The 69071-nt window shown below is 41.5% G+C and overlaps 1 long non-coding RNA gene across 1 annotated transcript; it reads right to left on the reverse strand.

Moving 5' to 3' along the window:
• Nucleotides 1-33892: 33892 nt before the first annotated feature.
• On the reverse strand, nucleotides 33893-39131 carry LOC118835872. Its single transcript, XR_005009527.1, has 3 exons — nucleotides 38928-39131; nucleotides 34935-35023; nucleotides 33893-34092 (listed from the first exon to the last, which is right to left on the reverse strand). It is a non-coding gene; the product is annotated as an uncharacterized LOC118835872 (long non-coding RNA).
• Nucleotides 39132-69071: the final 29940 nt, after the last annotated feature.

Genomic DNA, 69071 nt, shown 5'->3' on the forward strand with positions numbered 1-69071 from the left:
ATTTTCCTCACCAGCTTATCCCTGATGTCTGAAATTCTCCCATTTGAGAGTTGTTCCCTTGAGAGAGTAAGAAATTATTGTGGGTTCAAATACCAACCCTTTGGCAGAAGTGGGTTACCTCTAATGAGAATGAACGTATGAGATTCTTTCCAAGAAAGGCCACTGTTAGGTGGGAGCAACGCACTCCCTCCATAAGGAAGGCACTCAAAAGATGAATTTTATTAGGGAGAAAGTGGAGAAAGAGGGTCATAATGTGATCACTGTTGGAAGACAGCAGGTCTAGTTGGGATGCTACAGTGCCCAGGGGACTCTGGGAAACCAAAGACCAACATGAAAACACTAAAGACCTGGGAAGTGGCACCAAGAAAGTGTGGACAGAGGAAGAGAGGACCAGGGGAACTTAGGCACTCTGAAGCCAAGCTCTTCTTCTATCTTATACCCACTTGTATGGAATTCTGGACATACTGACTGTCTTGTTCTCACCCAAGAACATGGCTTCTTCAAGGATGTCTGAGGCATGTCTGAGGCAGCTCCATCATTGGTGAAATCCTGTCTCTGCCCATCAAAGCTGAGATTGCCCAAGCACAACACTTGCAACCCTCGGGAGTAATAACTCTAAGTCAGTGAGCGGCTGACTGAAATTAAGGGATGACGTGCTGGGATGTGGAGTTTCAAACTTTTAAAATCCAGTTCAACACCATTCAGCACCTTCTACATGTCAGACAACTTCCAAGGCTTTCAGAGAAAAAGACAGAAACACTCTCAGCCCTCAATGAGTTTCTATACTAATTGGAAGAGACACTCATAGATAAGTACATACAAAATAAATACAGTCATGGCGGGGTATACTAACAGCTGTTTTTTATGGCACTTGAGCTAAACCTTGGAATGAGCTAGGTTAGGAGAGAGAGAATTCTAGGTGGGTGGTGACAGCCTGTACAAAGGCCTGGACATGGAAGAGGAAATGTAGGAATATCCTGAGTGGGGAATATGAAGACCCATTTTATCAGAGTACACATTTAGAGAAAATGAAGATGAGTAATGAAAGCCTCCTGTACGTATACTTATGTATTGTATGATTTCTTTGATGTGGGCATTCCATCCACATATACAGATCACAACTCCCTCCGTATTCTGGGATTGAGTTGATGTAAAATGGGGTTTCTTAACCTTTTTTTATACCATGGCCCTCTTTGGCAGTTTGGTGAAGCCTGTGGACCCATTCTCAGAATAATGTTTTTAAATAATTGAAGAGAATGTCAAATTTTAATTAGAGGTTTGTGAAAATAAAGAATTCTCCACTCTGTTTCTTAGCCAATACCAAGTAGTTTTGATGACTGTTGCTTTATAATACAGTTTAATATCTGGTAGGGCTAGGCCACCTTCCCTAGGATTTCTTTTCATTAATTCCCTCGATATTCTGGATCTTTTGTTCTTCCAGATGAATTTTGTTATTATTTTTTGGTAGTTTGATTGGTATGGCACTGAATAAGTAAATTAATTTAGGTAAAATTGTCATTTTATTATATCAGTTTGACCTAACCACAAGCAATTGATGTTTTTCCATTTATTTAGATCTGACTTTATTTGTGTGAAGTGTTTTGTAATTGTGTTCATATAGGTCCTGGGTTTGTCTTGGCAGGTAGACTCCCAAATATTTTGTAGTGTCTACAGTAACTTTAAATGGAATTTCTCTTTCTATCTCTTGCTGTCGGGCTTTGTTAGTAATGTATAGGAATGCTGAGGATTTATGTGGGTTTATTTTATATCCTGCAACTTTGCTAAAGTTATTTATTATTTTGAGTAGTTTTTTACTTGATTCTTTTGCAATCTCTAAGTAAATCATCATATCATCTGCAAACAGTGATAACTTAGTTTCTTCTTTGCCTATTCTAATTCCTTCAATTTCTTTTTCTTCTCTTATTGCTAAAGCTAACATTTCTAGTACCAAATTGAATAACAGGGGTGATAATGATTGTTTTACCTCCAATTTTATTGGGAATGCATCTAGCTTATCCCCATTACATATAATGCTTGCTGATGGTTTTAGGTAGGTGCCACTTATAATTTTAGGGAAGACTCCATTTATTCCTATGCTTTCTAGGTTTTTTTAATTGGAATGGGTGTTGTATTTTGTCAAAAGCTTTTTCTGCATCTATTGAGATAATCATACGGTTTCTGCTAGTTTTGTTGTTGATATGATCAATTATACTGATAGCTGTACTAATATTGAACCAGCATTGCATTCCTGGAATAAATCCTACCTGGGCATAATGTATTATTCTCATGATAAGTTGCTGCAATCTTTTTGCTAATATTTTATTTAAAATTAAAAAAAAGAAAATAAAGAATCCTTCCACCCTCCCATCTAGATCCCGCAAATCTACCCATAGACCCCTTGGGGATGGATGGCCCCCCTGGTTAGAAAGCAAGAGACGCAGCTTGGGCAACTATGGGGTGCAGGTTCAAAAGCAAATGCTTCAGATAAAAGAATCTGAAAAGAATCTAATCTTAACAGCCTTTCATCATAGCTCACTCGATACTGAGAAGGAGGCATCAGCAACCAGACACAGGCTGAATCCTGTATGGTTAATTCTCTCTCCTGCTCTTAAACCAAGTCACAATGTACTGCCAGACTCAAAAGCACTCTACTCAGTCATCCATATTGCCTTTCAGTCTCTAATTTTGTGCGAACATTCCCAGAATACACTACTCTCTAATTTACTTCAATACACTTCCAGAACACACACACACACACACACACACACACACACACACACACATTCACTGACCCCTTTCATACTATAGACTACATAGCTTCTAAACCACCAACTGATATACAACCAGCCAGGAGACACCTTCCTGACACTCCTCCTAAATAGTCTCCTAAGAATTACAAATATTTATTTCCCTTTGCAGCTGTCCCCATGTGACAGGAGATAATGAGGAAATCTTCAATGATGCAATACACCTGTATTTCTCTCTTTCCCTCTTTGTCTGTCCCACTGTGCTCCAGGCTCTTGATACAACTCATGTAAAGGGAAGAGAGTTGAAATAATCAAATACAATAAAGTAACTATTAAAGTAGTAAGACTGGGAACAGTCTGATGTTTCATAGGAACCATAAATGGCCCTTCTCTATGGACAGAGGAGCCTAGGATTGCCATAATAACTGAAATAAAGGACTGATTTTTTTCCTATGAAGGAATGTGACACAGAACAGTTAACTTTTGATAGGTGGAGGGAGGAGAAGGCCCTGTGGAGAAAGTCAGGCTCAAGTAGAGGTGGGCAGAATTGAGAAGCCTTGGGCAGGAGGAGGTAAGGATGAAGGTGATGGAAATGCTGGAAGGAGTAGGCTGCAGGGGTGGGGAATCTGCAGTCTTGAGGCCCCATGTGGCCCTCTAGGTCCTCAAGTATGTCTCTTTAACTGAATCCAAACTTCAAAAATTTCTGTAAAGTTTGAATTCAGTTAAAGGGAAATACTTGAGGACCTAAAGGGCCACATATGGCCTCTAGACTAGGGTGATGAAAAAGTAGATGTGAAGTAATTGATGACTGATATCACCTTCCCATTACCCCTAACACCTTAGTCCATCTAGAGCTTAAAAAAAAAAAAGTTTAAAAGGCATCAATGTTTTAATCTTGTTGCTAAAAACAGCTAATTCTTAATTTCCCCAGGGCTTGTTATTATCCAGTTTGGGAATTATACAGGCTCTTTATTCTTTACTGCTTATGGGTGCATTGATTTTGAGCTCCCAGATATCTTGTTCAACCATTTTATGTGTGGAAACGGATTCCTAGAGGGGGTAAGTGACTTGCCCAAAGTCATTCACATCCTAAGCAGCAGAGCCAGATTCAAAGTCAGTCCTCTGACTCCCAATCCAAAGCTCATTTCCATTATGCCATGGCCATCACTTCTCCACCCGAGCATAATCGGCTCCCAAACTCAGATTGCTCTCAGTTGTTTCTTGTCAGCTTCTCTAGCGAAAGGTTTGGTTGGGGAGAAAGCTGAAACAATCCATTAAATTAAATTTGGATATTAATTACAGATTTCAATCCTCTGTGCTTTCTCTGCTCCCTACAAGCATGGATAATTGAAATTTGGCTTCACCCTAGTCACTCTTGGGACAACTCGACTCCCTTAGCGACACAATAGCCTCTTAGGCTTGCTTGTTTATGCACCAGGAGGCCTTGGGATGGTGCCTGGTTCCCCTTGCCTCCCCCATTCAGATTGTTGACAGCGTGGAGTGATTCCAGTAATCTCACTCATCTGTTTAAGAGAGTTAACCAGGGAGCAATTAAGACACTTTCTTAGCTCTTCACAAAGTAGGGACTATTCTCCGGGGTGGAAAATACACCTGCCAGGTGTCAGAGGAGGAAAGGATATCAAGCTTTATGGACACTGTATCTGAGACTGTAATTTCTCTTTTAAAATCAATTTAATTGATATCTTTTGTTTTTGTTATTCAGTTGTATCTGACTCTTCATGATCCCATTTTGGGGGTTTTCTTGGCAAAGATACTGGAGTGGTTTGCCATTTCCTTCTCCAGCTCATTTTACAGATGAGGAAACTAAGACATATAAGGTTAAATGACTTGCCCAGGGTCATACAGCTCATAAGTGTCTGAGTGGATTTGAACTCATGAAGATGAGTCTTCCTGATTCTGAGCCCAGTGTTCTATTTGCTGTGTACCCTAGCTGCTCTATATCTTTTGTTTTTACATTACCTAAATTCTCTCTCCCTCTCCCCTCCTAGAGTCATCTCACGTAACAAACAATATTTTTAAAGAAAGAAAAAAAGAAAAAGACAGAGAAAAAACCCAGCAAAACCTATAAATGCATTTTTAAAAATCTGAGAATGTATGCAATGTTCCAAAGTCATTTCGCATCCCCATTTGCAAAGAATGAAGTGTGGGGAGAGAATGTCTTTTCACATCTGCATGCTTTTTCTTTTTAATTTTGCAACATTCATTTTTGATTGTTTTCTGGTTATAAAACTAGAATTTCTCATGGCGGTTGGGGGGTGGGGTTATCCTGAACATGGAAAAGACCAGGAGACCCTGTTCTGGGCAAGTTGTTGTGGGCTGATAGTAGTTGTGGCAAAAATAAAATAAAATAAATAGCACCAGTAAGAGAAAAGCCCTGGGCTAGTACTACGATGCTGTAGCAGGACAACTGTGTTTACAGTTAGACAAGAGCAGCGGAGGCTTTTCTGCAGATAAAGTTTTGTCTCAAGAGAAGACATACATCTGTGGGGATCAGGAAGAGTGAGCCACACCTGGGGCCCCCTTTTGAGAGCAACTGTGAACTGCAGAAGAAGCCAAGATAGATTGAGAAAGCCATGAATACCAGGTGACATCTACTGAGAGTAACTGCAAACTGCAGAAAAAGCCAGGATAGAATGGGAAAGTCATGAATACACGGTGACACCTGCTGGGAGCAACAAGGAACTGCAGAAGGAGCCAGGATAGAATGGGAAAGCCATGAATACCCGGTGACACCTGCTGGGAGCAACAAGGAACTGCAGAAGGAGCCAGGATAGAATGGGAAAGCCATGAATACCCGGTGACACCTGCTGGGAGCAACAAGGAACTGCAGAAGGAGCCAAGGTAGATTGAGAAAGCAATGAATGCCTGGTGACACCTGCTGGGAGTAATGGGAAACTTCAGGAGAAGCCAACACCTGAAATATCTTCCCTAAGTACTAGGAAATAGTGGAGTTGCCACCTTACAAGGAACAACACAGCTTCAAATCAAATTATGCTGAAAAAAATTGGGCTAAAATATCCAGAACATTCAACTGAAAAACCAGTAGTAAAGTTCAATTGTGCCATGTTTCCAATCTAAGAAAAGTGACTTTGCACACAGGTACCAGAGGCCATAGTCAAGTGAAGGGCAGCAGGAGGAGAGCCTGCATATTTAGAAATGAAAGTCACTAGAAGCTTATCTTGATCTTTGGTTGATATTTAATGAAGGGTTTCTATTTGTTTTCTGAGGTTCCTGTTCTGTATTCCCTGTTCTTTGAATAAAACTTATACTCTCCTTTTGTGTTAAGCATTACATGCTTGCAAAGGTAGTTGGTGTCAATTTTCCAGGTGGAGTCAGGTACAGATTTTCCCAGATTTGCTAGGATGAGGCTATTATAAGCCAGAAATATGAACAATGCCCCCAAAATGTACCCTAGGTTCTTCACATCTTGAGAGTCTCTGATATCAGAGTTACACATACTTTTGATGTCTCTGGAAAGGGTCCATTAAACCATTGCGGTTCATTGGAACAGTGCTGGATTTGCAGTTAGAGTACCTAGGTTTTGTAACCAAGGGCCACTTACTTAATCACCTCCCCAGGTCTTAGTTTGCTCATCTGCAAAATAAAGGGGTTGGATTAGACAGCTTCTAAGTTGCCTTTCTGGTCTAGAGCCATGATCCTGTGATCTCAGGGGCCACAGGTTCAGAAAAGCAAAGTTGTTTTTCCTAGACTTTTGACAATGTAGCAGTTGAACTTTGTCACTAGTTCTTCACCTGAATTTTCGAGATGTTTAAGCTTCATTTTTCCCCGTCATAATTTGATTTTCAGCTATATTTTTTAAACTACCTTGAAAGGCAGAGGAATGCAAACAATGTGATTTCCTTACTTAAAGGCATTGGGGGGGGGGGCGCAGTGGAGTGAGAGGCACAGGAAAATGAAGGTTAGCAGATGATCTGGTTTGGGTGGCTTAAGGCGGAGCAATGAAATCCAGAACACAGACTAAGCCAGGCCAGACTATTCCTTTTAGACTGGGCCAGTCTTATGAGTTTAGGTAATTGCTTGGGTTATATTAATCTGAGGCGTACAAGATAAGGGACCCTGGCTTAATATATCTCATCTCATATAAACATCACGGTATCTGTAATGTATTCCTTTGAATAAAGACATTTTAGTAGACAAGACAAGTAGTTAAATAGACAGGAGGCCCTAATAGAAATATACCTGGGAGGTACGATATCTTAAATTGTTATAGGTTATCACTTTAGAAGGATTAGAAACATTTATTTAGAGTTAAGAAGTTCCTTAAGGATTATCTAGTCCAAACCCAAACACAGACACTTATTAGCTGTGAGATCCTGGGCAAGTCACTTAACCCAGTTTACCTCTGTTTCCTCATCTGTAAAATGAGCTGGAGAAGGCAATGGTAAATAACTCTAGTATCTTTGCCAAGAAAATGTCAAATAGGGTCATGAAAAGTTAGATACAACTAAAAACAACTGAGTGACAAATCCAAACCCAAATCTAAATTTATGTATGAAAAAATTAAGACCTCAGTTCTCTCCCTATTCCAATCCATTCTCCATTCAGCCACTAAAGTGATTTTCCTAAAACACAGATCTGATCATATCCCCCACAATCACCATCCCCAATAAACTCCGGTGGCTTCCTATCGCCTCCAGAATCAAACACAAAATGCTGTTTGGCATTCAAAGACCTCCATAACCCAGCCCCCTCCAGACTTCTTATACCTTACTCCCCAACATGAACTGTTCCATCCAGTGACACCAACCTCCTGGCTGTTCCAGGAACAAGGCACTATCTCTTGGCACTGGGTACTCTCTCTGGCTGTTGCCATGCCTGGAACACTCTCCTTCCTCTACTCCAACTACTGATGTCCCTGGCTTCTTTTAGTCCCAACTAAAATCCCATCTTCTACAGGAAGTCTTCCTTAACCCCTCTTAATTCCAGAGCTTTCTCTCCTCTTCCTTTTCTCCTGTACAAAACTTGCTTGTTAGCTCCTTGAGGGCAGGGACTGCCTTTTTCCTCTTTTTGTATGTCCAGCCTTAGCACAGTGACTGGCACATAGTAGGTGCTTAATAAATGTTTATTGAATTGAAGTGGCTTGCTGAGGTCCCAAGGGTGTTGTTGTCCTTCAGTCATTTTAGTCATGTCCTACTCTTTGTGACCTCATTTGAGGTTTTCTTGGCAAAGATACTGGAGTGGTTTGCCATTTCCTTCTCCAGCTCATTTTGCAGATGAGGAACTGAGGCAAGCAGGGTTTAGTGACTTGCCCAGGGTCACACAGCTAGTAAGTGTCTGAGGCAGGATTTGAACTCAGGTCTTCCTGACTCCACTTCCTGCTCTATTCACTGTGCCACCCAGCTGCTCATGGGTAATAAGCAGCAGAGTCTAGATTTGAAGTCAGGTTATCTGATTCCAGATCCAATGTTCTTTCTGCCACCCAACTCAGAGCAAATTGTCTAGGGAAAAATATCAAAGCTATCCCTAGAATGAGGTTCTTTTAGACAAAATAAAAAAAAATGTGTCTATACCTCTGTTCAGTCACATCATTCATACATAAACTTCTTCCATACTAAAAAATAGTTTTGGAGTGAATAGAACTCAGGATCTTGTGTTTCCCACTGTCACGCCCCCAGTGACTTAAAGCACAATGTCCTACTTGGGCCTCATCTGCTTCCTCTTTGCTCCTCTTCCACACACACCAGTGCTTCCTACTACTGCATTTCCTTGCTCCTACGTCTCAGGATCCCCTCAGTTCTAGGCTTTTCTGGTTTTCTAAGGTGGTAACTATAGTATATGGGACAAGGACCTGTTGTGACCTCATCATTAGGAGGTGAGTTCATAATGCCTCGTTACTGTCTGCTGACCAAATAGCAGTTTTCAGCATTGGATGCTGTCAGCTCCTTGTGGCTGATGAAGATAAGGAAGAGATAGTCTCCATTAGTCCAGTGGGATTTTACCAATTTGAATGTATATTTCAAGGAATTTCTGGGGTCCTTACACTTTTTAGCAGATCTTGGAAAAAGTAGTTGGTAAGAACTTCTGGGAATATTGGAAAGTAGATTGGCAGAAAATAGATTCAGATCAACAGTTATGCCATATAGTATAATAAGGTCTAAATGAAGAGTTGACCTAACACATCATTAAGAAATTAGAGGAGAATAGGAGGAGATAGCTTTCGGATATCTGGTTGAAGGAGGATTCATAATTAAACAGTGTCTTTGGGGCATAGTTCCAAATGGCTAATGTACAGCTTTATCAACAGTGCATTAATAGTAAAATTAACAGCTCACTTCTTAAAGAGGCCTATTCACTGAATGGGTGTTGCCTCACTCTGAGTACATGAAAAGGCCTTAGCCTGAAAGGGCCAGGGTCTCCTAATGCATCCTGGGCCATCTCCATTCATCCTGGTGAATATCAGGCCACTGGACCCAGATGGCTCTGGAGGAGAAAGTGGGGCTGGTGACCTTGCACAGCCCTCCCTCACTCAAATCCAAGTCAACTGCAAGTCATGTCATCATTTTCCTGGTGTCATGGTCCTCTTTGAAAGCAAAGGACAAACACAACAAAAACAGCTAACATTTATATAGACATATTATGTGCCAGGCACTGTGTTAAATGTTTATCTTATTTGATCTCCACAATAGCCTGTGGAGACAGATGCTATTATCACCCCCCATTTTACAGATGGGGAAACTGAGGCAAAGAGGTTTTGTGACATTAGTGTGCCTGCTTTTCCACATCCCTTCCCGCAATTGCCATTTTCCTTTTTTTTTTGTCATCTTAGTCGATCCAATGGGTGTGAGGTGGTACCTCAGAGTTGTTTTAATTTACATTTCTTTAATTATTAGGGATTTAGAGCATTTTAAAAATATAGCTATTGATAACTTTGATTTCTTTTTGCCTACTGCTCACTTATGTGGGGTGTTCAGGGAGGACTAGCACTTCCGGTGTGAGGGCTTGCTAAGCTCTTTTCAGGGCTTCTCACCCGCCCTTGGTGTTCACCTTTCACCCAACTCTTACCTGTGGCTCTGGGAAGCTACAGTACACACAGTAGCCGTATCTGGGTAAAACTGTCTCAGCAGATGGGTTAAATTAGGTTGAAGGTACCTGACAGGCCTCAAACCCATTGGTCACTTAGAGGGATGTCTACCCCAAGCATATGAAGATTTATCCTAGCAGAATGGGCGGATGAGAACAATTTGTTCCAAAGGCCATGAAGGCAGCTAAAGCAGGTCCTGCAGAGTGGTTAGAGCCTGGTCAGCCATTGAAGATGCCAAGCTCATCCACTATATCCCAGGCCATCACCAGTTATCCTGACTTTTGTCTTGCCGCTGGACTCCAAGGACTCGGGAAGAAAGAGCGAGGCTGATGACTTTGTGCAGCTCTGCCTCACTTAAATCCAGTTCTCATACAAATCAAGACATCACCCATGATGTCACTGTTTCTCTTCAAAATCGAAGGATGAACAACAACTTATATCTTTTGACCATTTATCAATTGGGAATTGGCTCTTTTTCTTGTAAATTTGCCTCCATTCCCTATATATTTTGGAAGTTGGACCTTTATCAGAGAAACTTGCTGCAAAGATTTGTTTCCCAGTTTCATGCTTTTCTTCCAATTTTAACTTTGTTGTTTTTTGTGTGCAAAAACTTCCAGTTTTTGTCAAATAGTGAGTTTTTGTCCCTGTATCTGGGATCTTTGAGTTTATCAACACTTCATTTATTTATTTATTTTTTGCTTTTTTTTTGGCAGGACAATTGGGGTTAGGTGACTTGCCCAAGGTCACACAGCTAGTACATGTGTCAAGTATCTGAGGCCGGATTTGAACCCAGGTCCTCCTGACTCCAGGGCCAGTGCTCTACTCACTGCGCCACCTATCAACAATTTATTACTGTGTTCATTTATTTCTGTGTATTGTATACTTAATATATTCCACTGATCAACCTATTTCTTTTCTTTTTTTTTGGTTTGTTTTTGCAGGGGGGAAGGCAGGGCAATTGGGGTTAAGTGACTTGCCCAAGGTCACGCAGCTAGTAAGTGTGTCAAGTGTCTGAGGTCAAGTTTGAACTCAGGTCCTCCTGACTCCAGGGCTGGTGCTCTACTCACTGAGTCACCTAGCTGCCCCTACCTCTTTATTTCTTACCCAGTACCAAATTGTTTTGATGATTACAACTTTGAGTTCTCCTTCCTTCCCATTTTTCCCCATTAATTCCTTGGATATTCTTGACTTTTTGTTCCTCTAGACAAATTTTGTTATTATTTTTTCTATATCTCTAATTTTTTGATAGCCTGGTTGTTATGGCAATGAATAAAAAAAATTAATTTAAGTAGTATTGCTATGTTATTATATTGGCTCAACCTACCCATGAGCAGTTAATATTTCTCCAATAGTTAGATATTTATATTTCTTTTCATATAATCTTTCTTCTCCACCACCACCTTTGGCTTAGCTAAATTTTTAGAACTTATTTCTTGCTCCATACATATTTAGGGCCTCACTTGCATTCAACTTCTTTTCTCCAGCCTGGAACTATGACCTAGAACTAGATAATGGGTGACAGAGCTTCCAGCTGGCTTCAGTTCTTGTTCCCAATACTAGTTCAGGGATCCCCTGGGATCTCTTTCTGCCCTGGTGCTTCCAACTATGGTATTCAGTCTCAACCCTCTTACCATTCTTGGGTGCTGGAATGCTCCCTACCACTGCCATTGAGCACAAGCCTATCTATCTTCTTAGGCTGCCCTGGACTTGAAAAATGAGTCACTGTGACTTCTACTTGGCTTTTCTGGTCAGAATTTGACCTGGTGCCTTTTTTACGTGGTTGTGGAGGAGGTGTTTTGGGTGAGCTGGGCAAAATTGCTAACTCTTACTCCACCATGTACTGGTACATAGCACACAGTGCCATAGGGTTGTCCTCAGGAAACCACCCCTCAATCTCTTCTTTGAAAGGATGCTGACTTCTAGAGTATGGAAATCAATATCCCTGGGTCCACTGTTTTGAGAGGCCTTCGGTGTTAGGGCATGAAGATGTTCACTAGACATAGCAATTAGATTGGGAAATAGTAGGCATGTGAAAAACAGGCATTGCTACTACGAACTACCAAAAAAGATATGTGGTTCACATACATACAGTCAACAAGGCTGATAGACTGGGGATTGCTGCCTAGCACCAACAGACTTCTGTCTCCTCCTACACATGCTTTGGTGCTCAGATTGCATTTCCCTTGCCTTCTTACTCCTTCAAGGCTTTCCATGTTCTTCACATTTATCATATTTGACCTTTATAAAAATGTTATGCAGTAAGGCACATAATACGATTGCTGAATTTCTCCCCTGATGTCTTTTTCAAACAACTACTGTTTGATGTTTTTCAAAACAACTACGCCTCTGCCATCTTGTACTTGTGAAGGGGTACTTGTGTATCCAAGTGCTAGACCTTACATTTATCCATATTGAAATTCATCTTATTAGATTCAGCCCTCTGGATCCTATCATGCAGTACATTAGCTCTACTCTAATGAGCATCAGAAATTGTGCAACCAATCAGAGCTTTGAGCATCCTTTCACTCTTTCACTATTTTTCTTTTTTTTTTTTTGGTAGGGCAATTGGGGTTAAGTGACTTGCCCAAGGTCACATGTCTAGTACATGTGTCAAGTGTCTGAGGCTGGATTTGAACTCAGGTCATCCTGACTCCAGGGCCGATGATCTACTCACTGTGCCACCTAGTTGCCCTCTTTCACCATTTTTCAAGAGAAGGACATGATATGGGGTATGGTAGGTAGAGCAACTGGGCCTTGAAAGAGGAGCTAGTACACCAGCCCCTTTCAAACACACTCAGCTTTTTGACCCCCAAAATACGTTCTGCCCATGTAATATTAAGGTGGGACTTGTTCTACTGTTTTCTCTTTGAGAATGCTAAAGTAATCAAGTGCCTTTGATTAAGTCTTACTAGGTGCAAAGCCCCAGGCACACACTCTTTTGCTGATTAGGTGTGAACCCTTCAGGCCCAAAAAGGGTATATAAACTCAGAGGTTAGCATTTTGTTTGGGGCTCTCACTCACTGGAAGAGTGTTGGTACAGAGACTCTGGGTAGCCGCTGGAGCCCGCTGGCTTTGGAAAACCCAGATGTTGATGCTTCTCTGGTAACTTTGCATGTATATTACGATTTGGTTAGACAGAAATGTTGATCTGTTTATATTGTCTCTGTTTGTAATTTCTATTTGTATTTGCTTTGAAGTTCAGAGTACTGGCTTTTCCCCCTGAACTAAGTGAATGATATTTGTATGTGTGATTAAAGTGAGATTGTTAACCCCTTAAAGTTACTTTCCTTAGTAAAGCAGATCAAAGAACTTGTGCTGGCAGCTCCTGTTGCTGGTCTTGTTGGGTCTTACACCCAGTAGAAGCTGCTAGCCAAATTGTTGTTACAGCCCATCACCAAAGGGATCTTAAAGACATAAGGATTTCATTGGAACATACATATGGGAAGGTATCTTATTGTTCTTGGAAAATAGAAACATGGCCATGATCAAGAGAAAATGTGAAGGCTGTCCAAATGAACAAATGAACAGTTAAGTTGATTCCTTCTCTGAGTGGTGCTACACAGAAGAGAGAAAGGCAAAGTATACAGTACCAAAAAATTCAGGGTCAAAAAGAAGCTGGAAGTCAGGGCATAGGAAGTTGGATGAATGAAAGTTAAAAAGGAAGATGGATGACGTATCTCAGGGAAATAAAGGTACTTTATTTGCCAAGAAGGAGAACGTCCATCATGGCGATGTTCCATGGAAGAAGTTTAGACCAATGATGTATTTTGCTCTAATTTTCTGTCTTGGGATGACATCTAAAACATCTATTATTAATTCCTCCAGCATGTTATTCATTTCCCTATAATTGTCATTGTAAAAAAAAAAAGTAATCACCCATAATGAACATGGTTGGTTTAATAGCTTTATAGACATAGCCATTTATTCCCTTGTGTTAACCTTGGCATCTATCACTGATGTCTTCTTGGAAATTGATTTCATATTAACACCATCAAAAGATAATTCATGAGCTGTAAGCATGGATCATCAGTTTCCCAAAAGACCATGATGGAAGATCATTGTAGCAATGGGCTAGAGATGGAACTTACCTTGGCTTGGCCTGAATAGTATCCAATCTTAAAAGGATTGGGAAAGAAGTAAGGGCAAATGTACTAGAGAACAAAAGAGACACCTATATTGAAGCCTTGGAATGATGTCAGCTCACCAGGAGGATTGTGTATCTTGGTCACGTAGTATATGATTGTCTCCTAATGAGAGGAACCCACTTATGGCTACTTTTATTCTAACTTCACATAGGGTACATAACTCCTGGCATAGTAAAGTGTCCATTACTGAACTATCTGGGCACCATTTATCCAATTAGAAGAAATTCTATTGTTTCTCTGTGAGGAATTAGCAGTTCTGTCCTTCTCTCTGCTTTTAAGACCTTCCCAGCCAGCTTCCAGCCTAGAGTCCTAAGCTTTACTTGTTTTGGTTTCTTCCTCACAGTCCTACCTTTTCATAGGAAATACTGGAGAGTGCTGTCAGTGATAGGCTTGCCAGATTTCTCAAATTCATCAAGATTCTCTCAGACTCTTTCAAGGTGCTCTCATCTTCCAGGCAAACTATGAGGCAGGCAAAGATTTGCTTTTGTTGACTCTAGCATCCTTTTTCTTCCCTCTCTTTCCTCTTTCTTGATTTTTCTTTGACCTTGACTCTTCAGACAAACTTTTACTGGTAACCTCCCCATCCCTATCCTCACCCCTTCCTCTGGGAGAGTAGTTAACATTAGTCATTTATTGTTGTTCAGTAGTTTCAGTTGTGTCAGACCCTTCATGACCCCGTTTAGGGTTTTTCTGGCAAAGATACTGGAGTGGTTTACCATGTCCTTCTCCAATTCATTTTACAGATGAAGAAACTGGGGCAAACAGGGATAAGTGACTTACACAGGGTCACACAACTAGTAAGTGTCTGAGGCTGTATTTAAACTCAGAGAGATAAGTCTTCCTGATTCCAGGCCTAGCACTCTATCCACTGTGCCACCTAACTGCCCAAGATTAGTCATTTCCACTTTAGTTATTATACTTTAGTTTAAATTTGTTTATGTCTTATATCTCCAAAGGGCATACACATTTTAAGCCTAATCTCTAATTGGGAAAAGAAAGCCTTTGTTCTTGTTAAAGAAATTTCAGACAATGGTAGAGAAGTATTTGCAAATAACCTTTCATCACAAAATTAGGGAGCTGGGTCCTTGACCTACACCAGGGGTGGGGGAGGAAAGAAGGGAACAGCCAGGAAGCTCTGGTGGCAATTCACCCAGAAGCCAGAGGAGGAATGCTATTACATTTCTTCTCCCTCAAAACAAAAAATTTGTACTTCCCTGGCTATCCTGGTCAGAGAATTATGATAAGAAGAAAAATATATCACAGACCATTATAATTCAAAGGACTATTAGAGATCATCTGGTTCATCCTTAAAGGTAGATAAGTTTTCTCAAGGAACAATCTTAAAAGTTTATCCAGTCTCATAAAGTATACCTCACACCTCCTGGCAGAGAGGTGGGTTTGTCTATAGGTACAGGGAAGGCATGTGTTTTCAGACTTGGCCACTATGTTGATTTGTTTTGTTTGACTGGATTTATTTGTAACAAGGGAGGTTTTTATTGGAGGGTGCAAGATCATTAAGAAGTGACAGTGACATTAAAAAAAAAGGAAAAGAAAAGCACATCATTAAAACATTTTAAAATAAATAAAAGCATAGCTTCCTCCTATCTCAAAAAACAAAAACAGAAAGGTAAGTCTATCCAGTTTTATTCTCCCCATCAACTAATATGTTTCAACCAACTTAGAATAATTTTATTTAAAATGTTCCTGTCTTCAAAGATCAATAGAGAAAGGGTTTCTCAGGTGTCGTCAGTCATCCTTCTTCCTCCTCCTCCTCCTCATATTAAATGTCACCCCTCTGTAAATCCCCACCCTCTCAGAGGCAGAGGGGGATTGGAAAATAGGCTTTAAGTCTTTCAGAGAGTAGTATTTGGACATGAGTAGATAAGGTCAAACTGGCCCACACCCAGGATCCTACTTCCTGAAAATACCACCTCCAGTTAGAGCTAGCTGGTAAACCTCAGAACCCACTGGGCCTCCTCTGTTTGGCATCTAAGTGACTTTTAATTAAAACTCTTTGTCAAGTCAAAGATTTAAAACTTCTATAAAATTTTCTTCCTGCAGTAAGAAACAGGGTGTGGATAGCATCATCTTTCTCCCCTCCATTCATCTTGTATTAAATTTATGCATGTAATCTCTTCCTAGTAAAGAGTAAACTCCTTGAAAGTAGGAACTATTTAGTTTTTGTCTTTACATCTTCAGCAACTAGTACAGGGTCTAACGACTTAGTAGAAGTTTACTCAAGGTTTGATGAATTGAGCTGAATTGAAAAATGATCAACTCTTAATAGAGCAAATTTATTTCCATATGTCCGTACAAGATTTGGCGAGTCTGGTGAGTTTTGCAGCTAATGCAGAGAGGGTGTAGTCAGATAGGGGCATCAGGGTTTAGGAAACCTGCAGAGAGAGGGATAGTCAGCCTAGGAAGAATCCAGAAAGGATATAGGTGGGGCAAGACAGATATTAGACAGTCAGAAGAAGCCAGATCATCCACAAAATGGGCATTATAAGCAAGACTATGCACACACAAAGTTAGAAGTAAAAAAGGCAGGGGTAGAAATCATGGTCTCAGACAAAGCAAAAGCAAAAATAGAACTAATTAAAAGAGATAATCAGGGAAACTTCTTTTTGCTTGAAGGTACTATAGACAATGAAGTAGTATAAAAAATTTAGTATAAGTTTCTCTGATAAAAGACCTCATTTCTCAAATATATAGGGAACCGAGTCATTTTATAAAAATAAGACCCAATTGATAAATGGTGAAAGGATATAAAGAGGAAGTTTTCAAAAGAAGAAATCAAAGCTATCAATAGTCATATGAAAAATACTCTAAATGATTATTGATTGGAGAAATGCAAATTAAAACCACTCTGAGGGACCACCTCACACTTATCAGAAATGACAAAATGCTGTAGAGGATGTGGGAAAATAGATACACTAATGAATTGTTGGTGGAGTTGTGAACTGGTCCAACCATTCTGGAGAACAATTTGGAACTATGCCCAAAGGGCTATAAAACTGTATATAGCCTTTGACCCAGCAATACCACTACTATGTCTGTATCCCAAAGAGATCAAAGGAAAAGGAAAAGAACTCATACGTACAAAAATATTTACAGCAGGTCTTTTTGTGGTGGCAAAGAATTGGAAATTGAATAGATGCCCATCCACTGGGGAATGACTGAACAGGCTGTGGTATATGATTGTGATGGAATACTATTGCTGTAAGAAATGATAAGCAGGATGGTTTCAAAACAACCTGGAATTATATGGACTGATACAAAGAGAAATGAGCAGAAATAGGAGATCATTGTACACAGTAATAGCCATATTGTAATGATGATCAACCATGAAAGTCTAGCTACTCTTTTCGATACAATGATCCAAGATAATTTTGAAGGACCAAGATGAAAAATGTATCTACCTCCAGAGAAAGAACTGATGAATTCTGAGTATAAATTGAAATATACTTTTCTTTCTTTTTCTTGCTTTTTTGTGGCATGACTAATATGGAAATATGATTTCACATGTATAATTTATATCATGTTGTTTACCTGTTCAATCAATGAGTGAGGAAGGGGCTAGAGGGAGGGAGAGAATTTGGAACTCAAAAAAAGAATGTTAAAAATAAGCAAATAATAAATTTAAAAAAATAAACAAGACTGTTTTCAGAAGTAACTAATAAATAAATAAACCTGAACAAAGAGAGGGAGAGGAAAAGAGAACAGAAAATAAAAACCAAGCAAGGTTGAAAGATAAGAGTAATGAAATCAGGGTTGGGCTGGTAAATATTTAACAACTGGCTCTCTGGAAAGGAGTAACACACTTTTAAATTTAATCTGCATTATTAACATTTTCTGGGTCACTTTCTTCAAGCTAGACCTGTTGTGTCAAACACAAATGAAAATGGTGGCAACTAATCTATACATAAGGATCCCTTCAGGCTGCATATTGACTGAGTTTTAAAATGTAATGTTATGTTTAGTTATATTTTTATTTATTCTGTTAAATATTTCCCAATCACTTTTTAATCTGGTTGTTGTTGCACAAACCTGTGCCTGTGGGCCTGCTGTGCTTAACACCTCTGATCTAGACGAACCAAATGAACAGTAAATCAAGCCCTAATTTGTAGCATTTACCAATTTCCGAGGTGTAAGTGTTCAGACTGAACATTTAACAATCGATTCTAACTGGTTGGAGCTGGCTCCAACATACTCTTGAATGTAATCCAAGGCCTAGAATCAGAGCTCTGATTTGATGCAGCCCAGGTTTAAACTTGGGGGCTTCTACATTAATCATATCCTTTCCCTTTTGCCCTCATCCAGGGTATCTCCCAGTAACATCAGAATTTGGTTCGTATCTAGGTTTGCACGATGAGAAAAAAAGGGTCCTCAGCTCCCAGAAAAGCAGCTAATATAAAATTGAAAATAGGAGAGACTTTATTTAACTTGACTTGCAAAGATGTTCACTCAAGCCCATGTCTAGTTAAGACAGTTCAACTCTCCTCTCCTCTGAACCATGCCTGCCCTGAGGGACTATAAATCCACTGGACAAAGTAACTATTTGGGTTAACACCCTTATTCTTATACCCCATAAGGAGAAGACCTCAGAATTACTAGGTGGTACAATAGTCCCGGAATCAGGAAGACCTGAATTCAAATTCTGCCTCAGACACTTACTAGCTATGTGACTCCTAGATTAATCACTTAACCTGTTTGCCTCAGTTTCCTCAGCTGTAAAATGTGGATTATAATCTCACTTCATAGGGTCCTTGTGAAGATCAAATGGGATAATAATATTTGTAATAGTGGTTAGCATATGCTTGGCACATACATAAGGTACTTAATAAATGTTTTTTCCCTTCCCCAATCCCACTCCCAAGGCAAGCAATTCACCATATGAGCTTTATGTCCCTTAGGAATCTATATAATCCTTCACTGGTAAATCTGTATGGCTCCCTAGAAAGGTCACATGGATACAGAAGCTTTCCTTTCAGGGACCAAGTCTGTTCTCTGGGTATAAGTCTTCTCAGTGTCTTTCTTGCAGTCACTCTCTCTATCTACTGTTCTGTCCCTGCTCTACCCTTTAAAAGTTTGTAATTCTCTGTTATAATTGTCATTATCTATCTCTAGTTAACCTCTGACCTCTTTGTGGTCAAGGCAAAATTCAGTTTACCAAAAACATTTGAGTAACAAAACATCAGATTATATTGTAGTGTCCGTAGATGGACAGGACTCAGGAGGAGAAGTTGATGAAATAATTGTCTTTTCTTGGGATCCCCCTGAACCTGGGTCCTCCATTCTTATAGACCTATGGAATCAATGATTCTCCTCACTATCTCCCCTCTCTGCCACAACTGAGTTCTCTCTTTGCTCCCCAGAGATATACTGGATATGCCATGCTTGCTCCAGCCTCTGGAATCCAGATGCTCAGAATCGGATTCTAAAAAAGCTTCTTCCTTTTCTACAAATTGCTTAGGGAGTGACCCAGTCATGCACACAATGGCTTTGATTGATTCAAGGAAGTGTTCAAGCCCTGTTCACACTCAATTCTGATTGTTTGATTCAATCAAAAAGTGTTCTATTCAAGGGACCAGAGCCAAAATGGGGTGGTTTTAACCCCATCCAGGCAGGTCAATTCCAAGAGTATACATAGCCCATGAACTGAACAGAATCATCCATTGCCATTAAGTGGTGTTAAAAAGGGACCACCTAGGATCAGGCAAGTTTGCCTGTTATCAAAGAGTTAACTATTTTAAGAGGTTGAGACATCTCAAGGAAACACAAAGGGATTTTGAAGGGCTTTATCAGTCTTCTCCTGGGCATGCTCTTTACAGAAAAAATGTCTGTGTGTGTGTGTGTGTGTGTGTGTGTGTGTGTGTGTGTGTGTGTGAAAGGAGAAAACATAAGGGAGCAGGTCCCAGTGGAAGACAAAGTGTGTCAAGGAGAGCTGTGAGCAGAAGTCATGATTTCAATGCATCTGATTAGTTTGTTGTAGTGTTTATTAAGCAAATTTCTATTGGTAGCAGAATCTTAGGTGCTGTGTGAAGCAAATTGAAATCTTGGCTAAATTTTGGGTAAAGGGCAAGATGCCAAATTAAAGTTGCAAAGAGTCACCACTTTTCGAACCCCTGATTCTCTGTGGACCTGAGCAAAGGCTTATTATCGTAGAAACCTTTCCAAGATTGTATGGGGAGGTGGTGGTGGAATTAACTGAGCATTCTTTAGAGGAGTACATCCCTTTGAAGGATGGCTGTGCCCTGCTCCCCTTGGAAGGAGCAGGCAACATTGAACATTCCCAAGTCTCTGCTCTGTTTTCTCTGTCCCCATCATTGAGAAGAGAGAAATGTCATCTTTGACGGCCATCAATTGCTCATCTTCATCCTCTTTCCCATCTCTTGTTCTCAAGGGAGTTCTCAACAAGATTCAAACAGAGAACTGGGCAGGGGAAGGCAAGGATTTCTCCTTCTGTGATTTTCAGGGTATTTGAGGCACCTAGATGGTGCAATGCATAGGACCCTTAGTCTGGAGTCGAGAAGTTGTCATTATTTATTCAGTCACGTCTGACTCTTCATAACCCCCGTGGACCGTAGCAGCTAATGCTGTTCGTGGGATTTTCTTGGCAAAGACACTGGAGTGGTTTGCCATTTCTTTCTCCAGTGGATTAAGGCAAACAGTCTAAATGACTTGCCCACAGCTGAGGCCAGATTTGAACTCTGTTCTTCCCAACTCCAGGCGCAGCGCTCCATCCACTGAGTCACCTAGCTGCCACAGAGGAGTCAGGAAGACCTCAGTACAAATCTGGCCTCAGATGCTTACTAGCTGTGGGATTCCAGATAAATCACTTAATTTCTCTTTGCATCAGTACTGTAAAATGAGGATAATAATAGTACCTACCTTGCAGAGTTGTTAGGATCAAATGAGATAATATTTATGAAAAGCAGTGAGCACAGTGTCAGGAATATAGTAGGCACTATATAAATACTCATTCTCTTCCCTTCCCCTTCCCTACTTTGTTGTATGCCCAATATATATTGTAAGCCCTGGTCTTCACCTATGGTGAGAAACTACTCTGGGTGGTAAAGCTATAGTGATGTAGGTTGTGAGCATCTCTCTAAGCCACTTCAAAGCAATCCCTGAAGTTGGTAACCAGACTTGCTTTTTGACCTGCACTTTTTCTTCTCAATCTGTTATTACGTGCTTCACAGGCTAGTGTCTCAGTCCTGAGCTTCTAATCCTATCAGATAAAGCGCCTTTAAGGGTAGTACATCAGAAAGGGCAGTGGGCTGCCATCAGAACACTTGTAGTTCTGGCCCCGGGTGACTATGGGCCAGACACTTTATCTATTTACTGGTTCATTCTGGTATCCAATGAGTACTTCATCATGTACAAATGGACTGATCTGTCAAAGAGGGATAATATTTTCTTATTCTACCAATTTTACAGGAGGACTGTGAGGTTGAATGAGCTTGTACACGTGAACATGCTTTGGAAAGGGTAAAGTGTTATACCAATGTAAACTATTATTTTGGGAAAACGCTATCATTCCACTTATTACAGAATAAAAATCTTAGAAAGAATGTTACTGAGTCATTTCATTAATCCTGTTGCTTTAGATCAAGATGCTATTTAAATCAATCCGGAAACATAGCTAGTGGGGCAGCAGAGCACCAGCCCTCAAGTCAGGAGGACTTGAATTCAAATGTGACCTCAGATACTTACTAGTTATGTGACCCTGGGCAAGTCACTTAACCATGATGCCTCCCTCAAAACAACAACAATAACAAGAAACATAGCTTTCTACCTCTGTCTCTGCCTGTAAGTCCCTGGGATAATGCATGTCTGCGCCCTACAACCAAGTTGCCTATTGCCATTACCTCTATGGGAGTAGCCAGAGAGTGGATGAAATTAGACCCTCTTTCTTCTGCCTGATTCCCGTCTTTTTAGCGGGATCAATCATTAACGAACAAGCATTTATTAAGCACCTGCTATGCGTCAGACATTGAAACAATCCCTGCCCTCAGAGAACTTATATTCTGAGGGACGGGGTCATAGGATCATAGATTTAGAGCTGAAAGGGATCACAGAAGCTTTATAGTAGTACCCCCCACCCTGTTAATTTACAGATAAGGAACGGAGACCCAGAGAGATTAGGTAACTTTAGCCATTCACCATATAGTAGTAAGTGGAAAAGCTAAGATTCACATCCAGATTCCCTGACTTCAAACCCAGCTTGTTTTCCACTGTATCATGAGGCATGTATACATGTACACATGTGCACAAACAGGGGAGGGAGATACTAGCAGTTAGCCAGATCAGGAAGTCTCATGCAGGGGATTGCATTAAAGCTGAGATTTAAAGGAAACTAGAGATTCGTGCAGTCCAGGCATGGTGGGCAGCCTGAAACAAAGACACCAAGATGGGAGATGTGGGTGAGGATCAGCAAGAAGGGTAATTTTTTAATTGGTCAACAAACATTTATAAAGGCACTGTGCTAAATGCTCAAGACACCAGCTGGAGTGTCATGTGTGAGGCACAGAAGGAAAGCTAATTTGGTGGAGTGTATGAAGGGAAGTGATGTGTGATAAGGTGGAAAGGTTGGCTGAAGGAAGGTTGTGAAGGGCTTTTAATGCTCAGCAGAGGAAGTTGTGGAAGTAATAAGAAAGAGGAGGTGTTGTGCTGGAAAAGATCTGGGGGTTTAGGTGGAGTGTAAGCTCTATATGAGTTAGTGATATGATGTGGTAGTGCCCCCCACTCCAAAAGGCAGGTGGTCTCTTGGGTTGCATCAGGAAGGGCATAGTTTCCAGGAATAGGGAGGTGATGACTCCGCTGAACTCTGTCCTGTCAGAAACTCACCTGAAGTATTGTGTTCAGTCCTGGTCATCATAAAGGATATTAACAAACTAGAGAGTGTCCAAAGTAGGGCATCCAGTATCGTGATGGACTTTGGGTGCATGTCCTATAACCATTAGATGGATGTACAGAGGTTGTTTATCTTGGAGAAGAGAGGAGGGGGCAGGGGTGGGGTGGATGGGTAGGAAGGGGACATGAGAGCTATATTTAGGTATTTAAAAGGTTATCTTATGGAATAGGAATTAGATTTGTTCTCTTTTACCTCATAGGGCAGAAACTAGGAGCATACGGTGGAAGCTACAAGGAAGCGAATTTAAGATTGAAGTCAGGAAAAACTTCCCAATAATTGGAGCTGCCCCAGAGTGGAATGTGCTGCTTCAGAAGGTGGTGAATTCTCCCTCTTTGGAAGTCTTCAATCAGAGGCTGGATGATGACTTGTTGGGTAGATTATAATGGGATGTCCTTCTTTGGACTAGATTAGACTCTCCAATTCTGTGGCTCTGTTTCCCTCAAATTCTGTCCACTATCCGTGTATTAGTATGAGTGACCATGACTTTCTAGCAGATTATTTGGTTAAACTTTTTTCTAGGTTGGATTTAGGGGACCTGAGCTCTCTTCTCCTAATTCAGACTGGAGTTGCTGCTGAGCTCAGACACTTACCAGCTGTGTGATCCTGGGCTAGTCATCAACGGTGGGGTTTGACATTGTCCAATCTTCAAGAAAAAACACTGAGGCAGAACTCTGAGCCCATAGTACTTTATTAAAGGGTCCATGGCACCCTCTAATGAAGTGGATCTCAGATCTTCCTCACAATGTGAGATGCTTTCTTCCTCCAGGGCCTTAGTTTTATAGTGCTTGATAACCAGACAACTGCACAGCAGATGAAAAATACAGAATCTCATTGGTTGATAAAGCTTGCCCTTGATTCTCCAGGAGGGTCTACACAACATAGAGAATCCCACTGGTTGACAAATAGGCTCATGATCAGACCCTAACCAACCTATCTTGATCTTTCAGGAGGTCCGGATGAACACACCCACAGGCTGGTAGAAAGGCAGGCCTCCAGCCAGCAAACAGGGCCATTTGTTGGTCAAGTGCTCATGGTCATCTCCCCATATTGGGCAATAGAGGGATGATAAGGAAAGAAGGGGCAACAAAAATAGCTGGGGGACTTTCCATGTAATTGAGCCACCTCTGTCACATTGGGCTTGGTTATCATAACAAGGCAAAAACAAGGTTGGAGGTCTTCTAATTAGCTTCCTATGATTAAGCAAGTGAACTTACAATATGCAGTTCACAGCTCTGAGGCCTACTATCAGAACTTATAATCACTACCCCTACGGAATCATATCAAATTGATTAACACTGATTGGAATAAAATAGGGGTTCAATTAAAATATCTATCACATAGCCTTGTTGTCTCAGTTCCTCATCTGTAAAATGAGTTGGAAAAAGAAATTGCAAACCACTCCATTATCTTTGCCAAGAAAACCCCAAATGGGGTCATGAAGAGTCAGACATGACTGAAATGACTGAACAACAACACAAAAGATTTGATTTTAATCTAAATTGGGTTGATCTCCTTTGAGTTCCTCCCACTTCCTCCCCCAACTCCCATTCAATGACTCATTTCTGCAACATTCAGGAGCTTAGTAAGCCTCTTCATCATCTGTGGGTGTTCAACACATGCTTAGGTACCACAAGGTAAAAACAGGGCAAAGGGAAGAAACACGTGGAGAAAAGCATACCCAAAGAGGCCGGGAGGAGCTGGGTGGCATTTAGAGATGGAAAAGACTCATTTCACTCCAAAACATCTTCATGCTTAGATGGAAGTATTCCATACAGTACTTTCTAAGATACTTTTATGAACCAAAGATTTCAAAAGTAAAGGTTCAGAAGAAAGTGAATGGTTCTGGGTTGTCATCATCCTATCTCCCCTCACCATTCAAGATAATTCTTAATCAACTTCAGGATAAGGTGAAGGGGTGAGGTGGGGGGTGGGGGAGGAAGAGAGGATCAGATGGAATAGTGGAGTTAGTGAAAGCCATTACCTTCACAGTGAGAGAAGGCCCCATTGGAGGTGTGGCTGATTCTTTTCTATGGATTATATAAGGATGACACAGCCCCTTGCAAGATAGCTAGGCTACAACTAAGAGCATTGGGGACTGGCATTCTTCTCTTAGGCCCAAAAGCTCATTGAAGTTGGCCTCTATAGAGCTGCACTAACCTTACCTCCAGTCCAGAGTGGGAAGGTTAGATTCTCCCTCTCCCTTAACTGAGCCACATCTGCAGAGGCATCCCCAAAAGTCCAAATTCCTCCTGATTTCTCCCTCTGGAAAAAGCAATGAAGAAATTACAAAACTACAGAGGGAAGGGAGAGGAATCAAAACATCTTAGACAAATTCTTAAATCTTGCTTTGTGGCCACTTTCTAGAGAATAATTTAGGAGGGCCCAATTAAAATTATGATCTAAAATTTTTCTGTCTCCATATAGGAAAGCTCACAGCTGTTTTGAGTCTCTAAGAACTCAAAATCAATGCTTCTTCTGATCTACCTTCTAGAACTTCAGAATACCGAGCTTTAGCTCTACTGGTTAATGGGTTTCCCCAAGACTAGCTCATTAGGTTACTGGTATTTTCCTCCATTCTTACCCCTGCCTTCCCTTCTGACTCCCAATTTCTTGTGGTACTATTCTTGTTAATCTCACAAACACCAAAGAGGTGTGCTGGGATGATGGGTAAACAACTGGAAATAAATTGTACCCACTATGTACTTTTAAGTTTAATCTTTAATTAAAACAATAAATCAAGCCCAGATTTGTAACATTTGTCAGTTTCTGAGGTTTAAATGCAAATTTAAGTCTGCTCTTGAAAGCCAATGGGAGTTGGCTCCAGCACACTCTTGGACTATATACGTTCATAAGGAAGGTGTTATCATACTGGTAGTTTTAATCTTGTCCTACACACAAACTATAAAGGCAGAAGAGCCAAGGAAAGAAGGGGAGGTAAAGAAAGGACTGGCAGTTCTCACTCTTTTCAGTGCCATTTCTACTCCTGTTCTAGTGCCTTTGTACTGATTAAGGTGCCTCTCTGTGGCACTTTTGCAGGGCTATACAGTACCTTGTGCTCAGGGACTTTCCTTTCCTCCTCCTTCTCTATCAACACTTGCCCATCCTGTTTCCCATTCTATTGCAACCCCACTCTTGGCTAAGTGAAAGTAATGAATGAGTAGAGTAGTTAGCTAATCACTGTTATATATTAGTCAGCTGAAGTGTTATCCTTCATGGGTAGGATGATACTTTGCCCCAGTTTAAAGGCTCATATGGGCACCTAGGTAGGGCAGTGGCTAGAGCATTGGGATTAGAATCAGGAAGACTCATGTTTATGAGTTCAAATCTGGCCTCAGACCCTTACTAGCCATGTGACCCTGGGCAAGTCATTTAACCCTGTTTGCCTCAGTTTCCTCATCCATAAAATGAGCTGGAGAAGGAAATGGCAAACATTCCAGTATCTTTGCTAAGAAAACCACAAATGGAGTTATGAAGAGTTGGATACAACTAAGAAACAACTGAACACCGACAAATGCACATATGTCCGAGGAATGACTCACATGAGAATTCCAAAGACCATGGCAGATTCAAAGAGAAGACTGGGGATGGAAGGGTTGCCTGACATGTCTTGAATCTCTCCATAAGTAGCTAACTCTGTTTATGTATGAAATGAATGAGGATGCTACCATCTCCTAAAGCAACCTTGCAAATCATTTATAAAAATCATCAGGCCAACAGAGTGTCTAACTAGTCAAAGTTATATTGAACTTTCCCTACTCACTTACAAGTGTGCCCTTTGCTGGGATTAGTGATGGGCTCCAAGTCCTCTATTTAAGGAAACAAATTTACGCAGTTCTCCCCATTCACCACCAGCTATACTGCTTTAGGACTTCTTTGGACTTCTCCATTATTCCCTAGGAATAGAGTAGCTTCTCACTCCCCCATTTTCTTTCAGCTTCCTTTTGCATGTTGTCTTTTCCCCATTAGAGTGTAAGCTCCTTGAGGGCAGGGGCTATTTTTGTTTCTATTTGCATTTGTATCCCTAGCTCTTAGAACACTGCCTGACACATAGTAGGTGCTTAATTGTAGTGGTTTTGTCCTTAGTTTTCCAATAGGACCAATGACATCATGTGGTGATGTCTTGACTTGTATGAGAATTGGATTTAAGTGAGGCAGGATTTCACAAAGTCATCATCAGCCTCTCTGTTCCAGTCATTGAAGTCCAGGGAGCAGGACAAAAATCAAGATGACTGGTGGCGCAGGATGTGGTGGATCACTCTGGTGTCTTTAATATCTGACCAAGCTCTAAGCACTCCACAGCTCCTGCTTCAGCTGCCTTCATGGCCTTTGGAACAAATTGTTCTCATCCATCCAGGGGAAGTCTTCACATGCTTGAGGTAGACATCCCCCTAACTCATCAATGGCTTTGAAGCCCAGTGGTTACTCTAAACCTGGTTTAGCCCATTTGCCAAAATGGTTTTGCCAGGATGTGGCTGTTGCACATGCTACAGCTTCTTGGAGCCACAGGGTGAAAGGTGGACACCAAAGGTGGGTGAGCAGCCCTGAGGCTCAGCAAGCCCTCACACCAGAGATGCTAGTCCTCCTGAACACCCCATACACCCCAGGTGTTTAATAAATGTTTATTGACTGAGACTATAGAGGTTCTCTGGTAGAAGATCTAGTAAGAGACAGAGGAAGAAGAATAGTAGCAGCTATTCTCTGCTCAGGGGAACTGAGGCAGGTTTTAGGGGACAACAATAAAAAGAAGTTTGACGTTTTCCTGGGGCATGTAGCCAAGATGAAAGAGGGAACCTTTTCAGGCTCTTCACAACAGATGGTAAATGCCCTTTAGTAAATATTTACGTGGGCACAAATGATACTTCCAGAAGGAACCTAGAAAGTATTGCCAATGATTATGAGGAATATTAGGGATACAGGTTGTGTTTTTCTCACTGTTGCCCACTGAAGTCAAAGGATAAAGAACAGAGAAATTAAGCAGTCAGTGAATCAATCGATAAGCATTTATTAAGCACTTACTATATGCCCTTCACTGTGCTAAGTGGAAGGGATGCGAAGAAAAAGTCAAAACAGTCCCTGCTTTCAAAGAACTTACATACTAATGGGATAGATAATATATCAGATACAAGATAAATACGAGGTAGATGGTAACCTTAGGCAGGAAAGTCCTACTGGAGAAGGTGTGAAGTGAACAATTGGCTGTGAAAATGGGCTTGCAGAATAGAATTTGGATTTCTAGATCACAGCTTAGAATACAGTATAGAGTTGATAAATTCCTTGCCAGTGATAGAGTACATGTAACAAAGGCTGTTAACAATAGATTTGCCATGTTTAGCAAATCTAATTAAAAAGGTTTTAGAATAAATAGGATGGAGAGAGGGAAAGCTGCCTATCTATGTCCCCAAAGTTATATACTAGTAGCAATGAAGAAATATGAAAAATAGCAGCAAAACAGAAATTAACAGATGAAATCCAATAAAGGAGCCAGTAGTAAAATCCACGGGGCTCTAACCCAGATGCCCAAAGTCCTAATGCAAGAGGGGAAATATGTACTCATAAGTATTACTAGGACTTGGTGGGGTGGAACTCATGATTCTACTATGGTTCTGGCTAGATAGATGTTAGATATAGATGCATGAAAATAAGTAAAGGAAGATAACGTGCTATTGCACATTAATAAAGTAAACTCATGTGAGGAAATCTTGTAACTGAGGGGATGAAAGGGAAGCATAATAATGTTTGGGTGAAGGTCAAGAGACAGACTTTGATTTTGTCAGTGGAGTATACTACAGACCCTCTGGATAGAGAGGGCAAATAAAATTTGGGAAACATCACAAAAGTGGATCTCACTCCACTCTCCACCTGCAGGTCTTCTTGGTTTCAACTTCATAGTTGAGCTGGGTACCCCTGGGGTCTCCTCTTGTGTGTTATCATCCCCAGCTAGATTGTTAGCTCTTTGGGGGCAGAGACCATTTTTTTCTTGTTTGTATCCCTAGTGCATAGTATATACAGTGACTACTGCTTAATAAAGGTTTTAAATTGAATTGAATCAGAAGCCTGGCACAAAGACCTAGGCCAATGTAGTCTAACTCCTTCATTTTACAGATGAAGAAACTGAGGCCCACTTACCCGAGATCCAAAGTCACATAGGAAGTAGGATTTGGAGGCAGGTCCTCTGTCTTTAGAACTGGAGTCTGGGCTTTGGGGACAATCCACTGCTTGGCAGGGTCTTGGTTGCTCCTTGGGGCTGTGCTTGTGGACTGGACTTGCCTGCCCACAGACTCTGGGGTGGGCTCCAGCTCCTGGATGTCTGGTGGCTCTCGTGATTTTAGAAGTTCAGAGTCTGGCCTATGTCATACCCAATAGTCTTTCACCCAAGGCAGAAAAGAATAGACAAAAGAGGGACAGAAGCAAGAGAAGGGCCAGGTGCTCATGGCTCTATATTGATCTGGGAGGCAGCCTTGGCTCTCCCCCACTCGAAGCACTCAAATGCAGCCAGGTGGGAATGGAGGAGAAGATTTCTTTCATCTGCTCATTCAGTCTTGTCTCAGCCACCAATCCAAAAAGACTTGAATACCCACACAAGGGACAGAGCCCATCGATAACCAGTACTTATAAAGGGCTTTGAAGGCTTTATGTAGGCTGTCTCAGTTCAGTCCCACAACAGTCCTGTGAGGTAATGTGTGTATTACCCATGACGTACATTATCACTGTTATCATACCTGTTTACAAAGGAGGAAACTGAGACTTAGTGAGGTTAGGAGACTTGCCTAGGGTCCCACAGCTACCATTTGGGGCAGGATTTGAACTTAGAACTTAGATGCAACACCTACTGTACTCATCCTCACAGGAGGCATGCAGTAGGAAAACTCTGCATGTGCCAAAGGGATAGAATTTCCACTAGCCAGCACCCCCCATCCCCATCCCCCCAGCCCCACCCCTTATTCTAACAATTAGAGGTATTCCAAAAGTGAAATAGGCTGTATCTCATGATAATAAAATAAACTTATATTTTATATATCGCTTTAAGGTTTACACAGTGCTTTATATTCATTATCTCATTTGATCAAGGTTACTTAGGAAGTAGGATTGATCAATATAAAATGTAAAATAGATACTAGTATTACCTGCATTTTGTTGTTTATTTAGTTAGGTCCTGTTTTTGATGACCCCTTTTTGTGTTTTTTGGGAAAATACTGGAGTCGTTCGCCATTTCCTTCTCTAGCTCATTTTACAGATGAGGAAACTGAGGCAAGCAGGGTTAAGTGACTTACTCAGGGTGACACATCTAATAAGTGTCTGATACCAGGCCCAGCACTCTTAGCCCCATTTTACAGACGAGCAAACTGAAGGTCAGAAAGGCTAGGTGATTTGCCCAGTGTCACAGGCAGATTCCATTTCCGAGGCAAGATTCAAACCTAGGTCTTCCTGGCTTTCAGTACAGCCAGTTATATACTACTCAATGAGGAGTTCCCTATCAGTAAAAGTCTTGAAGCAGCGCCAGTATTCTTGTGGAAGGGATTTCTGTCCTTTGAGGCCACTTCCAGCTCTGAGACTGTGTGATTTCTGGCTGCTTCCAAACAACTCTTCCCCTCAAAGACAGAAGATTTTGCTACTGTAGACAATACACAGAGGCTGAAGGGAATTACATAAATGCTGTTTTCAGTCAGAAAAAGAGTTTGGGTTTGTGCTCATGGTTGTTAAAAGCAGCTTCTCTGCTTTGCCTTTCACCACAATATCATAGATCCATTAAATGGGGTTCAGTATTGCTGTGAATAAACATGGAAATGTTTTACTTTTTCATTATTTGCTGACTGCAAACTTATTTCCCCTTGTTTTGTAAAATAAAGGGTTACTTTATAAATCTGTTTCAGTCAGAAGACAAGGGTAAAAACAGCTTCTAAGTCGTGAACATCAACTGTTAGCTTTTTTGTTGGTAATATCGCAGAGAACAATCCAGCAACATTCTTTTTCATAAAGCTCCACCCCCCCTCCTCTGCCCACACATACCTTTTTCTCTTTTAGGGCCTTGGACCTACCTGAGGTTTTCAAAAAAAAATCAAAACCAATCCGACCAGAAACAGAAGGGAGAAATCAACAACTCAAGGGATTGCCATTATATTAAATTGCTTATGACAGTTAAAAAAAGCAAAACCTAAACAACAGTCTGGCTGTTTTGGCTTAATAAGCAAGGTCAACACTTCACTACATAATAATTTCAAATGTAGATTTAAATAATAACACCATCCAATTAATGCAATACTTTTCTCCTAAGAATGGAAACAGACACTTAGTTGAAAGTGATGTCAGGGGCTCTGTGTTGATCACAGTTACTGTCTTTGAAAGTTAATCTTCTTTACAATGTTGTGAAGCATAAATTGTCATCATTCTGTTCACTTCACTCTGCATCAATTCATGTCTTCTCGGTTTTCTCTGAAACCATCCATTTCAACACTTCTTAGGGAAACCAATTGTTTCCAAACTTTAGGGCATTCCTGTGTTTCTCAGACACAGACCTTTGATTCTCAATGTGTCCAGGGGTGTTCTGGTAAATGTTTAACAACAAACTTTCTGGGGAAAAAAAATGTCCTCATGATACATTTAAAAATTTAATCTGCATTTTTTTCTCTCAACCAATTTCCTAAGTGTAGGCAATCATCAAAACATGACTCATAGTATTTGATGATTTCAGAGGTATAAATGCTCACACTGAAAATTTAACAATCAATTTCCCCAAGTAGTTCAACTGACTGCTGCACACTCCTGGAAGTCTGACCCGGGGCAAGTCATAAAAAAGTTTTTCTGGCCTTTAGTTTCATCATCTTGTTAAGTGAGTGGAGTTGCCTAGTGGATAGACTGCAGTCAGGAAGATGTGGGTTTGAATCCTGCCTCAGATGTTTACTAGCCGTATGACTCTGGGCAAATCACTTAATGTCTCTAAGACTCAATGTCCTCATGTGCTAAAGAAGGCACTTGGCCTGGATGGCTTCTGACATCCCTTCCCAATCGATGCTCCTCCTTCTACCTCGGTTTGTTGGTGAACTTGAGGTCATGACATCGAATTAAGAACCTTGAGACTATATGGCAGAAACAGTGCTGCGATGGAAGTGAAGAAAAGGGGGAGTCATTTCCCAAATTAAGTCACGGCTGGCCACACCCATTCATCAGTTGGTTGTAGTGACCAGTGTGGACTTGTGTTCGGTAGAGCCTTGTGCTAGGTGCCCCCATCGGTGGGATTATCAGGGAGCTTTGCCTTTCATGATGCTGGGTGCAACGAAAACAGCAATGAGGTAATCCTTGGCATGACCTTCCTCCAATTCCACTTGGTATCCTCTACTATGGTACTTGTAGCCTTACTTCATACTGACTTCTCTTTCCACAATTTGGTCATAATTTTACTTGTTTGGAGATTCTCTTCCTCCTCCTCCTCCTCCTCCTTTTTTCCTTCTTCTTTCAGTGTGGAAACTCCCACAAATGCAGATGACAACTCATTTCTTAGAGGCAGCTAGGTCAGGTGCAGTGGATCAAATGCCAAACCTGGAATCAGGAAGTCTTGAGTTCAAATCCAATATCAGACACTAGCTGTGTGATCCTGGGCAAGTCACTTAGCCTCTCTTTGCCTCAGTTTCTTCAACTGTAAAAATAATAATATTAATAATATCACCTGCCTCCCAGGATTGCTGTGAGGATCAAGTGATAATAATTGTAAAGTAGCCCAGCATAGTACCTGGTACATAGTAAATAATGTATAAATGTTAGTTATCATTATGTCTCTAATTTATAGTCTTAGGGAGCTGCCTGGGACACTTAGAATTTTTTAATAATTTTTTTATTGTTTTCCTGTTTATATATATCACAGATAATTTTCTCATGTACCATTTTAAAAATAAATGTCTTTATTGATGTCTTTTGCTTTTTTACATGACCATAATTTCCCCCAAATCCCTCCCCTGCCCCATCAAAGAGCTATCTCATATAACAAATAGTAGGTTAGAAAGACAAAAAAAGAAAAAGAGTGGAAAAAATCAGCACAACTGATCAATACACTGAAAAAGTCTGGATCTGTGTACAATACGTAACACTCGTGGACCTTCCACCTCTGTAAAGGCACAGAGTGGGGGTATCTTCTCACATCTCTTCTTTCAAGTCATACCTGTTCTTTATAATTATGAATTTGTAATTTATAATTTACTTTTACATTTACTTTTGGTGTGTGTATATGTGGTTACTCTTTACTTTTACACCTTCGTAGTCATTGTGTATGTTGTTTTCTTGGCTCTGCTTACTTCACTCAGCATCAGTGTGTGTCGATCTTTCCATGCTTCTTGAACTTATGACATAACATAATTTGTAACGGCATAGTAGTATTCCATTACATTCATGTACAGTAATTTATTCAGCCATTCCTCAATCAAGGAGCATCTACTTTGTTTTCCCTTCTTTGCAATCACAAAAAGCACTGCTATTTATATTTTGGTATATGGAGATTTTCTTCTTAGGAATTATCTACTTGAGGTAGCCCAGGACTGAAATCTCTGGGTCAAAGGGTATGGACATTTTAGTCACTTTATTTACAATTCCAAATTTCTTTCCAAAATGGTTGTACTGATTCACAGTTCCACCAGTAGTGCACTGGTGTGTTTGTCTTCTGACAACTCCTCCAATATTATTACCATCTTTTGTCATCTTCACCAACTGGGCACTTAGAATTTAAGTGACTTGCCCAGAGTCACACAGCTAATATGCGTTAGAGGCAATATTTGAACCCAAGTCTTCCTGATTCCAAGGCCTGTACTTTCAGTACTGTGCCATGCTGTTTCTCCCCAGTTTGTGGATAAGAAAGCTAAGGCTCAGAGAGGTAACCTGACTTATCTACAGTTGCACAGCTAGTGGGACTCAGCTTCCCCATAGTAATGATAATAACTGGTTTGTACATAGCACCTTATTTGCAAAGAGCTTCACATGTTATTCTATTTGGGTGTTGTAACAACACTATGAATGGAGGCATTATCATCATCACTTTACTGATTAGGAAGCCAAGACTCAAAAAAGGTAAGCATCTCATCCATGGTCATAAGGACAGCAAATGTCGGGGATGGGGAGGGATTTGAACCCAAATCTTCCAGGTGCAAAGTCCAGTACTCTCGCCACTATGTCAGGAGACTATCAACACTTTGAACTACCAAATGCATAGGCTTGTTGTGAGGAAAGCACTTTGAAAACCTGGAAGTATAATAGGAGGGTTAGTTATTATTGCTGTTCCTGGAGAGAGGTGCCAGGTGGTGTGAGGAGACAGAAAGGAAGAATAAGTCCCCATCCTTGCACTAGAGAAGTTTACAGGCAAGAAAGGGCTATGATGCATGTATAAGACATATCATTTCACTGGGGGGAAGCGAGAGGTGGGTTGGCTGCCTTCCCCTTCCTCCACTTTGGCATTAATTGTGGCATGAATCAGCCGACCTTGCAGTTCCATTTTTGCTTCCGTGTCCCCAAGCTCCCCGAGTTACTACTCTATCATTTTAAATATCGGAATTGAGGCCACCGAGGGGCCTGAGTTTCTCCAAACAGCAGTCTTTCTAGCATTAGTGATTCTGAAGTAAATGCAAAATCTTCTCTGGCAATACATCAAAGCAGAGACCTCCTCCTGGGCATCATTGCCTTTCCCAGAGAGGAGGAAATGATGGGAGTTTGCATGAGCCAAACAAGATATTCATTTGCTGTTTCTGCATCACAGAAACCAATGAGGATCAAAACCCAGAAAGCTGCAACCCCCTGAGTTGCTCTGGTTTCTCCTGGGCTGATGTTTCTGTGATGTCATTGGTTACTATGGTGACAGGGACACTCAACAGCATAGGATCCTAGATCTTTAGAAGGAATGGGTTTCATAAAACATCTAGATCAACCCATCTCATTTTATAGATGAAGAAATTGAGGCTTAATGACTTCCCTAGGGTTGTATTGGTAGTAAGGACAAGAAGTGGAATTTGAACCCAGGGCTTCTGAATCCAGAGCCGGTGCTCTGTCCACTGTACCTGTCTTTCTACAGCAGCAAGATGCCACTTTACCTGTATGGAGGAATGCCTCTAAGAGCGAATCCCAGCAGTCAGGAAACTGGCTGTGTTCTTGTACCAGTCACGGGCCTTAGCTTTCTCATCTGTAGAATGAGAGGACTGGATGATAAAATCTTTACTAATAACACTGGACTATTTCCATAGCCTTCCATCTGGTCTACCTGGTTCCAGTCTCTCCCCTCTCCACCTCGTCCTCTGTTCAGGTGCCATGATGTTTTTTCTAAAGCATTGGGCTGACCGTGCTGTTCTTTTGCTAAATGAGAGAACTATTCCTCAAGGAGCAAATAGAAATTCTTCTTGTTTGGTATCTAAATCTCCCATAACCCAGTTCTTTCTTACCTTTCTAGTCTTCTTGCCTTATTCCTTTCCATGAACTCTATAATCCAATTACACTCGTCTGTTTGCTACTTCACCTCAAAACCAACACTTTCTCGCTCATCTTCATTCAGGCCTTTATACTGTCACTGTCCCCCATGCCTAGAATTCTCTGCCCCCTCATCTCTGACTCTGGGTTTCCTTGATTCTTTCTCTTTTTTGCTTTTCTTTATAAAAAATCTTTAATAATATTTTATTTCTTCCCAATTGCATGTAAAAAAAATTGACATTCGTTTTTAAAAATTTGAGTTCCGAATTCTTTCCCTCCCTCTCTCCCCTCCGAGACAATGAGCAATTTAATATGTTATACCTGTGCAATCATGCAAAACATATTTCCATATTAGTCATGTTGTGAAAGAAAACGCAGATCAAAAAAAAAAACCATGAAAAAATAAAGTGAAAAACAGTATGCTTTGATCTGCATTCAGATCAGTTCTTTCTTTGGGAGTAGAGAGCATTTTTCATCATGAGTCCTTTGGAATTGTTTTGGATCATTATATTGCCGAGAATAGCTAAGTCATTCATAGTTGTTCATCGTACAATATTGCTGTCAGTGTGTACACCATTCTCCTGGTTTTGCTCACTTCCATTTGTATCAGTTCATATGTTTCCTTGGTTTTCTTCAAGACTCAGCTCAAACCCCCACCTTCTCCAGCAGGCCTTTCCTGATCACCCCAGCTGGTAATATCTTTCCCTTTTAGATTATCTTCTGTCCTTCTCTCTTCTACATCTATCTACCTATCTATCCTTATACCTGTGTATATATGTATACATATATGTATCCATCCATCCACCTGTGTATGTATCTATGTATACATCGATCCATCCATCTATTCACCTGTGTATGTATTTATCTATATATGTAGGCATCCATCCATCCATTTATCCAGTGCTATGCACCGCCCTCCCCTGTGCCTAGAACGCACTTCTTCCTTATCCCTGTCTCTTAGAGGCCTCTCTCTTTCTTTGAGATGCAGCCCAGGCACCATCTCCTGCATGAAATCTTTCTGTGTACCTCCAGCTGCTAGCGCTCTCCCTCCCAAACTACCTTTATCTAACTTCTTTGTATATATTTGTAATAATTAACTTTATATTTATGTCATATATATTTATAGTGTACTTTCTTCTCCCTCATTAAAATGTATGCTCTATTTTAGTTGGCATTATTTGATTCTTTTTTTGTTGTTTATTTTTTGGCAGGGCAATTGGGGTTAAGTGACTTGCCCAAGGTCACACACAGCTAGTACAATGTGTCAAGTGTCTGAGGCCAGATTTGAACTCAGGTCCTCCTGACTCCAGGGCTGGTACTCCACTCACTGTACCACCTAGCTGCCTCATTATTTGATTCTCAATATTTGTATCCCCAGCCCTTAGCATAGTGTGGGGCATGTAAAAGTGGGTACTTAGTAAAAGTTTTTCAAAGGACAACTAGCATTTAAACTGTGCTTTAAGGCTGGCAAACACTTTCCTCTCACCACAAAAGTGGGAAGCGGGTAATATGCTGTTACGATCCCAGTTTAATAGTTCAGATAAAGGCTCATGCCAATAAGCACCTAGCTGGTGAGTGCCCGAAGCAGGCAGGATTCCAATCTAGGCCTCTCTTGACTCCACTTAAGATCTCAGGAGTACGTATTGGAAGCTGAGAGGGGCCTCAGAGGCCATCTAGCCTCATTGTCTCATTTTACAAATAAGGAGACTGAAATTCCAGGAGGTTAAGTGATTTTACCTGAGGTCACCTCATCCAAGGTGGGACTTGAAGCCAAATCCTACGAATACAGAGCCAGCATGCTTTACACCTATGCTGGGTTGCCACACTGTTTCTATTATGTCCTGCTGCTTCTTGTTTCTAAAGCCTCTTCCACATCTAACATGCTGTGAGGTCATTCATCCGATGGCCCATGAGACAACCTGAACTTGGTGCTTTGGGAGTGGGGAGAGCAGAGGGGATGGGCAGGGGGAAGGAAGCAGCAGGAGAAAGCTTGTCTCACCAGGAAATCTGTTTTGTGGGTTGACACTATTGGGGTTTTCTGAACCCTGAAGGCTTACCCTCCTTTCTCTGCAAACAAGGAAGTTCAGGGGCTAGTAAATGGCTTCCCATAAATTGCCCTGGGGGACTGAGAGCTGGGGATCTTCCCCTTTCAGAGGGACCCTTTCCTGTGGTTGGGTCATTAAATCTCCATTGACTTCACCCTCTGCAACTACAGAGACATCCTTCCTGCTACTTTTAAAGCCTGGTACAGAGACCACATTTAATCTCAGCAGCATCTCAGAGGGCAGTACTGAGGATCAGAGTCCAGACCATCCACTCTCTGTATAATTAAAGGAAGCTTGTAGTGCAGAGCTGGACCTGGAGTCAGGTGGACCCAAGTTCAGATCCAACCTTAGACACTAAGCCGGCCCCAGTTTTCCCATCTGTAAAGTGGGGACCATGTTAGCATCTACCTCCTAGGGTTGTTGTGAGAATAAAAGGAGATAATATTTGTAAAGTGCTTTGCACGGTATACATGCTTGCAATTAGCTCTTAGGAGAATCTCCTGCTGCTACCAAGGGGTGAGGTGGGATTACTGAATGTTCTGGAAACTCAGCCTCTTCACTATTTCCTTTTCATAGGCCTTTACAGCTATAAGGGACCCTGGTGATAATTTAATCTACCTCATGCCACTTGACAGAGGAGGAGCATGGTTTCTGAGACTTAGAAGAGACCTCAGAGATCATTCATTCCAACTCTCATTTTATAGATGAGAAATCTGAGGCCCTTGTGCTCCATCTCCAAACTGAGGCTGGAGAATGTAAGTGACTTGCCCAAAGCCCCACAGGTAAGTCAGTCAGCAGCAGAGCCAGGACGCAAACCTGGCTCCAAACACAGTCCTCTTCTCACTGGGGCTCAGCTGAACGGTGAGCATATGAAAGTCGATTGACAGGAAGTGTATCTATTCCTCCTTTTGCTGTTCTTGCCAATAATGATACTAACGCTGTTTTCTGTCTATGTCCTAGTTGCAAAGATCAAACAGCTGCTCCGCAAAGTAAGGAGTGTGGCCAATCTGCTGCCCGACCAGGCTGCAACTAGGTCGAGGCAATCAGAGCTTTGCCCCAAGGTGCTGAATTTAGATGACACCAATCCTTTTGAAGTCTTTCAGCTGAGTAGAAAAAATAGAGCTTAGCACTTAGTTAAGAAGAATTAGTTTAAGCAAGTAGATAACTTTGAAACCCCCCTCCCCACACTTCTCTATCCTCCCTTTGTCTCTCAGAGTGATAGCTTTCTTCAGAAGTCTTACACCAGTGTCCTGAAGTCTCTGTCTCCTCCTAAGGGACAGTATCCCCACCCCCCACCTTTCAGGCACAATCCGTCCCATTTACCCTAAGCACTAAATTCCTAGTTCTGTCTCTGCAGACTCCCAGGAATGAAAGATGGTAAACTACAAAGAACTTGAACTTTGTTCAAAGGCTTTGTTTTTCTTTGCTTTGCTCCTCTGGCCATGTTTTCTACTTTTCCCCTTGACCCAGAGAGCCATAAATTTTTGATTACTGAGAGGTGTTTTGCTATCCCATTTACTTTCTCTGCTTTGGTCCTTCCTAGAACACATAATTGCTAAATCTCCAAGTGTGACCCACCTTCCTCCTTCTCTTTCATCCTTTGCTCTGATCGTCCTCGGGCAGCATGGATGTGACAGTACTCAGAAAGGCCTTTCTGAAGGTTGAGTCAATAGTATCACATATTTTGCACTGATTCTCTGCTGGTGGTGATTGATTTGTCTTGCTCACCCACATTCTTTTGCTCAGGAACTCTTGTGACCAAAAGCCTGTAAATGAAAGATCATTTCATTGGCCTTCAAGTGTGGTCTGTAGCCAGAGAACAGAGCAAAGGGGTAGAGACCAGGACTTTGACCTTTTCACTTTAAGCAACTTAGGTAACCAATGGTTTAACTATTTCCTCAAATTCAAGGTTGATTCAGCCTCTACTTCATGTCTCCCTAGTTTCAGAGCTTGTGTTGTGGGGTTTTTCTCATCTTTCCTTCCTTCCTTTCTCTTTCCTTCCTTCCTACCTTTTTCTCCTTCCTTCCTTATTTCTTTTAAAAGTCAGGTGCTTGTACTTTTTACAGCACATCACAGGTTGCATGAACAAGTCTTCTATAATCTGATACTAACTTTCCTCTCCAACCTTATCTCATACTACTCCCCTTGAAGCATTCCACAGTCCAGCCAAGCTATCCTCATCTCTCATACCATGTTCTTGTCCTGTCTGTCTCTCATCTCCCTGCCTTTGCTTATGCTCTCCTCTGTGCCTGGGTCATGAATTTAGAATTGGAAGGGACATTGGGACCATCTTATCCAACCCCTTTGTTAAAGATAAGTAAACTGAGGTCCAGAGAGCTCAATTGACTTGCCAAAGATCACAGATTGTGTAATAAGGGTAGGACTGGAACCCAGAGATATAGCTGCTCTTCCACTGAACCATATTGTTTCTTTTTTCTTTCTTTTTTTTTATTTGTTTGGGGTTTTTTTTGGAGGGAGTAGAGATTAAGTGACTTGCCCAAGATAACCTAGCTAGTAAGGGTCTGAGGCCAGATTTGAATTCAGGTCCTCCTGACTCCAGGGCTGGTACTCTATTCAATGTTCCATCTAGCTGCCCCAATCATACTGTTTCTAATGGACCTCCTCTGTACCTTTTCCATTTATATAAATTGAATCTCTTCCCTCCTTCCTTTTCTCAAGGTCTACTCTGGTCTACCACCTTTCCATGAACACCCCTGCTTGCAGGTGAGAGTGATATCTCAGATTTCTCCTAAAGCATTCCTTTTCACTCATTTGATTCTTCTTTCTGTTTGTCCTTCCTTTCCGTCTTGTCTCCCATCAGATTTATGTTCCTGCAGAGTCATAATTATCATTGTATCCCTAAAGGGATACAATGGGACACAATGGGTCTTTAATAAATGCTTGTTGACCTCTAAACTGTCAGTCACTTTCAGCCTCAGTACTGTCTTCTTTAGGTTTGGGGGGCATCACTCTCTCCTGGTTCCCTCCTATCTGACCACCCCTCTCTGGAGTGCTGGATCTTCCCTTAAGTTGTGCCTACTAACCATGGCTGTCCCATATGGCTCTGTCCTGGGCCCCCAACTCTTCTCCCTCTATACTACTTCACCTGGTGATCTCATTAGCTGCCATGGATTCAATTATCATCTCTCTGCTGAAGATTCTCAAATCTACTTATCCAGCCCCGACATCTTTGATGACCTTCAATCTCACATCTCCAACTGTCTTTCAGGCATCTTAAACTGGATGTACAGTAGACATCTTAAATTCAACATGTCCAAAACTGAACTTATTATCTTTTCCCCTAAACCCTCCCTGCTTCCAAATTTCCCCATTACTATTGAGGGCACAACCATCTTCCCAACCCCCGCCCCCCAGGCCCACAACCGAGGCATCATCCTCAACTTCCCACTATCTCTTACCTTCACATTCAATCTCTTGACAAGGTCTATTGATTTCACCTTTGTAATATCTCTTGAATATGTGCCTTCTCCTCTGACATTGGCACCGCTCTGGTGCAGGGCCTCATCACCTCACACCTGGACTGTTGTGAAAGTCAGCTTGCCTCAAGTCTCTCCCCATTCCAATCCATCCTCTCTTCAGCTGCTACATGATTTTCCTAAAGCGTAGTTACAATTATGTCACTTTTTTACTCAAAAAACTCCACTGGCTCTCTACCACCTCCAGCAACAAATACAAAATTCTCTGGTGTTTGAAACCCTTCATCCTAACTCCCCAACCCTTCCGGTCTTACAGCCCTACCCCTCAAAGGACTCAGTGATCCAGTGACAGTGGCTTCCTTAATGTTCACCGGACAAGACACTCCGTCTCTTTTTTCTTGGCATTTTTTTCTGACTGTTCCCTTGGGAGAGACTGGAATGTTCTTCCTCATCATCTCAGCCTATTGGATTCTCTGGTTTTCTTCAAGTCCCAGTTAAGATCTACATGAAGCCTTTTCTAACTCTTAATTCTAGTGCATTCTTCCTGTTAATAATTTCCTATTTATCCTTTATATAACTTGTTCATATTTGGGGCAGCTAGTTGGTACAGTGAGCAGAGCATTGGCCTTGGAGTCAGGAGGACCTGAGTTCAAATCCAGCCTCAGACACTTGACACACTTACTAGCTGCATGACCTTGGGCAAGTCACTTGACCCCAATTGCCCTGCCTTCCCCCCTCCAAAAAAATAACTTGTTCATACTTAACAATTTGCTTATTATCTCTCCCATTAGATTGTAAACTCTTCAAGGACAGGGACTGTCTTTTGACTTTCTTTGTGTTCTCAGTGCTTAGCACAGTGCCTGGCATGTGGTAGGTGCTCAATAAATGTTTATTGACTGTCTGAATGAATGAACAAATGAATATATAAATGAGCGAAAGAACACAGGGTAAGAATATAAATAACGGAGTTGTTAGATATCATAGAATCTGGGATTGTCCTATATTTCAAGGCCCTGTCCCATATCTTCTGCTTTTCTCCAAATCTTTTATTTCTACAAGTTCTCTTCCTATCCTAGGACATTCAGGCATCAAGCTGAATGTCCTTAGATAATTATTTTGATGAATCTGTGACCTCATTAATGTGGGCACTCCCTCCAATGTTGCAGATCTATCCACGCCTTCTTATCCTGTAAAACTCTTATCTATGTTCTTCCATAAATCTTCCACAGGGGGTTGAACTAGCATGCTAAGTGCCCTCCTCTAGATCTCCTTACATTGTAGAGATACCAGTGGAACACACAAGCTGTTTATCACTTATTCTTAACACCTGACCAGCCCACCTTCCTTTTTAGTCATATATCTCTCTGATGTCATACATAATTCTTGCCTGGTAATGTGTTGGAGCCTATAGATGCTCAACATACATCTCTCCCTTGACTTTTGGGTAACTGGCAACTTTAAATTCTGTGGAGACTTTCATATTCCATAACTCATAGCTATCACCACAAAGAGGATTAGCATTTTAAAAAATGGGCCTTTGTTTCAAGAAGAAGTTTGGGGTTATTAAAAGTATTGGATAATTTCCCAGAGGCAATCCATCTCACCCTTCTTCTCCTGTTTAAATAAAGGCCCAGAAGATTATTAATGCATGATGTCTATTCAAGATATAGGTATCATGGAACCTTTTCTATGGATTGTCCATCCATCTTCAGATCATAGTCTGGATAATAGGCCTGCTTCATCCACTTGGTTTTTCCTATATGGATTGTTAGCTTGAACTCTTTTAAATGGCTATGGATTTCATTTGGATGATTCTGCAATCAGGACAAGATCATCCACAAGCAGATGCTCCTGAAGGATCTTACGTCTCATAGGGAATCCTCCTTCCTCTAGGATGATGCACAGGATATTAATAAATAGAGAATTGCTGAGCAAAGTTCTCTGTTACATATTTCAAGAATGATTTTAACATATGCATAGATGACACCTTGTTGGAGAAGGGCCTTTAAAACTGAATATTTTGCTCTACTAAATAATTTGGTTTTTTACAATCAACAAACCAAAAGCACAGTGATATCTGGCATTCTCTCTACTATTCAATCACTTATGTGATTATAAAGATAGTAGATTATTGTTTGTGAGGTATGTCAATTTCTTTCATCAAGGATGATTTCATTGTATATGAGGATGATCCTCATAAATGTTTTTTAAAGATGAGAAAGTAGGTATCTGGATAAGTAGTTATTGATCTTTTCTCCTTGGTAATTTTAAGGTCTGCAGCTTGGATAGGGTAATGGCTTTTTATTAAGGAAGACCTGGGTTAAAGTCCTCCCAAAGACACTTACTAGCTGTGTGATCCTGGGCAAGTCATTTCACCCTGTTTGCCTCAGTTTCTTCATCTGTAAAATGAGCTGGGGAAGGAAATGGCAAACCACCCTAGTATCTCTGCCAAGAAAAGCCCCAATAGGGTCACAAAGAGTCAGACATAACTGAACAACAACATACTACTCCATGTTGCTTCACTACCAGGTCTAGGCAGCTATGTGGTGCAGTGGATAGAATGCCAGGCCCAGAGCCAGGAAGATGAGTCTTCCTGAGTTCAAATCCAGGCTCAGACCTGTTTGCCTCAGTTTCCTCATGTGTAAAATGATTTGGAGAAGGAAATTGCAAACCACTCCAGTATCTCTGCCAGGAGAGCCCCTAATGGGACCACAATGAGTCAGACATGACTGAACCACAACAGCATGGACCTCCTATCACCATACTTGTTCTCGTCCAGCTGCTTCTCCTATCTTTGTACCACATCTATTTCCTTGTGAGGTACATAGACAGTAAGGAGCCAAATGTGGTGGCTCTGGTGTGGATGGTTTTTAAAGAAGTTTGATATAAAATCTTTATTGATCCTTTTCATTTTTTCCACCTATTCCATCTACTCGTTTGTTTCTACTTACCAGTTCCATCAGAGGCAACTCTCTAAGTAGCAGAGAAGATGTTGACTTGCATTAGTAGAGAAAGTTCCTCACCTAGATCTCCTATACAAATGAAAGCACAGGTTCAATCCCCATCTTCCATATCCCCATCTTTTTTACATTTTGGGGGAGACAAAAACAGAAATTCACTCAAGGGTTTTAGCGTGGGGGTCCATTAGGGTCGCCATAGCAAGAAGGTAAAATTCTACCATGGCTTTCCAGAAGATATACTTGTGTCTTTATCCTCTCTGGGTCTGACATTTTAAATAAAACTTGCTTCTCTAACTTAGGCTCCAAGTTGGTAGCTCGATTGGGCACCAACTGGACACACTTTGGGTAACAAGTACAATAAATTTTAATTAAAATTTGGCTAGTAAGTTCCTCGTAATAATTTCTCTTGAGGGAGAAATTACCTTGAGACAGCTGATGGTTCAGTGGACAGAGTGCTGGGTATGGAGTCAGTAAGAGCTGAATTCAAATCTGGCCTCAGCTACTAGCTAGGATGGTGACCCTGGACTTAATCACTTAATCTGTTTGCCTCAATTTCCTCAACTACAAAATGGGATAGTAACAGCCTCTACCTTGTAGGGTTGTTGTGAGGATCAAATGAGATTATATTTTTTAAAAAATGCTTAGCACAGTGTCTGGCATAGAGTAGGGGCTTCATAAATGCTTCTTCCCTTCTCCTCTTCCTTTTTCTTGTCCTTATTCCAAATTTTCTTCATTTGATCTCCAAATCATGAACTCCCCCTTCAAAAACCACCCCTACAGTATGGCAAAATGGGGATATGGCTCTAGTCCCTGTGATTTTTGGTGGGGAGAGACATGAGCTGTGTTTATGGGAGACAATACAAACAGACAAGATTCATTAACATAGAATTCATTCGATCAACATTTATTAAACACCTACTATGTGCAAGGTAATGTCTTGACCTCAAGGAGTGGTAGCATAGTACAGTAAAATGGAGTACTGACTCTGGAGTCCTAGGAAGTAGGTTCCAATCCTCCCTTGATATTCACTGCTTATGTTGCCTCAGTCAAGTCACTTCATTTCCCTGGGCCACTCTCCTGGTCAGTCAAATGATCTGGGACTAGCTGCCTTTCTGCTCTTGATCCTAAGAGTATTTACGTAGACGAGTAAACTCAAAATCACATAAAGCACTTTTGATGAACACAAACAACCCATGACCCCTTCCACCATTTCCTCATCACCCCAGATTCTACTCAGCCCTTGGAAGGAAACCACCCACAGATTCTGACTGCAATTGGATGCAACCTCTCAGGGAGATAGACCCCGAGTCAAAGCTTGAGAGGGTTTGTTTAGGCCACTATTGCTGGAATTTGAACCAAAGGAAGAAAGATGTCCTGAAATAAGCCTCCCAGGCAGACCCACCTAGCCATTCATTTGTATGGCAATACACAAAAGATCTTAGAGGCCTCAGACCCACACAACTCCTGCGGGCTTTCTTTGGCAGAACCCCCAGGAATGGTTTTGTGCAGCACAGAACCCCTTCCCCAAAGGGGTTAAAATAGAATTATAAGGATTTTCCAACATGAGGCAAGGAGAGGTTTGGTTGCATCAGTCCCACTCGCAGGAGGAAGGGAGTTCAAAAGACAAACTAAATATGTGTGGGCTCTAATTAGGTGGATGGATGTTCTGTCTTCCCAAAGGGTTTAGCTTCCCAAGACTCTGGGAGCTGACAGGCAGGTTTCTTTCCTTTTATGAAGAGAAAGCTACTTTTCCCCAGTAGAATGACTGACTAGCCTTTCTAAAAGAGTGGAAATAAAGCCTCTCAACTCACAGAGGGCCTACCTATAGAGACAAGCTAGGGCTTCAGCTAAGAACCAGTGGAAGCCCAGTAGGAGCAAAGAGAGAGAGATAGGGGAAGGGAAAGGGCATTTAGCAAATGTCTAGGTGCCAGGCACTATGCTAAATGCTTGATCCTTACTACAACCCTATGAGGTAGTGACTGACTCCAGGCCTTCCACCCTACTGCAGAGATTAACAAACATATCACACCCAGCAGGGAATAGCAAAGACATCAAGCTTGGCAAAGTACTGACCCAGTGAGAGCAGCATGGGGACCAGAAAACATGGGACTTTGCAGCATCAGAGTTGTGAGGTGCCTCCTTCCCATATATATCCTGGTCACAAATGTTTTGTAGGTAAGTCCACTATTCCCATTAGTAGTATGTCAATATGTGGGAGCATGTAACCTGGATATATGGGGAGAATATTTGTTTGTTACTTCTCTGTTTATTAAATATCTTTGCTTTTAACTGTGGCTCTGAGTTAAGTCGACAAGCATTAATTAAGTACCTACTGCATGCTGGGAACTGTGCTAAGTGCTAGAGATACAAAGAAAGGCAAAAAATATCATCTCTGCTCTCGAGGAATTCACAGTCTTCTGGCTGAGTAGAAAAATCAGCACATGGTAGAGACTCAAGCCATAGTTTTGAATGTATATGGACCCACAGAGTACCTAGACCTTGGGGAAACTTTTCTTGGGGTCCATGTGTGAGAGGGGATGTTCTCAGATAGAACATGTGAAGTAGAACACCCTCTCTCCCCCTTGCCCCTACTCCTTTCACTACCCTTTTCCTCCCATGCCCTCTATCCCTGACGCCAGGTACCATCTTGTTGCTGTTCCGTACAAATATATTTCTCTAATGCTTAAGTAGCAAGCCAAGGACTATGCAGAATGAGCAGCTGACTATGAAAGCTGAGGGTTAATTGTCGAAGAGAGAGGAGAGGCACAGAGAAGAGGTTCTTGGAAGAGGATGCCATCCGAGAGGTTCTAGCTAATTACGATGACTAAGCCCGACCAGGGAAGAGTAGAGAAAGCATGATCATTTACGGCTGTGCGTACTCTCCCTCCCCCAGCTTGAGACATTAATCTGGAGACTTGGCTGCCCCAAAGATTGTGGAGCTGGATGTGTATCTCTGGTATGTTGGTCAAGAGGGAAATCCTCCCTCCTCCTTGAGGTCAGAAATCCAGCCCTGTCTTGGGAGATGAGTGGCAGTCCTCACCAGAAGGAGAGGTTGGGAAGAAATACCTAGGGCTATTCTGCCCTCTAACGCACTACCTGTTTCTCAGGGTCTTTGCCAGAAATGGGGGAAGGGTATTACCCCATTTTAGGCTAATTTGGCTTCGGGACATTCAGCTACTAAGGTAATTTTCTTAAGGCTAAAGATCGGATCCTGTCACTCTCTCCCTCTATTCGATTAACTCCAGTGGCTCCCTATTACCTCCTGGATAAAATACCAAATGCTCCATTTGGCATCCAAAGCCCTTTGTAATCTAGCCCCCTCCTACCTTTCCACCTTTCTTACACCTTATTCTCCATGTACTCTTCGATCCAGTGGCACTGGTCTCCTGGATGTTCCACTAATAAGACACTTCACCTCTTGGATCTGGGCATTCTGATTATCCCCTGGACGGGAATGCTCTCCTTCCTCTGGAATTTTCTCCTTTCTCCACTCTGACTACTGAACTCCTTGGCTTCCTTAAGTCCCAACTAACATTTCACCTCCTACAGAAAGCGTCCTTCAATTTCCTTCTTGTGTCTTCCCTCTGTTAATTATTTCCTGTTTATTCTCTATGTATCCTTCTTTGTATATATTTGTTTGCCTGTTGTCTCCCCAGCACTTAGCACGGTGCCTGGCACATAGTAGGTTCCTAATAAATGTTTTTTGATTAATTGTGAAATGTGCTTTGCTGGAGAATCAGAGAGATCAAGCCGTCCTCTCGTTCATCTAACCGCATGGCCGGCTTCTCTACTTCCAGCTAGAGAGAAGTACTTAGACCTCTCAGTCAATCCCTTCTCTTTGCTCTTCCTAGGGCCAAATGAGGGAAAGAAAGACGACTAAGGTATTATTCCAAGGCTCCTTGAGGGTCAAAAGTGACAGCTGATGCCTTCCTTCTATTAAGACAAATTGCTAAGAAACGCTAGCTTTTTAAGAGACAGAAGTTGTTGGAGCAGGGAGCTGGATGGGGATGGGAGCGTAAATAAGCCAAAGTCAGAACTGTTATGTTTTCAGTAAAGTATTTTTTTTTAAAACCCATAATTTCATGCATAGTACAGTACTATACTAAATGTTGTATATCACTAGAGTACATCCCCAACCTCACTGTGATAAGAGAGAGAACTAGGTCTGGCACTGGATATTTGTGACTAAATTACGAGTCAAGGAATCCCAAGAATTTCCTGTAGTTTAATCAAATTGCTTTCCTAACTAGCATTAATGGAGAAAAAAGCATCTCCTTAGAGCAATGTCTTATAAGTAGTGGCTGTTTAGTAAGTAAATTCTGAGGGATGAGCCGCTGGCCGGGCAGTAGGAACAGATGAGGAAAATGAAATCAGAGTGGTCCAGTGGCTTACCTTAATACTTTAAGAGCTGTTGTGGGCATTCCTTTAATATGGTAAGTAATCTCGCTGCCCTTGGGAGAAGGTGGGGCTGCCTGGGCACTGTTTAAAGAGCAGGCTAGCATCCACTCTCTCTTCCTCACCCTCACCCTCACTGAGGATGTTGCTTGCCTTTATCAAGTGAGAAAACAACAATCTTCAGCTGAGAAAACAGACCCTTCAGCCGCCCTTCAGTGTACAGGTGGATAGGGGCCCACTGCTGCTAAGGATTACCCCTTACTGAGAAAATTGAGACCATCCATCTTTAGCTTCTTCATCTCCAATACTGCAGACCTCAAGAAATTCTTTTCTCTCTTCAACTTTTGCTTTAGCCTCTGACTGAATAGGTAACCCTCCTTACCAAGGCTAATCCTTTTATCTGTGTCCTCAAGCCCATCCCTTCCTAACTCTTCCAGTAGCTTTCTCTATAAATCATTCCCCTCCCTTCCCTCTCATCTTCTATCTGCTGGTTCCCCCCACCCCCACCTCCCTTCATTGCCTATAAATATGTTCAGGCTTTCCTCATTCTTTAAAAACAAAACAAAACTTGACTCTACCATCCCCTTATTTTCTCCTACTTTTTGCCAATTTTCTGCCAAGCTCACACTCATCCTTTAGTCTCTTGTATTCTGACTTGCTAACCATGCCACTCTACTAAAAGTACTTACTCAAAGATTATGAATGACTTCTTTCTTAATTGAATTTTTTCAATGAAAATCTGCTTTTTCCCCCATTGAGAAAGCAAGAAAAACAAAACTATTACAATCTCATTCAGTCAATAAACATTTATTAAGCACCTAATTATGTGCCAGGTACCCGTGCTAAGCCCTGGAGATACAAAAAGAAAGTCCCTGCCCTCAAGGAGCTTGTAATCCAGTGGATATGAACTCCCTGAGGGCAAGGACTTCCTTTTTGTAACAAAACAAATATTTACAATTCTATTCAATAAACTAAATGCAAATAAGACTAAGCCCTGGAGTACAAATAAGAAAAATATCTCTTCCCTCACATGGTTTACAATCTAATGGGGGAAGACTACTCACAAAGCACAGCCCTCCCTCGCTCAAATCAAAGTCAACTGCAAGTCATGTTGTCATTTCCCTTCTTAGGTCCTCTTAGAAACCGAAGGATAAACACAACAACTCACAAAAGAAAAAAGAGGGGCAGGACCACCAGAGGATACTAGGCCTAGGGACATCATGTTGTACGGAATCAAAACCAAGCAGAAATGCTGATGGAAAATGGAAGGCTTTGGGAGGAGTTTATAGAGAAGAGGTATTAGACTGACTACCAAACTGAAGGTCTACAGAGCCATTGTGCTGACCTCATTGTTATATGCCTGTAAAACCTGGACAATATACCAGCGCCATGCCAGGAAACTGAATCGCTTCCATTGGAATTGTCTTAGGAAGATTCTGACCATCACCTGGCAGGATAAGGTACCAGACATTGAGGTCCTTTCTTGAACTAAACTGCCAAGTGTTCAAACTCTGCTTCAGAGAGCTCAACTCCGATGGGTTGGCCATGTTGTTCAAATGCAAAATTCATGCTTACCAAAAAGACTATTTTATGGAGAACTCACATAAGGCAAGTGTTCACACGGTGGTAAGAAGAAGCAATACAAGGACACTCTCAAGGTCTCTCTCAAGAACTTTGGAGTTGATTGTGTGACTTGGGAGACACTGGCACAGGACCACTCGGCATGGCATTCCCACATCAGAGAAGGGGCTGTGCTCTATGAGCAAAGCAGAACTGAAACAGCGCAAAAGAAACACGAGATGTGCAAATTTAGAGAATCCACCCCAAATGTTCACAGGGACTATTTCACACAGCAGAGCATTCCAAGCCCACATTGGTCTGATCAGCCACAGTCAGGCACATTGTAACTTGACTCTAGAATAGTGATGTCATTTTGGTCCTCTTCCAGAATGAAGGACAACAATCATTGTTCTACCTTCCAACTGTCCAGCCAGAGGGAAGAGCCAGCAGAGAGAGTTGGGAAGGTGTTGAGTATCTAAAACCGAGTCAATCAGTGTGATGATGAGATGTCAGATGATCAGCTTATCCTGAAGGAGGCATGATGAATCAAGTGCTTCTTCTGCTGGAGAGTTACCTGGAAAGTATATAAAAAAAAAAACTATATAGAGGATGAACAGGAAATAATTAACAGAGGAAAAATCCTAGAATTAAGACAGGTTGGGAAAGACTTTCTGTAGGAAATGGAATGTTTGATGAGGCTTAAAGGAAGTAATGGAAGTGTGAAGGGAGAGCATTCTAAGTGTGGGAGACAGCCAGGGGAAATTCTGGGTGCCAAAAAAATGGAGTGTCTTGTTAGTGGAAAAGCAGAGGGGCCAGTTTCACTGAATTGAAGAGCATATGTGGGGGAGCAAGGTGTTAGAAGTGGGCAGCTAGGTGGCTCTGTGGGCCTGAAGTCAGGGAGACTCCTCTTACTGAGTTCAAATCTGGCCTCAGACACTTACCAGCTGTGTGACCCTGGGCAAGTCACTTAATCTTGTTTGCCTTAGTTCCTCCTCTGTAAAATGAGCTGAAGAAGGAAATGGCAAACTGTTCCAGTATCTTTGCCAAGAAAGCCCCCAGTGGGGCCAGGAATAGTCAGACCTGACTAAACAACAACAACAAAAGGTATAAGAAAACTGGAAAGGTAAGAGGGGCCTGGGTTATCAAGGGTTTTGAGCCTGGAAGTGATGGGATGCCACTTGAGTTTATTGAGTAGTCAGGTGACTTGTTCCGAAGTGCACTTTAGGAAAATCGCTTTAGTGGACGAATGGAGGTTCACATATCTGCAAAGGACCCCAGCTGCACAAGCTTTATCCCAGCCTGGCACAGGCTGGTTGGTGCCTGTCTTGCCTCCCAAGGACACATAGGGAATCCGGATTGGGGTGCAACAACAAATTATGTCATCTCAGGGGGAGCTTCATCCTTGTCACATTCAGGGCCTCCTGCGTGTTCTGGGTTCAATATTTCTGGAAAATACAGCAACTCAGAAAGATAAGTTCAGGGGGACCCTTTAACAGCCCTTAACAGACTCCCAGATCTATATATACAGCCCTAGTCTTTCTCCTGGATCACCAACAGCCTAGTCACTGTGTACACATATAAAAATAAACTTGTCCAAAACAGAACTATTGTTACTCCCTCTTGCCCTGCCCTATTTCCAAACATTCCTGTTTCTGTTGAGGGTAATCACCATCCCCACAACCATCTAGGTTCAAAAAGAACAACAAATATTTATTAAGCACTTCCTGTCCCTACCCTCAAGGAGCTAACATTCTAATCGGGGAGGCAACATGCAAACAACTATGTACATGCAAGATACATAAAGTGTAAATGAGGTAATGTCTTTGGCAGTAGAGGGGCAAAGAAAGTCTTCTTGCAGAAGGTAGGGTTTGAGCTGAGTTTTGAGGAAGATTTATAATCCTAGAGTCATCTTTCCCTCTTCTCACTCATTCCCCCCATCTCCACCCCATACCTAATCAATCAGTTACTATGTCCTGTCAATTCTCCCTCCACAACCTCTCTTGAATCTGTCCCCCTTCTCCACTCACCCAGCCACCAGCCCCATTACCTCCCTCTTGGACTATTCTACTAGTTTCTTAATTGGTTTCTTTACTTCCCATCTCTCTCTTCTCTAATTCATCCTTCACACAACTACCAAAATAAAGCTCCTGATTCCCAATATGGCCCTGTTGCTTCCATACTAAAAGAACTTTCAATGATCCCCTGTTGCTTCTAGGATAAAATAAAAACTCTTCAGCCTGGCACTTATAGCCTTTCGTAATCTGGCTCTAATTTTCCTTTCTGGCCTCACACAACTTATTCACCTTCATGCACTCAACATTCCAGCTCAAATGGAATGCTAGCTATTCTTAAACTTGACATGCCTTATCTGGTTTCCATGCATTCACGTACACTGTCCCCCATCTTTTGAACACACTCTCAGAATCCTTTAAAAATCAGTTCAGGTACCCTCAGGGTGAGAAGGTATGTGCCAGGCAGGCAGGCCAAACCACCACCACCACCACTTTGCCCACTACTGCCCTTGATATTTTTTTCAAGGCAGCTCAAGACTTGTGCTTGGGGCAGCTAGGTGGCACAGTGAGTAGAGCATCGGCCCTGGAGTCAGGAGGACCTGAGTTCAAATTCTACATCAGACACTCAACACTTACTAGCTATGTGACTCTGGGCAAGTCACTTAACCCCAATTGCCTCACCAAAAAAAAAAAAAAAAAGGATGCAAAAAAAGACTTGTGCTCAATAGTTAGGGGTAATAGCACCTAATAGCACCACCACCCCCCAAGTCAGCAATTAGCTTCTAGCCTGGCCCCTGCAGCCACTGTCCAGGGGAGCAACTCTTGTGGAACTAGGGCTGGCCCACTCTCCATACTACCGCCAACTCAACAGCCTGGTGTAATAGCCTTGGGGATAGTAGCACCCTTTATACTACTAGCCTTGCTCCTATCTTGGGCCTCCAGAGCCATCATTCAGGGGAACAACCCTTGTGGAGATGTGGCCTTGGTATCTCCTCCTTGTACCTAGTAGTGAATGTCAGAGTATCTGATTGAATACAACCACAGGTGCAGTGAAAACCCCTTTGGACTTGTTGTCAGAAGTTATGGGTTCAAATTCTGACCCTGCTACTTTCTATTTGTGGGACCTTTGACACAAGTGGCTCCACGTTACTGGTCTCAGTTTCCTCAAGTGTAAAATAGTGGGGTTGGACTAGACGGTCCCTTTCTGTTCCAAAACTTTGCTCCTATGAAATGAGACATTGTAAGTGATTTAAGCTGCACATTCCTTTCCTCAGCCACTTACCACCACCACCACCACAGTACACAATGGACAGACTCCATCTCAGGCTCCTCCAGAGAGGGAGAGCCTTACCCTTAGCTGAGGCACCCTGATGTGGGAGATATCCATATCAATGGCTGCTTTTTTCCTTGCTTTCCTCAGGCTGAAGGATTTCCTGGGCTTTTGAACCTGGCTTTTATGCACACCTGAAAAACAGGATTCTCATTTGGAAGTTAGCTCAGTTTCATTTGTTTGATAGCCTGCAGTTTCTATGAGATCAAATGAGATAAAGCCTGTAAAAATGCTTTGGAGAGTACAAAGTACAAATGCAACAGGCCTTGATAACAATCAGCCTCCCCCTCACTCACCCACCTCTTACCCCCAGCTGAGAGCAAATCTCCCTCTGTGTGACCAAGGCTTCTTTCCCATTTTCTCAACCCCTCAATTGGTTAACATGGTCATGTAATAAACATAGGTTGTGCGTGTGAGAAAACACTCTGGACCTTTGTTTGAAACTGGTTGTGTATAAATGTAAGAAAAACAGAAATTAGGTGGCCTGGACCATAGAAATGAAAAGTTTTTTTTTTTCAACAAAGGTTAAGAAAAAAAATCCACATTTGCATGTTCTCTCTATATTACAACCTTTTTTTTTTTAGTCTTGTTTCTGTTTCAACCATTAGATAATAAAAACTCTTCAAAGGTTAGTGCCGTCTTATCTGTCTGTATCACTGAGTATGGTCCATAACCCATGTTGCTAGCTGGCTGCTGCTGGGAATACACTGCCCTTGCCTGCCCCTTTGGAGTTGAGAAGGCCAAGGACCAGATGTACATACCCGAATCTTAGGCATTTCCCAAAGGCCTTTCTCTCTGAAAATTAGAACCACAAAGAGACTGGTGTCGTGTTGCCAGCTTTAAGCACAGGGCATTTCATAGAACACATGGAAAGCACTTTGAAAACCTCAGCATGCCCTATAAATGCTGGCTATTACTACTATTATCACACAGGAGGCCATTAACAAATGCTTTTCGAATGAGAGTGAAGGGATTTTCTTGTCCTTCATCTTTCCTCTCCGAAACGATTTGTCATGGAAGGAACGGTTCAAGACATTTTTTTCATGAAACCTTCCATGATTAATAACGGCAATAGCTATTGCTAATAGCCTGCACTTCTTAGCACAGTGATATGGTGAACTCAAATGTTCTTTCACCTATTTTTACAGATGACTTAATGGAAGTTGGGAAAAATTAAAGGATTTTCCCTAAGGTCATGCAACTGATAAACTATAGAGGAGGGACTCAAACCTAGGACTTTTTTTTTTTTTGGTGGTAGGGAGGGCTTCTTTGTATTTCTAGAGTTTAGCACAGGGCCAGGCATATAGTAGGCACTTAATAAATGTTTGTTGACTTGATTTGGTTTCTAGCGAAGCACTCCTTCCATTTTCATTACATTGCACTCACTAGCTGAGCCTAACTCTGTTCTAACATGGGCATTCCTCTACCTTGTTATTTATGTATTCATTCTATGCCTCCCTATCGTGCATGCTTCAGTGTATCTGTGATCTCCCTAGCGTGGGTACTCCCTTCACTGGAGCAGATAATAGCAAACCACTGTGCCTTCTCATACTGAGCAATTCTTGTTCGTTGTTGTTCAGTACTGTCTAACTGTCCGTGACCCCATTTGGGGTTTTCTTGGCAGAGATACTGGAGTGGTTTGTCATTTCCTTCTTCAGCTCATTTCACAGATGAGGAAACTGAGGCAAACAGGGTTAAGTGACTTGCCCAGGATCACACAGCTAGTAAGTGTCTGAGGCTGGATTTGAACTCGTCTTCCTGATTCCAGGCCCAACCTCTGTCCACTGCACCACCCAGATGCCCTATTCTCGTTCATATCTTTACATAAATCCTCTATGCAGAATCCATTTCAATATTGGAGGCCTGCTCTGAGTTCTTATACTATTCCAGTGTGGCACTAAGGCTGCATCTGTCAGCCCTGACTCTCACTATATCACCAGCCCTGCCTCCTTTTCCAGTAATCCATATCCTCAACAATGTCTTTTATGCTACTTTCTGTTCAGGGAGACACTATACTATCACGCTTTTGCTTAAATCTTATCTTAGAATTTTTCCCAGCAATTGTATCTGTGTAAGGGTAGTAATAGTAATAGCATTTACATAGCCTTTTAAAGTTTGCAAAGCACTTAAAAATATTATCTCATTTTATCCTCACACTAACCCTTATTGTTCCCATCTTACAGATGAAAAAACTATGGCAGGCAGAGGGTTAAGTGACTTGCCCATAGTTACGAAGCCAGGTGCTGTCTGAAACTGGATTTGAAGTCAAGTCCAGCTTGCTATCCGCTGGGTCACCTATAAGAACAGAACATTCTGTTCTTTGCCATACATGACCTCCATGGAATGAGAGATGGTTAATGAGTCTAGCTTTCTGCAGAGACCAAGTTATTTACGATGCTGGCTGACCCAGAAGATGTTAGAACTTTCCCTTCCTAAAGTAGAGCCCTTTAGAGAATTCTCTGTCTTTTGGCACCAGTCAAAAGAGAACGATCACATGAATAATAAAATCCTGAGATTTCCTATGCCAAAAACAGGGACGGGTCTAGCCTTAGGCAAAAGTTGTGAGGATGGTTTTCAATGCCCCTCCATTTTCCTTCATCTGCTCCCTATCCCCTAACTTCAACATCGAGCGCCGCCCCCCCCCAGGCTATCCTTCAAAACCTCACCATCACAAGCAGCAGCCCATGCTATTGATCTCTTCCTTCCTCTTGAATCAAACAGTACTTATCCTGTATTCTAGTAGGGAGGAGAAGTGACTTTTTGGAACTTTGGGAATTCACTGTGTCTCAAGTAATATCATCAAGAGGGAATAAGGTATAGTGGATAGATCACTTGACTTGGGGTCAGGAAAATCTAGGTTTCAATCTTGCCTCCGACACATTCTAGCTGTGTGATCCAGGGCGCATCACAACTTCTCTGGATATGTTACCTCATCTATCAAATGAAGGGGTTAGTGACCGCTAAGCTCTCTTCCAGTTTTAAAACTATGATACCGTAAAATTTTGATTTGGAGGTCATAGGAACCATTTTAATGTACCTGCTTGGGAAAGTGAAAAAAAGCACTAGATATGGATGGACCAGAATTCCAATCCAGGCTCTATGATTTACTGTGTACATGATCTTGTACCAGTCACATTACCTTGCCGCACTTCAGTTACTCCTCTGTAAAGTGAAATATTGTTTTAGTACTCCCACAGAGCTATTGTGAGAAAAACCACAAAACATCATAGAAATGCTCCTTTAAAATGTCAAAGACGTATAATTTCATTGCTGTGATAATTTTTTTCCACTGACAGAGATTGAAACAGCCCTATGACTTAGTAGAAAGTTGTTACGAGTTGCAATTTTTGAAAAATGCCTAAAATTGAGACGAATGTGAAGATGAGCCTCTCTGATTTTAGGTAAGCTGGTCTTTGGACCACAGACTTGCCATCCCTCACCTGGCTTATAGCCAAAAAGTTTTCAGCTTGGTAGGACGTAGAGATCATGAAGGTCTTCTAGCCCAACTCCCTCATGACCTTTGAGAAAACTTAAGCTCCTGGAAGCCCAGGAAGTTAAGTGGCTGCCCAAGGTCACACCAGATGGTAAGTTCTGAGGGGGAATTTGAACCCAGGTTCTCTGATCTGAAAGAGCCTACGATGCATTGGCATACCCTTCAAGAACACAAGGTCAATGCATGGTGAGGAGGGATAAAGGGAGCCAGTGATCAATATTTAGAAATAATCATGGTGATCAATACTAAACAAAGAAGAAGAACCTGGGTTCACCTCCAAGTCACAGTGGGGTATCTGAGTGGTACTTCACAGGGTTATAGAAATGTGAATTATTATAAAGGGAGGAGTTTGAAATAGACAATTTCCTTAGAAATTCCTTGTGACTCTAAATCCTGTGATCCTTTTTTTAAAATTGCATAACATTTTTTAAAGTACTTTACATAGATTATTAGATCTTCACAACAATTCTGAGTTGCAGGAACTATTATTATCCCCGTTTCACAGATAAGGAAACTGAAGATGAATTAGGTGAAGTGATTTGTCTAAAGCCACATAGCTCTTAGGCGTCTGAGACAGGATTTGAACACAGGTGTTCCTGTCCAAGAATAGCAATCTAATTACTATGTCCTCTTGGGAGGGGGGTGGAGTATGAAGGAGATGGGGCATTCCACAATCCCATTCTGACTGAGGTTAAAGAATGGACTGATGGACTAGATCCAGATAGCCCAAGTGGAAAAATCCCAAATTCAGCTTGAAATGCCGTTCTCATCAGGGGCCAAGAGGGAAGAAGCAGTTGCCGAGGCATTAATCTCAGGCCAGGATAAATTGGAATGGCCTGCCTAAAGCTGGAGGAACTGTGATATGGGATAGATTAGAAAGTTTAGGATAGTCCCGCATAGTCCGGGATTTGGCAGATTCCTTTTATTCTTTGATGTTTCAATGCTGTGGGCAAGTTCTTCACTAAAGCTTGCTTTTCTAGTCTATTCCATTGATCTAGTTTTCTAACTAGTACCAAGTAATTTTGATGATAATTTTTTTTTAAAATATCTTTTGAAAAATGGTCATGCTAAGCTCCCTTCATTTCTATTTTTTCCATTGTTGGGAGGAAGAGATCCTATCATCAATCCAGTCCCCCCAGTCCACTTGATAAAGTTATAAGGGACAAGTAACCGATGCAATGAGATGTTAAGGTTTGGTCCCTTCAGACTTTGAATGGGCATATTTACAGCTTATGTAGGGGGTGAGGTTGGGACCAACCTGTTGGAGTAGCAAGTCCCTTTCAATTCTCCCTTCTGGTTTTCCCTTTCCTCTTATGGTGATGGGTGAGACTCTATTACCGCTCAGCCATGTCAAGAGTTCTAAGTCTCTTGGTCGTGTCAGTTGAAATTTTCCAACTCTGTGTGCATATTTAGATGATTTCAGGGACCAGCCAAACTTCTCTCCTCCCTACATTCCCACATTTGGAGAAATGTGGTTTAATAGAAAGAGCATTGGACTAGTTGGGAGTCAGCGTAATCTTCTCCTGGTGCTGCCGATAATAAGCTGAGCGACCTTGAGCAAATAAATCATGGGGGAGTGGAGAGAGGAGGAAGAGGTGGTGGGGTGGGGGGAAGAAAGAAACAAGCATTCTTAAGCACTGTGTTAAGTTCTTTACATATATTATTTCATTTGATCCTGAACCTGTAACTCCAGTCCTGGCTCTGTCCTGAACCTTGGACCAACATTTCTAGCTGCCTGCTGGTGAAATATAGCTGTCTTCCTCTCCCAGATAGGTAGTTTTGTGATGGTAAATTAGGGCCATCTTTTGTCTCCTTTCTTACCTAGCCCTTAGCTATTGAATGGGCCTTGGCCTGGGAAAGACCTTAATTTAGAAAGGCCGAGGTCAACCACTCTATCCTGCGCCATGCTTACAGTCTTGACTTGTCTTGCCGCTGGACTTCGATGACTCTGGAGGAGGGGGTGAGGCTCATGACTTTGCAGTCTAATTCACTGGCAAGTCAAGACATCACCCTCCTGATGTCATCGGTCCTCTTTGAGAACTAAGGATCAACAACAACAAACAACCACCACCACCTAAATAAGGAGACAGAGGCTTCTCAGCAGAACTAAAGGCCACATTCATGGTTCCTGGAAATAGTAAATCTCTTTCATTTAACGTACCCAGTTTCTCTTTGCACTGATCACCAGGCCCAAGTCTCAGACATTGTGAGAGAGGAAAGAGAAGGAAATCTGAAAAAGAGAAGTGGTACATTTTCATTTCTGATATTTACCCACAGTCTCAGCTGCTGGTTTCACGTCTGCCTTAAACCACCTGAAGCCTTGCCAGAGAACCCAACTCATTTGGCAGACAAAAGAGGGGGTGCTCATTACAAATTTAAGTGCTTCACAATTTTAGTTGTAGCTTCAGAAGTATCAGAGGGACATTACTCATGTTAGTCAACACTTTTCATTTCTTTCTTGATTGTTGAAGTCTGAAATCCCCAAATTAGCCATATTGGAGTTGGGTAGAAGTGGGGTGGGGGGGAATTATCCTAATTTTAATCTTCATTTTACAAAGTGTAGTGGTTAGAGCATTGGATTTGGAAGTAGGAAAGCTCAGGTGCAAGTCTTGCCTGTGATACTTCCTAGTAATAGGATCTCAAATCATAGTTAGAGATAGAAGGAATCTTGATCATGTGCTCATTTTATAGATGGAGAAACTGAGTCTCAGAGAGGTTAAATGATTTGCCTAAGGTCACAGAGGTAGGAAGTACGTGGGCCAGAAAATTCCAATCTGTAAAAAAAAAGTCACTAAGAACTCTGGGCATATTCAATTTATTAGTGTATTGGTGGTGCCTAATGAATTGGGTCCAAGATCTTACAATCTGGGACCCATCCCCCCTTGGGTGCTAGTTACTTTTACACACTTGGTAGAGCACTAAAAATAGAAGGAGGTATTATAAAATACTGGTTAATCAATTACAGATTGGGGAAATTTTAGTTAGCTAAGGGAAATGTCCATCAGTCATAACCACTTTGTCAACAGACTCTTCACAAACCATGAGACCGCCCACAGGTCACCAGCTCCAGGTCATCTCAGCAGGGCTTTCCAAAGGTCATAAGACCCTTTCAACAACATCTCAGGGCCGTGGACAAGTCAGAAGACCCTCATGTTTAACCAACAGTATCCTTGGGTCCAAGGAAGTTGTGGGTTTGAAGTAAAGGTCACAAGGGGGTGGATGGTAGTGATTCATAGAGGTGAGGGGGGTATTGCACCAGCAAATGAACCTTATTACAGCATGTTATAGAGTGAGGTAGTGCAGCAATTATATTTTTGTTACATTTCTAACTAAAAATACAAATCTAGCTGATAAATATAAGGAATATAACCATCAATACATAGTGCATTAATCTTTCATAACTCTTATCCTAATAGCATTAATATACATAACTAACTTAAACTTAATCCTATTCTGCTTAATTCACTAATACAATCACTGATACCCATCACTGGTTAATTTGAGTGGGGGGTATCAAAATTATCATCACAAGTGGCAGAGATAGGATTGGAACCCATGTCCTCTGATTCAAGATCTCGAGCTCTTTCCTATTCACCTAACCTCAGTTTCTTCTTCTGTAAAATGGACACAAGAACACTTATTAATACCCACCTTATAGGCTTGTGAGGCCCACATGAGATAATCTGTTTAAAACCCTGTGCTGACTTTAAAGTGATAAAGGTCAGAAATTATTATTGCAAATGAAGTGACAAAAGCTTGGACAAGTGAGTTACACGACCAGCCAGTGGAGGGAGCCAAGACTGGACTCTAGATCTTGTAGCTTATAGGTCGGTCACTACTCAGGGTAAAACCACTCCTTTAACTGGGTTGGTTGATTTGTCCTGGAGAAAATACCTCATCAGCAGCTTTAGCACTGAGGGAATATTGAGGCCGCAGCGGGGCTGAAAGCAATCCTTAAATATCTAAAGGGCCACTATAAGGAAGAAAGATCAGACTTTCCAGAGGAAGTTATAGAAAATTTGTGACAGGGAGGCAGATTTTGGCATTCACTATGTGGAAAAATTCCATAAAACTTAAAACTGTTCGAAAGTGATACGGGCTGCCTTGGCAGCAGTGAGTTTCACTTCCCTGAATGTGATTAAGCAGTGGCTGGATGACCACTTATGAGAGATGGTGTTGCAAAGGTGACTCATGCTCAGGTATGAGTGGAATGAGATGTCCTTTCATGTCCCTTCCAGCTCTTTGGGTCTGGAAATGAACCCTTTGAACCCAATGACATCACTATATGTAGCACAGAGAGATTAGGGGGAACTTATTCCAACCACCACATTAACTGACCAGGTGAGTCCCCAGAGAAAGGTGGCCTGCATTGGCCCTCGAGGCTCTAGGGTTAACCTGGAAGGATTGGAGTGTTGTCTTTTCAGCAATCCCCACCACTGTGCTTCCCGCTATGATTAAGAACAGTTCATATTGAGGGTCAGCCAGACTTAGTTTTTAGAAGTTCTATTTATTAAGATGATGTAGGAAGATTGGTTGGTAAATTACCACCCCTCTCCCCACAAAATCTGTAACACTCTTTCCCACATATAGGAAAGTAGGCTCACATTCAGAGAACTCATGTGGCAAAGCCTAGTTCACACTTGCTGGGAGTTCTTTTGTTGGAGTTCTCAACATGCTCCCCTTAGGTATGGTGTAGCTTTTATGCCAGGCTCTTTCCTCATTCTTGTCTGTCTTTGGCTCCCAATGCAGATATTGATGCTAACCACTGCTATTCCGGGGACACTTTGAGGGCACTGATGAAAAAGTCCAAATCCTGTAGTCTTTCAGAGTTTGTGAAGTCCTCTGGCCAAGCTGTGAGAGGAGGAGGCAGAGTCACGCTTTCCCGCGCTTCCAAGTAATTCCTTCTCTGGGGCTTAGCTGGAACACTCCTCTACACTGCTAAGCACTCAAAGCTTCCTCTATTATGGAAAATTCTTCTGTATCTCTGACTTCAACTAACTTCATAATTTTATATAGGGCCCTGTCCCAGGGGGTCATGACCAAGACCCTCAGCCAATCTGAATAGACTTCCTGTCCTTGATGAACAATTAAGGTAAGTTCTCCTATAATAAATGTGTCAGGGCTTATCACCTTCTCCCTTTAAGAAGGATCAGGTAATTATCTAGGCTGAACTCTACCCTTAGATAAGGATCTGGGAATCCTTGCGGCCTTGTGTTGATTTACCTGAAGTGAACCTGGAAGAATTATTTTATCTTTGAGCTACTGTACCCCTTGTTAGACAGATACCAGCATGTTTCTTGCTTTGATGAGGGGTGATAAAGAACTGGGGAAGACTGGACACTTGAAGGATGGGGAAAAGTTGTCACCGGGGGTGGTAGTGGTAAGGTGCAGAAAGGGGAGGCTAAGGCTGTTGAAGACAACTTCTGATTCACAGTTTCGTCTGTGGTTGGTCCTTTTTACCTTTAACAGTGAGAGTGTAAACAAAAGCCAAGCATAGACTTATTTTTGTTAAGTGTGGAAACCAATACACGGCTTATGGCAGGTTCGCTGCTTTTGAGCCCTGAGATACACATGAACCATATTTCACAGGATTTCTGAAGTTTTTTTAGGTTGCTGGTTTGACCTTGTGAGCTTCTACAAATTCAGGGATCATGCTTCAGGATTTTCTCATTGTGGATTCTATGCCCACTCTTTGGTCTCTGGGAATCTTTTGGGGACAAAGCAGCATGTTTTTGTTTTTAATCCAGGCTCAGCTGACGCCATAAAGACCATTTGTAGGCCCAAAGCTTAGGGAAGGGAGGAAGAAGAAAGGGAGTGGAAAAAGAATGAGTGGGAAATTAGAAAGACAGATGGAGAGAGACAGAGAGATAAAAGAGACACAAAGCAAGTAAGGCAGCGAAAGGCACATAGAAAGACAAAGTGAGAAAGAAGCAGTGGGAGAAAAACCGGAAGTGGTGTTTAATAAATATTTATTGAATGGATTATAGCCTCCTGGTGGTGACCTCACTGAGGAAGCCACTTCTCTACGCATCTCATCTATAAATCAGGGCATTGGATCAGCTGACCCCTCAGTTGCTGCTAGTTTTAACAGGAGTTTCTAAACGGCCACTTTTGAATTTATAAACAGAAATGTATATGAACATCAGATTCTCATTAAAAAAAGGTAAGGCTAGGAAATCAGTATTTCCCTTGATTTTGGAATTGTGTTTTTTTCCTATGGTTCTCAGTCTTACCAGATCATTAATGAATGTGAATCTCTACCACCAGATTTGAGCATGCTGTTATCAATTCACTTTGCTTTAAACATGTGACAATGGAAAGTTTAGGGAGTGAGGCCAAAATACCAGCCATTAGGGCCACTGCCACTGGCTTTTAATTGTTAATGCTACTTTCCTTTTGCATAGAATCTTCACTGGAATAGGAGGTCTGAAGGACAAATTATTCTTGAGACTATCATGCTGGAAGTCTCACCAGGAGGATGCAAAACCAAGACTTGTTAATTTACAGACTGATCAGATATCAGAGCCATGAAACTGAAGAGTTAGAAGAAAAAGTCACTAAGCCACCCAAGGTTCTGGGTTTTAAATCTGATGCCACTATTAAATTGCTCTAATATCGTTTAAGTTTTACCTGAAATAGGATCAGTAATGCCTAAGCTCTGTCCACCCCAGAGATGAATTGGATGCTTAGGTTGTTGTCAGCATGGGGTGCTTAACTTTGTGCAATTTTTAGAGAAGATATAGCTGTGAAATACTATTCCTGGAGCATTTGTCTGGGAGCTGGGCATCATTGGATTTTGCCCAGTCCACTTTGTGGAGGTGGTTAGTGCCCATTTAGCTAATCCTACTGAATGTGCATCAGTAGTGAGGTGAATGGCTTATCGGATAAAGCATTTTATATTGGATTTATTGGATAAAGCACAGGCGCTGTTCTAAGCGCTTCTTTCTCTGTTCTCAAGGGGCATGGCTTCAGATCAGGATTACAGCATTAGAGCTGCAAAGGACCTTGGAAGCCATTTGGTCTCTAATTTTACAGATGAGGAAACTGAGGGCCAGGAGGGCTAAGAGAATGCTCAAGATGAGGTTGCATCTGGACTCTGTCTCTGGTCTAAAGTGACTTAGAGAGGCTTAGTTTACATGGGGGCAGCCAGGTGGTGTAACAGATACAGCACAAGGCCTGAAGTTAGGGAAACTTGTCTTCCTGAGTTCAAATCTGGCCTCAGATACTTCCTAGCTGTATGACCCTGGGCAAGTCACTTAACCCTATTTGCCTCAGTTTCCTCATCTATAAAACGAGCTGGAGAAGTAAATGGCAAACTGCTCCAGTATCTTTGCCAAGAAAATCCCAAATGGGCTCACAGAAAGTTGGATGTGACTGAAGAACAAAAAGTTTATAACTGAGCTAACATGCTTATTAGAGAATCTCAGGTTTGAGGTTTCACAGGTGGTTTTCCTCCATCCCTAAATAGGTCATTACAGAAGGGTTTGGGTTATGATTGAATTTTCTGTAACCACATTGCTAGGTATCTCCAAGGGTCAAGAGGTTCCCAAACTAGCCCAGGGATAGGTTATTAGTGTGTGTATAAGGAGACCCAAAAAACAATTCATTAACTAGAGATCACAGAAAGATAATAGAGAACCCTGCAAATGTTGATTGGTGATATGCAGGTACACATAAGCCACCTTTGGGTGGTGGAGGGGTGTGTGTGTGTGTGTGTGCGTGTGTGTCTCAGGAAGGTGACAGAATCTTCTCCTATTTCCATCTGAAACTTGGAGGCACATTTAGGCCTCAAATCTACAGAAATTTGGAGTTTTTCCTTTTGTTTTCCAGGATGACTAGAAAAGTCCCTTCTCTCCCAGATAAGCACAGGGTCAGCCTGAGACATCAAGATTCTTCGGGAATGCTCAGTTCACCCTAGATGAAATAATGTATATAAAGGACTCTGCGAACCTTAAAGTGTTATATGTCAGTTCTGACTGTTAATTATTATTTCTATGGTTACTTCTGGTTACTGTTTAATCAGCCAACTGATAAGCAACTTAGCATTTCCCACCAAGTTGAGGTGGAGACATTTTCACATGCTTCCCCATCTTTTGCTTAGGTGCCATCTTTGGGGGAGCCCTAGCTGTGGATACAGGTGGCATTTTGGTTGTATTTAGCCTTTTTTGCTTCCTTGGCAATCCCAGTGGCTTGTTCACATTGACCTTTCAAACCTCGGGTTTCTGGATCCTCTTGGCAATTGTACAAAGAAAGGCACCACTGATAGTCCCCAGGGATTCTAAAGCCCATTTCATTCCATTCTGACTTTTTTTTTAACAAGCATATATTCTTATTCTCTTCAATCTGTTTCCCACCCTACCCCCCACCCCATTAAAAAAAAAGGACAAACCTGAGTAATAAATATGCAAATTCTCACATTGGTCATATCCAAAAATATGCATTTCATTCTGCATTGAGCCGATCACTTTCAGCAAATGGGCTGCATGCTTTGATAGCAGTCATCTGGAATTGGGGTCGGTCATTCCATCAGTCAATTCTTTTGTTGTTCAAAGTTGTTTGTCTTTAGAGAGTTGTTATTGTGTAAATTGTTCTCCTAGTTCTGCTCATTTCACTTTATACCAGTTCATATGTCTTCCCAGGTCTCTCTTAAACTGTCTAAATTCATTATAGCACACTAGTATACTATTAAATTATGTACTATAATTTGTTCAGTCACTGAGTTGTTTTCTTTTGAATTTCTTCCGGCTATCTCTTCTTGTACTCTTTTATACAGGGCAGTCCAACTGATCTGCTCTGGCACCCTCTTTGAAAGGAATGTAGACTTGCATTTTGCATTTAAGAATTTTAGAAAAGTTTCCCATCAGCTGGCCTTCTCTACTGGGGGCCTAAAGTCTCCATGACTCCAGGAGATTCTGTATCCACTAAAGTTGCATGGCTTGACCTTCATGCCTGCAAATACGAGGAAAATGGTGGAGGATTTATTGTCAAATTACTTGAAGGTGGCATGTAGTAGTGAATAGAAGGCTGGATAGAATCAGGAAGGCCTATTCTCAAGACCAGTCTCTGACAGATAGTGCCGTGGACCATAGGTAAGTAACCTCTCAGTACTTAGTACAGCTCTCTAAGATTATAAGTTATATAGGAGTTGCTGATTTGAATTTGTGGACAAAGATTTTGCAAAAGGTATTTCTCACACCAACGAAATTACATATATAGATTTCCCCCCAAATGTATGTGTATGCATGTGTGTGTGTATGTATTCTTACCATAATATCTATTTGAACTCTACAGGATCTAGCTTACTTTCTCTTTAAAAGCTGGAAGGACACCTTTTATCATCTATATTTATAGAAAGTGACAGGTGCTGATAAATGGTGAACAGTCCTTATGGGCAGACTTCATTTATAGTTGTCATGAACAATTCCCTGTTGGTTTTCTTTAAAGGCACCATGTTCATCTTCTAGGACAATAGAATCCTTCTATGATATTTCCTTGTTTGGAGTGAACCCATGAAGCAAATACTGAAAGGAGAAAACAGTCCTTTCTAGCTTTTGAGGACTGTTAAATGAATTAGTGGTTCACTTCAAAGCTTTTATTTCTTCTAATTCTTCAAAGTCTGCCCCACCCCACTCCACCAACCCCAATGATTTGTGGCCGGGAAATTCAATCTACAATCAAACATTTCTAATAGGCACATTGATTTTTAAAATAACCCATTGTTTCCAAATAATACTTGGGTGAGAAGGGGAGTGGTGCAGATCCTATAACATCATGAAGAATTTCAAAAAGCTATCTTATTTAACCAAGAAAGCCATTTACTTGAGGAAGGCAAAGGAATAAGCATTTATTGAGCACACACTATGTGCCAGACACTACATGAGTTTTATAAATATTATCCCATTTGATTGAAGTTGGAGATTGTTAAACTCTTATCATCCTTCAAAGCTCAGCTCAAATGCCATCTCTGTCATCAAGACTCTAATATAGAAGTGAATTGTTCCTTCTCTAAACTCCACAGCACTTTATCCTGGTCATTTGCAAATCATATTACTCATCTTACTAACTTACACATATTGCTGATCCTCTTCAAGGTAGAATATGTATTCTCTTCTTTCCCATGGGAGAACGAGAGCCATAGGTTAACTGATTTGCCTGAAGTCACATAATTAGTTTATGGTGGGGCTAGAAAGAGTAACCAATCTTCTAATTTCTAGCCCCACGAATTTTCAACTAGACCAGATTTTGTTGTTCACTTGACTACTTCAAGACTTTCAGCCTCTCTGTTCAGTGGTTTAGCTAGGCACTAGAGCTGGACAGGTGGCTGAACCCCAATCTCTAGGTGGCAGACCCTTTAGAGGATCCAGAGCTTTTACAAGGGATTCATCAGATGCTAATAATGTGTGTGTATGGGGGGGTGTCTACAAAATTTTATGTTAAAAGAAGTCCTCATAGTAAAAAATATTAGGAATGGCTTATCTAGAAACTCTTATAGTTCTATCCCTGAATATGTTGCCTTTCTGGTGTAGGTTATTAAGCAAGTTCTTCAAATTCTTGAGGTTTCATTTTGTCGAATGAAAAATGTTGTCCTTCCAGTCGTGTCCAACTCTTCATTTGGGGTCTTCTTGACAAAGACACTGGGAGTGGTTTGCCATTTCCTTCTCCAGCTCATGTTACAAATGAGGAACTGAGGCAGACAGGGTTAAGTGACTTGCCCAGGATCACACAGGTAGTTAAGTGTTTCAGGCCAGATTTGAACTCATGAGGATATCTTCCTAATTTCAAGCCCAGTGACCACTGCGCCACCTAGCTGCCCCAAATGAGAAATACATTGCCTTATATCTTAGGATAGTGTGAAGAAGAACTTAATTATGGCTGAAGAGCATTTTGAATAATGGTAGAGAAAAACCAGGAAGGTTCTTCTTTGACTTAAGTCTTAGTAACACCAAGGAAGATGAGTTGCTATCCCATATCCATAAGCTTCTAAGGGAAACAAGTTCACCGTTGACTCCTAATGTTTCACAGCTTTCATTGCCAGAAAGCCATTTATGAATGTCACTCAAGCAACAATTTTAAGTCCATTTCTTTCTGTCTTGTCATCATCACCATCATTATCACTGTTTACTCAAGAGGGCCTATTGTTTCCAAAGCATTGTTCTAGGGAAAAGATTTTTGCTACACTGATATATTTCAAGAATTCAAGAGCTCTGTGATCTCATCTCTATAAATATTCTCTCCAATGTTGCAGATCATAGCTCATCTACCCCTTCTAATCCTTCTGTGCAATTCTATGATCTTGTCCACCCTCAATGGAGGATCTACCTAATGAATGTGTTGGAGGTCTTCTAGATACTTTTACATTTTGGGGGCACCAGTGTAGTGCTGCAGCTGTTTACTTGTTATCCCTTGCTTTTGTTAAATGGCTTACCTATCTCCTTTTCAAATTACATTTTCTGTATTATATGACACTTCTCATACAAAGGTCACCATTAGGAATTGGTTGTAAACTACTTGCACCCTCCTCTAGTCTTTACATCGAACTCTGGCTCACTTGCAACTCTGATTCTTCAGAGATTATAGTATGCCAATATTTATGACCACAACCTCACAGCAACAGTTAAGAAGATGGGCTTTTGTGTTTGGGAACAGCCTAATTAATCAATCAACAAGCATTTCTTAAAGTGCCAGACACTGTGCTAGGTTCATATAAATTCAAAGAATGAAACAGTTGTTACTTTCAAGGAGTTTAGATTTGCTAAGAGCCCTAAGCAGTTTCCCAAATACAAGCCAGACAACTCTCTCCTATTCAGTCTTGGGTCCATCTCTAGAGTCTGACAATAACTAAATAAAGAAACAAACTGATGAAGTAGCTCACTGGACCAGCTCTCCAACTGCATGTCATAGTATGGACAACATTTTTTTTTCTCCATTTACCATTTTATTTTTGTATGATTAGGCCAATTTCCTTTGAGTAATCATAGATCTCATTGAAGAGAGCTCCTAATATTTTGGGTCTTGAAGAAACTATTCACAAAAGAGGAATATCTGGAGGACTTCACCACATAGAGGAAATCCTCTTCCATTTGGACTGAATATCCTCCATGATGATTGTGAACACCTTTGGTGAGCACAAATCTCCTGCTTTCTACCTTGATATTTGGAGGATTGTGGAGAGAAGCGATTTTTCTGGTTACATTTACCAAGAACTTTAACATATCTCCTTATTGAAACAGAATTTTTAAAGGCTGCATCTGTCTTGCTCTACTAATAGTATCATATAAACAAAAACAAAAATGGAATTTTGTGTTTGCTGCACCTGTTGGTTAATTGTGTGGCTGTAAGGATGTTGTCTAACTGTGAAGTTTTTTTGGCAAAAGCCTGGTGTCCTTTTCTTCTTCTTTTATTTAATCAAGGACAAAATGTGTAGTTCACTATCAGATTTTAAAACAGCAACTAGGCAAATGGGGTGGTAATTACTAACATATCCTCAATTGCCTTTTCGAAGTAGTAATATCTTTTTTGTTCTTTTCCCCCCCAT

This window comes from Trichosurus vulpecula, chromosome 2 (assembly GCF_011100635.1).
Source record: "Trichosurus vulpecula isolate mTriVul1 chromosome 2, mTriVul1.pri, whole genome shotgun sequence".
Taxonomy (NCBI): Eukaryota; Metazoa; Chordata; class Mammalia; order Diprotodontia; family Phalangeridae; genus Trichosurus; species Trichosurus vulpecula.